Source organism: Nomascus leucogenys, chromosome 6 (genome assembly GCF_006542625.1).
Source record: "Nomascus leucogenys isolate Asia chromosome 6, Asia_NLE_v1, whole genome shotgun sequence".
In the NCBI taxonomy this organism is placed as follows: domain Eukaryota; kingdom Metazoa; phylum Chordata; class Mammalia; order Primates; family Hylobatidae; genus Nomascus; species Nomascus leucogenys.
Window position 1 is genome coordinate 72,727,719 of NC_044386.1, and position 72,089 is coordinate 72,799,807.

Genomic DNA, 72,089 nt, shown 5'->3' on the forward strand with positions numbered 1-72,089 from the left:
GTTAGTCAACTTTAATTCCCCAAGCCTGTCTGTTTGTATCTGAAAATAGGCCATTCCACTGGTAAAATAACCATATCTTTGGTACAATAATCAGTGTCTCCAATTGTGTTCTGTTACAAAAGAAATCAGATTCTTATTTTACTTATGTAAATAAACTATATCTCCATAGTATAGAATACTCATAAATAGTTTTCAAATTCTGGAGAAATTGAGTAGAGAAAATGAAATATCCTTCAACTTCTCACAGGAATATACTGTACTTAATAATTAAAAGCTGTAAATAGCTGAAAAGAAAAATGTTGTCTTGACTCTGAAAAACAACAGAAAAGATGAGCAACATTGCAAGCAACAAGTCATAAAATGATTATTGTGGTGTTCTGTTAGTTCAGTCCATGCAGTCAGTTTTGTCTGACATTGGGCCTGCAGTCCTCATAAACATACCAGCTATCTCTGAGAGTCCTGGAAGTTTGTTTGTTTGGTTTTGTTTTTTTCCTATTTCAATGCCACAATCTTTAGTTATCAGAAACCTGTATTCAAGAGAACATTTCAAAGAGCAAACACCTTTTGAATAGTTTTTAAAAAAAGAGCACAATAATCTGTGGATGAGAATAATCTCAGGACAGCCATTGTTTTATTAATTTTACTTTGCTTTTTTTGAGACAGAGTCTCAAGTCACCCAGGCTGGAGTGCAGTGGCACAATTATGGCTCACCGTAGCCTCCTCTTCCTGGGATCAAGCAATCCTCTTTCTTCAGCCTCCAGAGGAGCTGGGACCACAGGCAAGTGCTACCACATCCAACTAATTTTTTGATTTTTTGTAGAGATAAGGTCTCACTGTCTTGCTCAGGCTGATCTCAAACACCTGAGCTCAAACAATCCTCCCAACTTATCCTCCTAAAGTTCTAGGATTACAGGCATGAGCCACCGTGCCCAGTGAGGACATTATAGGCATGAGTCACTGTGTCCAGCGAGGCCATTGTTAAAGACACAATCAACAAAGAAATCTGGTCATTTCTGTGGCACATAACAATTCAGTGTAATAATCATAATTATTACTGATAACATATACTAAGACATATTAGAATTATAGGAACCATATAATTTTGGAATATATACTAATAACATATTTATATAAATATAGTTCAAAGAAAGTTAAACATGATTTTGTATTTGACAGTGTTTTCTGTAGGTTAATAAACCAAATAAGTGAAATATGTCTCTTTTGGACTTCAGGGGACCTAATACTTAAAAGGCTAATTAGTTAAAATAAAAATTCTTAGTTTATAATTTTATTTTTCAAAGTGTGTAAATATTAAAGGCTTAAAACACTTCATATCACAAAATAGAATCCCAGGTAACCACAAATCATTTGTTTAGCCAAAATGATAGCTCAAAAATTTAAAAAGGCAAAAGCCTTTATTCATTGGTAGAGAGGAGACTCCGCTCCCAAACAACAGGACTAAATAACGACCGCATGAGGCCATCTGAATCTCTATCTTCTCTCTCCCTTACTTTTTTCAGTTTATTTAAAAGACAAATAAAAAATATTTTATTATCTCTCAGTATTATACAAAAATCTTGTTTAAGGAGAAAACCGGCCAGGCGCGGTGGCTCACGCTTGTAATCCCAGCACTTTGGGAGGCCAAGGCGGGTGGATCACGAGGTCAGGAGATCGAGACCACGGTGAAACCCCGTCTGTACTAAAAATAGAAAAAAAATTAGCTGGGCGTGGTGGCGGGCGCCTGTAGTCCCAGCTGCTCGGAGAGGCTGAGGCAGGAGAATAGCGTGAACCCGGAAGGCGGAGCTTGCAGTGAGCCGAGATTGCGCCACTGCACTCCAGCCTGGGCGACAGAGCGCGACTCCGTCTCAAGAAAAAAAAAGAGCAAACCAAATTTTACCTTTCCATTAATGTTTTATTAATGTCAAACCCAATTTTTCATAAAACTTTATAAACAAATCTATCCAATCTAAATCAGTTTGACCATAACTGTTTACAATTTTCTACTAAACAACTGATTAATGCTCCATGAAAACTGTGCTGATCACACATAAGGGGGCAGATTTTGGGCCTGTATTAGTGTCATTTTTACATTAATGATCATTCCGTAGAAAAACTAAGTAACCTGCTTCAAGTTTTGGCAAGTTGCTCACACTCACACACTGAACTTTCTTTACAAGACCAATCTTTTACAAACCTTTTATAACTTGCTTAAACCTTCTGTTTGCTCCTATTATTTTTTAACTTAAGACAATTTTTAAAACCTCTAATTTAGACAAGATTACTTTTTTAAACAAAAACAATATCTTTAGGTCTTTTTATAACTTTTTACAAAAACACATTTTATAATTTTTATACACCTCGAATGTAAATCTTTTCTCAGTAGTATCAATTACATGTGTTACAATGTTAAATCTTCACAACTTTTATTTTTAGTGAAAGCAGTTTTAATTTCATACCAAGTGCAGAGCCTGCGACACAGGACAGAAATGAAGATAACAGAAATGAAGGCAAGAAGGCAAGATGGATTCAGTCAGGTCATCTCTCTTTTACAGTCATAATTTTATCACTGTTAGAATTTTTTCAAAGGTGATTTCAGGATAAACATAATATAACATTCCCATTCTATAAGAGAGAAATAGACACAAAGAAAACAGTAACAGCCCGTAAGTAAATTTGAAGTCCAGGTGGGCAAACATTACGTCTTAAAGCTGGAGAGCCTTTTTTTTTTTTTTTTTTTTCTCCTTACCACACTGGGGTGAGGGTTGGAGTGGCAAGCCCTAGGCAGTGTCACCCCTATGGTTTTCCTTGGTGAATCACCCATGGGTGTTTGTACTGCTTGAAATTTTTCCAGGCAGTCTTTGAATGCCACAGGGGACTTCACAATCCTGGGATCTTGGTATTGGTACCACTAGGCATTACCCATGTGGAACTCTCTGCAGTGACTTCAGTGCTGTGGCTTCACTTGGCATTGCCCTGTTGGGGACTCTTTGCAGCAGCTCCAACCCCACATTTGTGTTTGGCATCCTTCTACTAGGGGCTCTCTGCAGTGGATCTGGCCCTGTGACAACTCTCTCTCTCTGGACTCCCAGGCTGTCAAAAAAAAAATACTTTGAAATTTGTGGAGGCTGCCAAACCATCATTTATGCCTTAAGTATAAGAAATACATTCATTTTCTTTATAAATTACCCAATATTTTGTATTCCATTTTAAGCAACAAAGAAGGGACTAACACAGAAAACTGGTAATGACAAGTAGGTTGTTGCTGGAAATGAATACCTAACAATATGAAAGTGTCTTTCAAACTGGGTGATGGGCAGAGGCTAAAAGAATCTTGGAGAGGCAGATTAGTATAAGCCTGTATTCTTCTGAGGGTATAGAAGATAGGAAATATCTGGGAGTCCTTAGAGATTGATGAAGTGTTTGTGACCACACTGCTTTGGGAGAAATGGCATCATATAATGCATGCTGGTTCAGAGCATATACAGCCTTCTAGAGAACCTTGCCCCACAGTTACACAGTATTGTCATCTAGCAGGTGCTGGAACTGTAACTCCCAAAGGTCATTCCACCATTGTTTCAAGTGAGTTGCTTCAGGATGATAGGGAACATGGTGAATTCACTGAAGTTTCTGAGCATGAGCTCAATTCTGCCCTTCTTTGTCTGTGAAGTGAGTTCCTTGTTCAGAAACAATGCTGTGTGGAATATCATGATGGTAGATAGGCATTCTTTAAGTCTATGGATGGTAGTTTCCACAGAATACTTGCATGCAAGGAAGTAAAATTTATAGACAGATTAACTGTCTTACTATTCCAGGAAGAACAAAATGCTGCCCCTTCCCTGATGAAAGCTGCCCAGTGTAATCACCCTACCACAAGAAAATTGGCAGATCTTCCTGGGGAATGGTGCCTTATAGGGCACTGTTTTTTTTCTTCTGCTTTCCATGTTGTATGTTTCAAAAAGAAGTCACTACACACAATACACAAATAAGAAGTGAAGAATTGTGTTCCACTTCCTACAGGCAGAGTGTCTGCAAAAATTATTTGGAATTAATCAGAAAGAAAAAATGCCTATTTTTCTTCAATTATTCCATATCATTCCATCATTGTTCTATCCATAGGCAAATATGGGTACTTATTTTACACTTCACTTGAAATAATTTATTTGGTTTATTGTTCAAATTGCTTCAGTATTGTCCAAGGGATTGGACCTGCCTGTTCAGTTGCAAGGTAAGTAAGACCAGCTATGACTGCCTTAGACCCATAGCTAACTCCAAGAGAAAGGATAGGCCCCACCATGTAGCTTGATACTATTTTGCCATCCTAGCCACATATTATTAGTTAGTTGATGCGTTTGGCCACATTGCTAAGAGGTAACCATCCCTTAGCCTGGCTGCTACTGTGGGGTGTGTTGCTCTTGTGTTTTTGGATGCATACAGGTTCATGACTCATTGCCTGAATTTGCACCATCATCAGCCATCCTATGTTGTCATGTACAGCATAGTCTATAGAGGGGGTGATATTAACCTGCTTATGAGCCAGATAGAAGATAGGTTTCCAGGTTTCCCCAAAAGTGGAGCACTCATGGTGAGTGGTACTGTAATCATAGATGGGAAATGGGTGAGTATTTTTACTCTTGTCCTATGTATAAACATAACTCCAAGTGCTCAAGGTAGTAGCTTGGATGTGCAACAGCAAGTCAGCAGTGGAGAAAGGGGTACCTCCCCCACAGACCCAGCAGTTTGTTTTGTTTTGGAGGAATGCCACTGTCTACACCCATTCATGTAGTTTCAGCAAAGATCAAGTGTGTACTTATTACTCTAGAATTAACTGAGAACTTCATGTTAAGAAAAGTATGTTGCTTATCTCTCCTCCTTTTTCTCTTATTAATAACTTCAGATCTTTCTTTAGCTCACATAACCAGGTAGGCATCTGAGTGAAGCCCACCTTTCAGTCTTTGAAGGGACTCAGCCCTTTGTACTACATCTCCTTTTTAGGAGGACTACATTCCATCTTGGGATTGTTTGCAGTGCACAAGATGCAGCCTTGTGTAATTTTCCAAATGCTCTTTTGGAAGTGTGGGCTACTGAGATGTGGTTGCATTAGGTTGGCGAGGCCATCACTCCCATAGTGCGTTCCTTTATGTAGATGTTTTGAGATTGGATAAACCAAGGCCTTGGGGTTTCATCATCCTGTAGGCATCATCCTGTAGGTGTCAGTTTTCCAGGGGAATTGGAAGCTCTTTTCTCAAACCCCCGGCTTGGGCACGTTTGGGATCTTGTTCAGTGTAATGAGGTTCAAAATCTAGTAATTCCAAATGGAGTATTCATGTCCCAGAACCTGTGCCTCCCAAGCAGCTCATTTTGCAGCTTTGCCAGCTGCCTGGTTACCTTTGGTTGTGAATTATCTCTCTGGTGTTGGGGAGGTGCATGATGGAAGCCTGGGCAGGCAAGGCAATTGCCTTTACTAGGTCCAGGATTTCTCTTGGGTGTTTAATGTCTGTATTTTCTGATTTCAAGCAGCCTCCACTATGTTTCCACATCACCCAGTGGGCATGCATTTCCAGGAATGCATATATGGAATCAGAATAAATGTGTACTCTCTTTTCCTGGGACAGTTCTAAAGACTCAGGTAAGAGCAATTAACTCAGCTCTTTGTGCAGAGGTAGCTGCAGGAAGGGTATGGACTTCTATTACCCTTTTGGTAGTCATGGTGGCACATCCGGTTCTGTACACATCTTTCATTAAGCTGCTCCTATCAGTGTAGTTCAAGTCCAGAGCACTCATTGTCTAGTTTGACAGTTTCAGCATGCTCAAATACGCTGCATCAAGGATTTACAGTCATGCTTTAACCCAGGATTGTGTTCAGTGGCTAAGAGCAGTGTGGCAGCGTTTAGAGCCACAGTGGTTTGTAGGGTGATATTTGGATCATGTAAGATGATGGCCTGGTATCTGCCCACTCACCCCACAGTGAGCCAGTAGCCTCCCTTTTGTTCTAGCAGAGTCACCACCTAATGGTGCACAAACACGGTAACTGGCTGTCCCAGAGTAAATTTTTCTACTTCCTGTAGGATTTCACAGTGGGTGATTTTGCCCAGAGGAAAGGGGGCCATCCCTTAATCTTTGGCATAATTGTGTAGAGAAATAGGCCATGGATTGTGGGGCACCTCCCAGCATTTGGATTAGCACACCCAGACCTATGGTTTTTTTCTCTTGGATATAGAATTTGAACAACTTTGGGGAATTTGGTATCCCAGTACAGGGGCTGATATCAGCTTTTCTTTGATGGTATAAAATGTTTGTTGGCCTTTAGATGTCCAGAGAAGGGCCTCTGAGTCTAGTCCCTTTAGGGATTCATAAAGGGTTTTAGTCATTAGTCCAAATTTAGGAATCCAAATCTGGCAGAAGCTAACCCTTTCTAAGAATCCCTGTGGTTGACACCATTCTCTGGGGCTTTATGGCTGCTATTGCCTGTTTTTTGTTTTGTTTTGTTTTGTTTTGTTTTGTTTTGTTTTGTTTTTTACCGGACCAGGCTCCTTTGGCCTGCTTTAACCTAAAGGCAAGGCAGGTTACTTTCTACTTACATATTTGGGGCTTCTTGGGAATACTTTGTATCCATATTGTACCAGGTGATTTAGAACTAAGATGAGGTCAGCTAAGCATTTCCTATAGTTGTGGCTGGTTATTAATTATCTATGTGTTGTAGCCAGGCTTCTTAATCTTGTTGCAGATCTCCTAAGTCTTTTGCCACTATTTCCCCAAAAATTGTTGGTGCATTTTTTAACACATTGAGGCCCCACTGTCCAACAGTATTGAAAGGTTGTTTTAGTCTCTGGGTCCTGTCATTTGAAAAGTAATTGCTGGGTCTTTTCTTCAATTGGAATGCAGAAAAAAACATCTTTTAGATCTAGCACTGAAAAGCATTCATAATATCTATATATAGCAGTCATTAGGGTATATGGGTTAGGCACCATTGGGTGAATATCCAAGACTATTTTATTAACGGCTCTCAGGTCTTGGGCAAATTGATATTTGTTGAAGTGTAGCTTCCTTACAGGCATGATAGGGCTATTATATGGGGATCTGCAAGGATGAATCAGTCTACTTCTCAAATTTTTGAAAGACAGGGTGTATTCCTTCCAAGGCTTCCTTTATTAATGTATATTGATTTTTTTATTCACCTCCCCGCCGCCTCCCAGGGCACAGTAGCCCCTTCTGTTTTTTCTGTTTGCACTCACCGTGTATTTCTTGTTTTTCCTGGGATTCCGTCTGCCTATACACAATTACACACTCTCTCATAGACTTCTGAGGGAGAATTCTTGTTTCTTCTTAAGGCAAGTGAATAACATCTTAGCTGCAGTGCTTGCTCTAGCAGGACCTGCAGCTGTAGTTGTTTCTCTGGGGAGAAATTTCTTGAGTATTTAATTTGCATAATAGGTCTTTCCCCAGCAAGGGAATTGGGCATTCCGGCATATAGAAATAGCAATGCTTTAGGTCTAAACTTTCTAGTTTGCATTCTAAAGGTTGTAGGAAAGCCTTTTGTTGCATTATTCTTGCAACTCCTTTCACAGGTACAATCATCTTGGTGCTTTTTGCTCGTGAAGTGTTAAGAACTGAATAGTTTGCCCAGTATCAACCAGGAAATCACTTAATTTTTTCCTCACTGTCAGTTGTACCCAGGGTTCCTGTGGGGAAAATTTAATTGTCTCTGAGAGATGAAGGAGAGCCTCCAGGCATCCCTGTCTGTGGTCAGAGCAGTGACCCTGCTCCATTATTTGACTGTGGGCTTTTTCCTCATCATATTCCTCCTTTTTCTGGCCCCTTGGTCCTTTCTTTTGGGACAGTTATCCTTTCAGTGGCCTTTCTTCTTACACTAGGCACACTGTCTGTGTTCCAGAGGCTTGCCTGGATTTTTCTGATGCAGAGGCTTCCTTGTTCATTCCACATTTATGATTGAAACTTCTGTTTCTTTGTCTCTCGATTGGGGAAGGGTCATTCCTAGTGAGGCTTTCTGTTTTGGTACCCCTTTCCTGAGTCCAAACAGGAAGACTGTTTGTGAATATTCCAGATGGGCCATGTCACCTTATTAATTGGAGCCCCAATTAGTGTTTGCATCCAGAATGGTCCCTTCAGGTTTGGGGTATTTGGATTTGTTTCATGGAGGCACCAAGACTTTGGATCTTCTTTGGTCTGCAGTCAGAAGCATATTTAGGAGAGACTACACATCTGCTCAGGTACACTGGTGGATAGCAGAGATAGACACATAGAGATCAGTCATTTTCTGGGGATCAATTCTATAAAGTGGGGTGGAGTTTTTCCGTTTCACAAGTTAGATGTTGAAAATGGGCTGGATGTCCAGTAATGTCTGACAGGTTGCCTACTCACATCTAAGCCACCCATGGCCATCCTTGTAAATGGGAATTCCCTTGCTCCTGCCATGGCACTTCCTGGCTAAATCGTCTACCCTGTCAAGCACTGGAGGGAGAGGCCATCTCTATTCTCTCATTATACTGAGGTGGCAGAGTAGCTCCCTGTTATTGGTCTGATGCCTCACTTGGTAGCATCAAGGCAATCTGGGCCAACGCAGAGGCCAGTGCTAAGGGCCCCGTATGGCGGTACCACAGTGGGAGCTGTTGGGGTGGAGCAGAGGCCAGGTGCTTTCTGGCTGTGGTGGTTGGAGCTGCTAAAACAGCTTGGGTGCAGGACATTTAAAAGTCCAAATTCTTCTTCATTGCTTTCTGCCTGAGTTTGGCTTTCCGGCTTATGAAGAGCCTTTTTTCTGTTCTGTCCTTTGGTACAGCTAGCAGCTGGCATCTTCCCTCATGATATGAATCCTGATTTTTGAAAAGCATGAAAGCTTGGACATATGGTATTTTTTCTAATTTTCCAGACCTCTGACAAAATGAGTTTAACTGCATTAAAGACTAGTATTGCTTATGTCCATTCAGAGGTCAAAATTTACATCCTAACTTGTCCGCAGTCCAAACAGCACTGCAATAATAGACCGTTTTTCTCTTACTCATGGGTTCATAGCTATAGGATCTACAGGTAGCTGGGGTATGCCCCAGGGGCCTCCCGGAGTGGGTAGAAACTTTGTTTCCCCTCCTGACTTCGTTTCTATATCCATACTGCTCATTCATGTTGAAACAGTGATGACAAGTTTTATTTGTTGTCTCTCTTCTGTTCTGCAATGCTCATATCCTTCAACCAGACCCCTATGGGTTGGAAAGACTTTTCCAGCTTCATATAAGCAGTGCAATTAATATCACTCATGGTCCTAAAAGGAACACTTGTGCAAATCTCACAGCACAGCTGGGACAGCCAAAGAGATCAGAGAATAAACTCCTTGGGCAGGCTAGTGATTAGCACCAACTAGCACAGCACTTCCCCACCACCACCCCGCCCCACCCCACCAGCACATCAACTTCATCCGAAGTCCACGTTCTGCTGTACTTAGTACCCTAGTAGAGGGTAACCAAATGGCAACAAATTAAATGGTAAATTAGGCAGACACAAAGGGCAGAGGGGTTGGAGTCAAGACAGCCTAAATATTTATCCCATATGCTGTTAAGCTTTTTTTCACATAAACAACATTAAGCACCATAAGCATGGTGGCAAGCCCTTTAGATAACCTATGGAATAGCTCACATCCTTCCTCTCCCCATAAAAACTGGCACAGTTGTGAGAAGTACTCCAGGCCCTAAAAAGAATGACCCTGCTAGGGCAGTGGAGGCTATTTCCCTCCAGGGCTGGATCCTGGATGAAGTGGGGCTGATGCAGATCACCTTGCAGGGGAAAGAAGGAGGAGGAGAGAGAGATAGAGATGAGGGCCTAAATGTAGATACTGTACACTTTTACAGTTGCAGATTCAGACTGCACAGTCCCGGACAGATCCCCACTAAAGGGCCAGGTAAAAGTCCTGAAACCGCATCTCAATTTCAGATGCCCTCCCACCAATCAGCTGACTCCAGGTGGAGCAAAGCCCAGGTCTTGACATAGTTACAGATACCATACACGCCCAGATGATGTCACAAGCAGCTATATCTAAACAGAGCAGAACTCAGGTGACATCACAGAACAGGCAGAGGCAGTTCAGGGGGTATTCTGGTTGCCTTACCCAGCTCTGAAGTCGGTCAGCCTCTTCAGATGTCACTTGCCCTGTGGTAAGGAAGTGTAGTCGGCAGCTGGTGCAGTGGCAAGAAGAGAAAGGAAGTTCCCCAAGACAGAAACATCTCGGCAGGTAAAGAGAAATTCCCTAGAGCCCCAGTCATGGGATCAGCTAGTTGGAAGCAGGTAGCGTTCCTGGGTAGTTTCTTTCCCTTCCAGTGGCCAGAACGCTTAAGCCTTGTTGTGCTTGTGTGTCTGATTGCTCCATTCATCGGAAACCAGACCGATGGTTTCAGGAACTCTGAGTGTGTTGTTCCCCTCTAGGTGTCCATGTGTTCTCATCATTTAGCTCCCACTTATAAGTGAGCACATGGAGGTATTTAGTTTTCTGTTCCTGTGTTAGCTTGCTAAGAATAATGGACTGCAGCTCCATTCATGTCCCTGCAAAGGACATCATCTGGTTCTTCTTAATAGCTGCATTGTATTCCATGGTGTGTATGTGCCATATTTTCTTTATTTTTCTGTATTTTCTTTATACAGTCTATTGTTGATGGGCAATTTAGATTGATTCCATGTTTTTGCTATTGTGAATAGTGCTGCAGTGAACGTATGTGTTCATGTGTCTTTATAACAGAATGATTTATACTCCTTTGGATATATAGTTAGAAATGGGATTGTTGGGTCAAATGGAAGTTCTGTCTCTAGGTCTTCTAGGAATCACCGCACTGTCTTCCACAATGGTTTAACTAATTTACACTCCCACCAACAGTATATAAGTGTTCCTTTTTCTACACAATCTTGCCAGCGTCTGTTATTTGTTTGACTATTTGTTATTTGTTATTTTTTGACTTTTTAATATAGCCATTCTGACTGGTGTTAGATGGTATTTCATATTGGTTTTGATTTGCATTGCTTGAATAATGAGTGATATTGAGAAGATTCAAATAAATGCAATCAGAAACAACAAGGGTGATACTACCACCGACCCCACAGAAGTATAAACAACCATCAGAGAATATAATGAACACCTCCATGGACATAAACTAGAAAATCTAGAAAGAATGAAAAATTCCTGCACAAATACACCCTCCCAAGACTGAACCAGGGAGGAACTGAATCCCTGAACAGACCGAGAATGGCTCTGACATTGAGGCAGTAATAGTCTCAGTGACAAATTTTTAAAATGCCACTTAGAAAATGTACACATAATTTTGCTCTATTCAGCAAATAGATTTGTAACAATCACTTTTAGGAAGGGTGTTAAAATATTTTATTATTTTTTCTCATTTAGCTTAATATTTTAAAAATATTTTTCTGCTGGCAACTGTTTATATCTCCATTTTCATTGACATAGTCAATAATTTACCCACCTTTCTATTAAATAATAGTGGATCAACTGATGTGTATTATTTTGTACTGAACTTTGGCACTCTTGACATAATTCATACATGAATAGTCATCCAAATGTCTTGGCCAGTGAAAATGAGATTCATCCACCAAGGTTGAACAGGAATTTTCTCACCTGAAAGCAGCAAGCAATACAAAAGCAAGAACATGGTAGAAGAAATTCAGGAGTCCCACAAGCAGATGAGGATTTATTTAGGGCCTGAGAAGGTGCAGGGACCCCTCATAGGGGCCTGTGTACCACCCCAAGCATGGAAATAAAGGAAAATCTTGAGTCCCTTCAGAGAAATTCCAGGCACCTCTCTACCTCTGAGAAGTACATGCGCCACTTGACAAGCAAGAAAGTAATAGTAAGTTAAAACAGTAGCAAGGAATTGAGAGTCATGAGAATATGGGGTTCCCTATAGAAACTAAAAATCAAAGCTTAACATATGTCCCTTGAGTTGTTTTTCAGAAAGAGTGCCAAAGTGTCTTTAAAATCCCCTACCTGTAAGCTGTCTGGTAGTTTTGGTCTTTATTTTATTTTATCATTTTATTTTATTTTTGGGATGGAGTTTTGCTCTTGTAGCCCAGGCTGGAGTGCAGTGATTCCATCTCAGCTCACTGCAACCTCTGCCTCCCGAGTTCAAGCGATTCTCCTGCCTCAGCCTCCTGAGTAGCCAGGATTACAGGCAGGTGCCACCATGCCCAGCTAATTTTTGTATTTTTAGTAGAGATGGGGTTTCCCCTTGTTGGCCAGGTTGGTCTCGAACTCCTAACCTCAAGTGATCCTCCTTGACCTCCCATACTGCCGGGATTAGAGGTGTTTATGTACAGATACTTTGACATTTAAGCCAAGAATCTCTCCTTATTTTTATATTTCTTAGGTTGGTCCCCTTTGCCCCCAAATGTCTATTTCTTTTTGACAATATTTTCAATGGAATTGTTTTCTATGTTCTATTTTAGATTAATTGACAATATTTAGAAATACAATTGATTTTTATTGCCCTAGTATACTAAAGTGTTACTGAACTCACTTTTTGTTCTAATCTTATTTTAGTGATTTCCTTAGGATTTTCTATACACAGGATTATGTCATTTATGAATAGAGATAGCTTAACTTCATCCTTTTCATTTTAGAAGTCTTATATTTGTGTTTCTTGCCTAATTACCCTGGCTACATGTTCCAATACAATACTGAATAAAAGTAGCAAGAGCATACATCCTTGTCCTGTGGCTAATTTTTTGAAGAAATTGCTGAAACATTCATAATATGGTGTTTTGTTGTGTGAGTTTTTCATAGATGCCTTTTATCAGTTAAGAAAATTTCCTTCTATGCCTAATTTGCTCGGCCTTGTTATCATGAATGGGTTTTGGATTTTTCAACTGCTTATTCTGTATCTTTTTGTTTTTTTTTTTTTTTTTTTTTTGAGACGGAGTCTCGCTCTGTCGCCCAGGCTAGAGTGCAGTGGCGCAATCTCGGCTCACTGCAAGCTCCGCCTCCCGGGTTCATGCGATTCTCCTGCCTCAGCCTCTCCGAGTAGCTGGGACTACAGGCGCCCGCCACCACATCTGGCTAATTTTTTGTATTTTTTAGTAGAGACGGGGTTTCACCATGGTCTCGATCTCCTGACCTCGTGATCCGCCCGCCTCGGCCTCCCAAAGTGCTGGGATTACAAGCGTGAGCCACCACACCTGGCCTATTCTGTATCTTTAGAGATAATTATGAAGCTTTTGTCCTTCATTCTATTAATACAGTGTATTACAGTAATAGTTTTTGTATGTTTAACAAAACATATTTCAGGGACAAATGACTTTGCTCATAATGTATATTTTTATTAGATTACTGGTTTATTTTGATAGTATTTCCTTCAGAATTTTTGCCTCTGTTTCATGGGGCATATTTGTCTGTGATTTTCCTTTCTTGAAATCTCTTTGTCCAGTTGTGCCATCAGGGAAAACGGGCTTCATGCGGCGTATTGGGAAGTGTGTTCTCTACTCCTCTGTTTTTATTTTTTCTTGAAAGACTAGTTAATAAAGCATTGTTATTAATTCTCAAAGGGGTTAGAATAATTCACCAGTGAAGTCATCTCAACCTAGAAAAAAATTGAATCCTACCAACACTAACATGAGCTGAGAAAGGGATCCTTCCCCAGGGGAGGCTTTGCTTGAAACCTCAGCCTGGGTCATCTGACCCAGAAAAAATGTTAAGTAATATTCATGTGTAGGTTTGAACATCTGAGCTGTTCGGTCATATGTTATACAGCAACCTATAGGTAATATACCTGACAGTAAATGTAATTGGATTCTAGAACAGAAAATGACATCAGTGGAAAACCTGGCAAAATACTAAGGAAGTCTGTATTTCAGTTAATGCTTCAAAACTATTAACTGTATTTCAGCTAATAGTTTTGTACCACTGTCAATTTCTGAGTTTTCATAAATACATTCTGGTTACATAACTTGGTAACATTTCAGGAAGCTGTAGATTATGTAAAACTGCATTATCTTTGCAACTTTCTGTAAAACTAAAATTATTTTCAAATAAAAATATTCTTAAAATATATTATTTAGGAACAAAAAAAATACCAACACAGTTGGACACAAACAACAAGAAACCTTGGACGAGAGGATGAGTGGAGATGCAGGGAGTGAAAGGCAAAGTACTTGCCTTATTATCCCCATTCCTACACAGGGCACCAGCTTCAGGCTTCAGGCACTTCATCAAGCTCCAGGGACTCTCATCCATTTTCTTCTTTCCCATCATATGCCCCATTACCCAGTCACCAGTTCATACGTCGGTAACCACTTTTTCAAAGAAAGGTGCCTGCCCCACATATGTTAGAAGGCCCTATTTTCAGGCACTTTGTGGTAGTGTCTTTGTAGGATCTCACTAAAGACATTTTGGAAGACACACCAGTGTTGGGGAACATAAATAATATTTCTACATTAGGAGTGTTTTATTTTATTTTATTTTATTTTATTTATTTATTATTATTTTTTTAATTATACTTTAGGTTTTAGGGTACATGTGCACAATGTGCAGGTTTGTTACATATGTATCCATGTGCCATGTTGATTTCCTGCACCCATTAACTCGTCATTTAGCATTAGATATATCTCCTAATGTTTTCTTAGTTCAGAAATTCTTTTCTTCAAGTTTTAAAGTTTTTAAAGCCTTTGAGAATACCCTATGATAATTAAGTTCTCTTTATTATGCACACTCCATCATGAATTCATGGCACCACACAGTCCCCTGATGCTATAACATCATGGATTTCTTTTGTCCAGTGAGTGGCCCAAAAGCTGCAGCATAGACAATATCATAGTGTAGAAGGTTAACTAGGTATGAAAATAAAAGCTTCTAATCATGGGGTTGTAGGCTAATTCCTGCTTACAGAGACCTGAAATGAACCTTTAGTCACCAGGCATATGAAAGTGAGGCATGTTGGTGATACAGAGTGTGTTGTGTGGAGGTGTAAATAGCCTAATAGAAAAAACGAAAGAACAGCACAGTACAGCATCCCCCAGCCCACCATGCAGTGATCTAAGGGATGGACATGGGCTGAGTGCTGACTCTGCATATGTGCTAGTTAAACAAAGATCCCCACAGAAGGGAGGACTGTCCCCTCATCCCCCACACAGCTCCCCATTCACAGGCCACACCACTGTACGGGAGAGCACCAGGGTTGTTCCAGGAACGATGCCCACAAAGCTTACTAAGCCATAGGACTGTATGCTACACTCCCAAGGACATCCACAAAATTAGGACTCTTTTTGCTTTTTCAGACTGTGATCATGGGCTACATTCTCCATACCAACTTCATAGATCCAGTGAGAAAATAAATTCCTGCGTCCAGGAGACATGGAGTAAGAGATACAGCTGACCATGACCATATTTCTTACTTTGGAGAAAATTGTAGCAGTAATTCAGGTGCTATTATTTGGGACGTTTATAATTCAATAAACCTTCTTACCCCTCTGAGCTTACAATTCACCCCATTGGAAGGAGAGCCTCATTTAAATTGATAATCTTAGGCTGGGCGCAGTGGCTCATGCCTGTAATCCCAGCACTTTGGGAGGCCGAGGCGGGCAGATCACAAGGTCAGGAGATTGAGACCATCCTGGCTAACACTGTGAAACACTGTCTCTAATAAAATACAAAAAATTAGCCAGGTGTGGTGGTAGGCGCCTGTAGTCCCATCTACTCAGGTGGCTGAGAAAGGAGAATGGCAGGAACCCGGGAGGCAGAGTTTGCAGTGAGCCGAGATCCTGCCACTGCACTGCAGCCTGGGCAACAGAGCTAGACTCCGTCTCAAAAAAAAAAAAAATTGACAACTTAGTACATGGAAGTTTGATCTTTTCATTTCATTATAAGAGGAGTTTCTATAAGGTAAGTGATTTGCAATATCCCATTTTTTCTATTAATTTCTATGCATACATATGGTTTCTTATGAGGTGTACTTTGAAGATCATTCATGATGAAACTATTCAGGAAAAAAAATCACCAAGTGGCAGGCCATGAAGGAGATGGAAGTAGATGTGTATAAGGAGAGACTCCTCTCCAGGTAGCAAGAGGGTCAATGAGTTCTGCGTGCCCAGGGTTAAGACAGGAAAGGTGATAGACACAGAACTGTGCTACCATGATATCCCCGGCACAGAGAACAAACACAGTGCTGAGCACCGAGCTCCCAAACACTACCACCATAGCATGGAAGTTATGATTTCTCACAATACAGTAAAACACCTGTGACCACATTGTACTAAGGCTGGATTGGCCACAAGAATTCTCAGAAAGATGCTATTGAAAACATCTCATTGTCTGACCACATCATGAGGCCTGAACCCAACCCTGTCTCCACCCTCTACCCGGAATAGAGAATAAAGCTTAAAAGGTGCATGACTCCTATATTTTAAATTAGGGCTTTCTGTTCACTGGACTGAACCCTTGTAGAAGCTGAAACTCTCAGTGCAAATATGCTCAACATTCTAAAGTATAAATTATATGAGTTTCTTCTTCATGCAGTACAGTCTTCAGGGAACACCAAGGCCTGTTTCATTTTCCAGGTATCAACAAGTAGAGTTGACAAGAGTAACAAGTGGTCAGAGCAAAGCATTTCATGGTAACTGTAATGTGCCTGCGTCAGCAGCGACTGCTTACAGTGAGATTCACATGACCATCGTTTATGAGATAGGAAGAATAAAAGGAGAGGGAGAAGAAGATGGGTAGTTGATCTAAATGAAGAACTGGATTTGGAAAGCAACTTAGAACAGTCTCTGCTTATATTTCTGAGATTAAGTCAAACAGTCTCAAGATAAGTATTTCTGTCTTCAGAGAGCTGCACACTGCAACTCCATAAACTTTCAGGTAACACTTTACCATTTCTATCTTCCTTCTCTATGGGATCTTTGAGCCATGATTTATAAAATTACCTCTACCTCTATGTTCTATTTTTCTAGTATCTAATATTCTCTTGAGGTCTCTCTTGGGACAATGGCTTCAAATTATAATGCTGCCCAACCTGACTCCAGGAAATTAGTCCTGGATGTTTACATGCACCTTTCATGGGATACTTATTTATCCTGGCAGATGACTCAATGCCTAATTGTCCAATCCTTGACCAGGCATCCTTCTTACTGTATTATTTTTTTATTTCCATTGGTTATCGGAGAACAGGTGGTTTGGGTTACATGAGTAAGTTCTTTAGTGGTGATTTGTGAGATTTTGGTGCACCCAACACTCGAGCAGTATACACTGCACCCTATTTGTAGTTTTTGATCCCTCACCCCCTTCCCACCCTTTTCTCCTGAGTCCCCAGAGTCCATTGTGTCATTCTTATGCCTTTGCATCCTCATAACTTAGCTCCCACTTATGAGTGAGATCCTACGATGTTTGGTGTTCTATTCCTTAGTTACTTCACTTAGAATAATAATCTCTAATCTCATCCAGGTTGATGCAAAAACCATTAACTCATTCCTTTTTATGGTTGAGTAGTAGTCCATTATATATATATATATACACACACACCGCAGTTTCCTTATCCATTCATTGATTGATGGGCATTGGGATTGGATTACTGTAAACTTTTAAATACTGTCAGATGCCCTTATGGCACTTTTCAGACCTCTAACCACTACATTCATATCAAGACAACCACTTTCTAGGAAAACTCTGAATTGGAAAAATGTTAACTTCAGGTGTGTTGGTCATGTGAGACACAGAGGAGGCCACTCAATAGAGCACATGAAATAATGTAAGCAGTGTATTTCTTACAGGTGAGGTTCACTGGGCACCATCGTAGGGTCTACCTGACACATCGAGTATTCTCCAATCTGTAAATTTCTCAGTCTTCACTTGTTTTTTGTGAACTTGACTGTTTCGAAATGTGCAGGTCAGATATTTTGTAGGTTTCTGCACAATATGAATTTGTCTCATGATTTCTCATGATTAAACTAGGGACATAAATACATTAAAACCATGCATGTCTGTTTGAAGACAAGAAAAATAAACATTACAGATATTAGAAATATAAACATAGAGGTAAATATAATAAACACAAATTAGAGGATAACAAATAATTCACAGTAATAGCTACTTTCAGTGCTTAAGGAAGATGGTGAAGCTAAGGAGATGCACTAAGGGCCATCAGACATATAGTTCATGTTGTTTTATAAGGTCAGCAGTGACTTTAAAGATAAAGAAACCTTATAAATTTAAGAATGGTTTTAGGTTTACAGAACAGTTGTAATTGTAGTACATAGAATTTCCATATATCTCACGAAGTTTCCATTTTTATTAAATTCTTACATTAATGTAGGACATTTGTCACAACCAATCAGTATTATAACACTATAACTACTCTTCATACTTTATTCTTTTTTTTTTTTTTTTTTAGTTTTTACTTAATGTCCTTTTTCTATTCCAGGATCTCATCCAGGATACCTTGTCACAGGTACATGTCATGTCTCCTTAGAATTCTCTGACTGTCACAGTTTCTCGGAGTTTCCTTATTTTTGATGACATTAATGTTACTAATGTGGGATTCGTCTGATGTTTCTCTAATGATAAGACTGCATTTTTGGGCTTAGGGGAGGAAAATCATGAGGAAAAGTGTCATTTTTATTTATTTATTTAATTTTGAAACAGTGTCTCACTCTCTCGCCCACGCTGGAGTGCAGTGTCATGAACTTGGCTCACTACGGCCTCCATCTTCTAGGCTTAAGGATCCTCCCCTCTCAACCTCCAGGGTAGCTGAGACTACAGGTATGTGCCGCCATGCTGGACTAATTTATTGTTGTTGTTGTTTGTTAGTTTTTTTGGTAGAGGCAAGGTTTCACCATGTTGCCCAGGCTGGGGTCAAACTCCTGGGCTCAAGTGATATTTATTTTGTTATACAGATGGGTCTTAATGTGGTGGCTAGGCTAGTTTGGGATTACAGGCGTGAGCCACTGTGCCTGGCCAAAAAGTGCCATTCTCATCATATCATACCAAGACTACAAACTGTCAACAAGAGTACAAACTGTCAACGAGAGTAGACATTCATTATTGGCAGAATGTCTACAAATTTCTTTAAACCTTCACCATAAACATGTGCCTATTCTCTTCCAATTATTTCATATGTATTAATTTATTCATTTATACATGCATCTTTTATTTATGTCATTATCTAAATATGGATATTTATTTTACAATGCATATATGCGTTTTTTTTTTTTTTTGAGACAGAGCCTTTCTCTGTTGCCCAGGCTGGAGTGCAATGGTGTGATCTCAGCTCATTGCAACCTCTGCCCCCTGGGTTCAAGCAATTCTCCTGCCTCAGCCTCCCAAGTGGCTGGGATTACAGGCAGGAGACACTACATCTGGCTAAGTTTTGTATTTTTAGTAGAGACGGGGTTTCACCATGTTGGCCAGGTTGGTCTCAAACTCTATACCTCAGATGATCCACCTGCCTCGGCCTCCCAAAGTGCTGGGATTACAGGCATGAGCCACCGTGCTCGGCCACTATTTTTTTTTTTAATTGCACAGATTGTTCCAGTGTTGGCTATTGGAAGGTTTTTAAGTTGTCTCTTGTATCATTTTGAAATAATTCCATAATTAAACTTTTATGTTGTGTGGTTGGTTGGTTTTGTTATTGTTTGGCATTTTCTTTTGTTCAGTCACTACTATATGCTCCAGTCTGTGTATTTAATTGTGCTCCAGGCTAATTTGGTAATTTTATAATTTCTACTAATGTTTCCAACACCATATGACCTAATCCAGCACCATATAAATGGATCCACTCATTCTCATTTGTATGTAATCTAGCACTCCCTGTGAGCAAGTTGATGTTGTTAATCATACCACCTGAACAAGGTATATTGCTATGTAAAAAAATAGAAGTTGAAAAAGTCAAAATACTGTGTAATTCCATTTATATGACTCTCTAGAAAAGGAAAAAGTGTAGTGATAGTAAAGAGTTCGGTGGTAACAAGGGGCTTGGGAGAGAGGAAGGTGAAATCAGTGAACTACTGAAGATTTCTTTTGGGCAGTGAAATTACTCTCTTCGATACTGTAATGGTGGATACATAATAATGTTTTCCAAATCCTGAAGAACTTTGTAACAAAAAGATGTAGCTAAATTATGCAAATTAAAAACCTTATTTAGTAGGTAAGAAGTTTGCCTTTTCACAGTATTTTACCTTTTCCAACTTACTTTTTTAGCAATATGCTTTTTAGATTTTTGAAGTATACTTCATGGTTTTTAGATTTGCCTTCACCTAATTTTTGTAGGACAGGTGAGTCACACAATTGGGGCTTATCCTGAGAGGGTTATTATCTTTGTCCAGGAAAGAATTTAAGGGCAAGTAGGTGAGGTTAGACTGCAATATTTTATTGAATGGTACTGCTCCTAGCAGAGCAGGGCTAACTCTTAAGCAGTGTGTTCAGAGTTGGCAACATATAGGCCTCTTGGCAACTGTATTTATATACAATCAAACCCACTTTTAATTATACGCAAATTGAGGGGAAGGTCAAGGCAAATTGAGGCAGGAAACGGGCAGTGACTTCTAGGTTGTCTCCATGGAAAGGGGCAATAACTTCTGAGTTGTGGCCATGGAATTTGTAAACAGTTATGTAGTTGGTAGGAGTGTCTTATGTGAGTGACAAATGAAGACTGCCAGGGATCACGTTTGCCACAATGTACAGGCTTCTGCCAGTTTTTTCACTTTATCCTGTCTGGAGCAGATCTTATTTTGGTCATCAAGGTTGTGAAACCAGAAAAGAAGTCCTTCCAGTCTCCTACCTCATAATGACAAAATACATTGAGCATATTTTCATGTGATTTTGGATATGACTATGGCTTTCTTTTGAGAATTGGATATTTAGGATTTTGCCATTTTTGATTGGGATATTAGCCTTTTTAATTTTGAGTTGTAAGACATTGCATATTCTGGATAATAGACCATTATCACCTATAAAATTTGCAATTTTCAAATATTTTCTGCTATTCTTGGGGTGCCTCTTTGTATTTGCTGGTGGACTTTAAATTGCAAAAGGTTTTAATTCTAATGAAGTTTAATATTTCTACATTTTCTTCTTTCCTTTTTGCTTTTCAGTGTCATATCTTAAAACATTTTTTAACCAAAGACCACAAAGATGTATTCCTGTGTTCCTTTTTATGGGTTGGCCCTGTTTAGCTGTTATATGTAGATGGATTATCATTTTGAGTCAATTATGTTTCTGGTATGAGGCAAGAGTCTAACTTGCATGTGGATATCCACTTGACCCAGAAACATTTGACAAGAAAATATTGCTTCATACCTAATTCATTTGGCCACATTAAAAAGCATTTCACCATAAATGTAAGGATTCACTTTTGAGTATTATATTCTACTCCATTGATCAATATATATATATCCCTATACTAGTACCACAAATCTTGATTACTATTACTTTGTAGTAAGTTTTGAAATCAGGAAGCATATGTCTACTATGCAAACCCTTTTTGTCCTTCTCAAGAGTGTTTTGGCTGCTCAGGATCTATATTATGTATAATTTTAGGATAACCTTCTGAATTTAGGGGAAAGTAATGCCACCTGGGGTTTTGACAGAAGTTGCATTAATTCTATAGATCCATTTGGAAAATATTGCCAACCTAACAATATTAACCCTTCTAAACAATGAGCATTCAAAGATTTTCTATTAATTTTGTTCAATATGTGTTCTATAGTTTCCAGTGTCCATATCTTATACTTAATTTGATAAGTTTATTCCTAAGTATTTTTGATGCGATCTCAATTGGAACGGTTTTCTGAGTTTTGTTTTTAGATTGTTAATTGCTAGTATAGAGAAATTTAAAATATTTTATATATTTTATATACTTCAAACTTCTTTGAACTCATCTTTAAATTCTAAACATATTTGATTAGAGTCCTTTGGACTTTTTATACATAAGATCATGTCATTTGCAAACAGAGTTTGACTTCCTTTCCATACTAGAAACATTATATTTATTTTTCTAAACGAATTGCCCTGTCTACATTCTCCAGTACAATGTTGCAAACAAGTGTCAACAGTGGAAATATTTGACTTGTTTCTAATATCAGAGAAATTAGTGAACCTTTCAGATTACTTAGGATGATATGTGAGCTTTTCATAGATGCCCTTGGAAATGAAGAAAGTTCTCTTATCTGCCTAATTTGCTGCATGTTTTTATAATACTGAATCTGGGAATTTTCAAGTGCTTGTTGCACACCTTCTGAGATTATTGTGTAGTTTTTATTCTTTATTAATATAGTGTATGACATTAATTGTATCATATGTGGAACCAAATTTGCATTCCTGAGGTAAATACCCTTTGCCATAGTGTATAATACTTTCTACATGATGCTGATTTCATTTGATAATATTTCCCTGGTGATTTTTGTCTCTGTATTTATAAGGCATATTGATCTTCATTTTCCTTATTTGAAATGTCTTTGTCTAGTTGTTCAATCAGGGTAAACTAATTCATAGTATACAATGGGAAGTGATTTATTTTCTACTTCTTTATTATTATTCTATTTTTTGAAATATTTTTGATAAATTGGTATTAATTTTATGTGATTTTAATAACACATCAGTGAGTTCCTGATGAGGACAAGGAAGTGAATCCTAAGAACAATCATGTGAGTTTGGAAGGAGACCCTTCCCCAGCTGAGCCTCAGCCTGAGCCATCACCTACATGTAGACCAAAGACCCAGGGAAACTGTGAGTAATATGTGTGTGGTTCTGAGCCACTAAGATATGTAGGAATTTGTTATGCACCAAGTAGTAAGTAATAAACCTGACAGTAATTGTAAGTTGGTATTCTGGATTAGGTCCTGGAATAGATAAGTATATCATTATTAGAAAACCTGGTAAAATATGAAGGAAGTTTGTAGATCAATTAATAGTCTTGAAAAACAGTTAAATTCTTAGTTTTCATGAATATGCTATGGTTATAATAGATATAACATTCTAGTTAGCTGAATGGTACATGAAACTGTCTGTACTTACCTATGTGCATTTATGTAAATCTGCAGTTATTTCAAAATAAATGTTTTTTAATATTATTATTTTTTTTTAAAAAAAGTAAGCAAGTAAAGACATCAGCAAAAAACTTTTGCCTCCAGTTTACAAGTGGGCATGTAGGGAGAGAATAGTAAACTAGCTTTCCTTTTCTAGGCAACATTAAAAACCCAGGCACCACTGCTTCAGGAAGGTACCATCAAGCTCCAAGGACTCTTATCCTCTTTCTCCTTCGCCACTACCTAGTCATTACAGCGTCAGCATCCACTTTTTGAAAGGAAGATGCCTGTTTTTCACATGCGCCAGAAAGCCCCATTTTAGGACACCATTTAGCAGAGTATATTCAGGACCCCACTAACCTTTTCGGAAGACATGACTTCTAGACGATATAACACAAGAATAAGAAATTTCAGTGACAGGGAACATAAATCATATTTCTGCATTCAGGATCATGTTTTCTTGATACAGGGATTTCTTCTTCAAGTAATCCAAAGACAACTTTACCTTCAAACCTTTTAGAAAACCTGTTCTAATTTAGTTCTCTTCATTCTACAGGCTCCATCAGGAATTGTTCAGGGCCATGCACTCTGCTGATACTCACATGGTGGAATTATATTGCCCTTGACCAACCCTAAAGCCATGAAGATAGCAGGTAAGCAGAGGACAAAAGTATTTCTAATAAGTTGGTTTAGGACAGTCCCTGCTTCCAGAGGCCTGGGAATAAATCTTTCCAACAGGGTTTTTGCAGGTGAAGGCTACTGAGTGATATATACATGTTGTGCACAAGAAGAGAAATCTCAGTAGGCAAAAAACAAAACAAAACAAAACAAAAACAAAAAAAACAGTATACAGCATATCTCCAACCCTCCATGCAGTGATCTGAGAGACAGAAACAGGCTGCCTGATGACTCTGCCTGTGTACTGGCTGCCCACTAATTCTCCACACAGATTCCTATTAAGAGGCCATTGCACTCTTCTTAGTAGCAGCAGAGTTGTTTTCAGGAACCATGCCTAAAAGGCCTACAAAGCCATGGAACTACATATTGAACTCCCATTGACATCCATAAATCTTGAATAGCATGATGTCACAGGCACAGATGCCAAAGTGCTGAGCACTGAGTCCCCAGACAAACTTTAACTGCATAGAAGATATGATTTTGCATAGTGTCCTAAATCAACAGTTTTATAGAGGCTGGTCTAGAAACCACGAGTCTACAAAAGATGCTATTGCAAACAAACCAAATTTTTAGACCACATCATGAGGCAAACCCAATGGTCTGTTTCCACACTCTAACCTGATAAGAAGATTGAGTTCAAGGAAGGAATGTCTCATATATGTAATGGCATGACTTTGTGTTTACTTAATTCAACCTTCCTGGAGTCTAAAACTCTAGGTGAAATGTCAGTCAACCCCCTTAACTATGACTGTATGAGTTTTTTCTTCACTCAGTGTACTCATGAGGGGACACTGAAACCGATTCCAATATCCAAGTACCCAAAGTAGAGTTGACCAGAGTAGCAAGGGGACAGATCAAAATATCTTATAAAGACCATTATGCATTCACTTCTGCAGTGACTAAACATAAAGTGATTTCTACGATCACCAGCCATGTGAATGAAAGGACAAATGTGAATGAAGAAAAAGATACACAAATGTTACAGCTGAAAGAATGGAATCTGTAATGAAGTTTATAGGAAGCGTTGCTCATATTTCTAAGATTACAGTTTAAAGTTTCAAAATACAGCTTTTTCCAGGTCTTTAGAGAGCTACCAAGCCAGTAAATTTTCCAAGTAACTCTTTACAATTTTCATCTTTGTCTTCAATGGATTTCTTAAACCATGGTTCACAGAACTATATTTCCATACGTGACATAAGAATTCTAGTACTCCACTAATAAATCTAATGTGTCTAAAATTATAAATGCAATTTATAACACCTCTCTGGACACTCACTTCAATGAGAAGTGGACAAACTGGACATCCCTAATGGAGAACAGTGGCGAAGCTTCCAGGTAGAATATAAATGTAGTTTATAAATTTATGTGATAAGATTTATGCATATTTCCTCAATAACAAACAAGAATATAGCCAATGAGCCACCATAATTTAACACTGAGAAACGAGCAGTCACAGAGAAAACAGTGTATTCCATTCATTGTAGAGTGCACATTTTCACATCTATCAAATACAGATGCATCTTAAATTTGAAAGCGTTAAAACACTATTGACGAGAAGGCAGTCATAATGTGATTGTCCTCATTTACCTGTATATGAGCTTGGTCTGCAAACCTCCTGTCGACGTTTTTGGGTGATATCATTGACATCAACATCAAATTTGCATAGCAGGTTTCAGAAGGTTGAAAATATAAACTCTCAGGAACAACATAGGAATCTCACAGGAAATGCAGCATCACCAAAGCTTCAGATTAGCACAAATGATGATAACATGGGGAACATCATGAGCAAGATGAATTGAAGAGTGATTAAGGAGAGTTGGATCTGAATGGGAGAAAATTTAGGAAGACCTTTGTTGGTGTATTTTCCTTATATGTTCCATCCCATGTAATCATAGGAGTGACAAAAGACAAGACAAATATCCACATATACATGTCTTGAAAACAGCTTTTTTTTCCAATAATTATAATATAATGATGTTATTAGAGGAGGTCTCTCTTTGTTGCCCAGGTTGATCTAGAATTCCTGGCCTCAAGCAATCCACCCTCCTTAGTCTCCCAAAGCATAGGGATTGCAAGCGTGATCCATTCTCCCTGGCCCAGGGCCTGTTCTTTTAACCACTGAGCTGCTCTATAATGAGGTGAAAAAAGTTCAGACCTGCATGCCTTGCACCTACACCAATCCTTTGAGCTATACCTTGAATAAGGCTATGGATATGTAACTTTAGAACATCGCTATTGACTCTTAAATCTCTGTCCTTGTGAATCTTAGGCAGTCGCCCAACACCACTACCCACTTTATGTATTTAGTATCTTTGACAACAGCCAATGTTGTTGAAAACCTGGAGAGGCAGCCCTGGCTGCCTCCTGCCCTGCTGTAGATGATCCTGTGAACAGGGTCCCCCTCCAGACCACGCCCAACAAAGGTAGGTTCACAGGGGAGCCTCTGAGCTGAGAGCCTCTCTGGGGGCTCTGCATGCTCAAGAACAGCAGCTCCCTGCCTTGGTTGTGGGTTGAGGTAGGGAATTCAAGTCTTTTAAAAAAGGCTGAGTTTGTTCAAAAATGATTCTGTTTGCTGACCAATGACACCTTAAGACTTTAGATTTTACATTGTGATATTTCTCCTTGATTTTGATTTAATTTGTTGTGCAAGTGTCTTACGCTTGTGTATAAAAAATCTCTTTTTTTTTGGTCATGTAAACATCATCTAAAACCAAGTATCTATTTTTGTATCACAGATTTAAGGCCTTCATTTCTCTATTTTAAAAATGCATTCATAATTATTTTTCAATGAACCATATCAATTATTTTCATCTTTACTCCTATTTCTCTTTCATAAATTGAATGTTAATATCACTTTTATTAGAAACGACAGATATTACACATTCTGTTTTATGATTTTCCAGAAATTTCCTCTTAAATAGCTCTGGTTAAAAAGAAGGACAGAAACTATTCTGTAAGCCACAAGGCACAATTGTCCCACATTAAAAAGATCTTCTTATGCTTAAAAAGCTGTGTCAAACTTTCTATTCTATGGCTTAGTTTGCTGTACATATGAAAGGTTAACAAGGTATTGATTTGTGTGGCAGTAAAGTCAGACTTCACATCTGAATGCAAGGAGCAACCTCTTCTTAACCGTGCAGGTGTGAACTTCATGATGTTGTTTCATTTTCTCCTTGCACAAAATATTTAGACATTGACTGGACTACATAATTCCTTCCATCTCACCTCCATGTATGTGTACCTGACAGTTCTTTGTACGGATCACCCATTCTATTAGATATGAATTATTTTATTTTTGATGAGTGATTATTAAACTTGTTTTTAGTTCTCAGTGGTGTAAAAAATACCAGCTAGAAAACATGTACATCATATGCTGTAATCAGAAAATATTTTTGTGCCATTAGCTTATAAAAAAGGAATTTCAATCTTTTATTTATTATCATTTTTATCCAGCTTAATAGTCTCAAAAAGTTTTCATGCTTGTGCGTTTTTTAGATTTTACTTTTGTTGTCTTAGTCAAAACTTAGGCAAAGATTGGAGACCTTTGTTCAAGATGTGTGAGACTTGAGCAATCAACAGAGCAAAAACACTGATATTCTCTCGGGACTTTTGTTCTATATTAACGATGGACACTTGTTCTGCTAGGTATGGCTGCAGTCAGGGTCTGTGGGCTTTAATAGCGTAAACAGAAAATTTCAGTTACAGATCCTCTTTAAAAAAAAATAAAAAGAAGTACCCCTCATCTGTTATATTATAGTCTGGTACCATTTTGCTACAGAATATAGATTTGGCAGTGGCCACTTTTAAAATCAAATAATAAGCAGAAGGGTGGGAAAAAGAAAGTGACTTTATTCCAGATTTTAGCAATGGGGAAGCGCCAGATTCATATCTCAAGGAGCCACTTCAGTATTCTGGGCAGAAAGCAGGATTGTAAGGAGAAATTTTGGTATACAGGGCATGCAGAAGAGGCGTGGAGGTGCAGGGTCTACATGACTTGCTAGAGGACTTACCTGTAATCATGGGTCATCTGTTAGCCTGGCCAGCATCATTACAGACAGAGTTGGATTGTGGATTAACTGATGTCTTGAGACAATCTCCCTGTGGGGGAGAATTCTGAAGCATGCCTGTTTTGCTTCAACATTTGGTAATTTCTAAGCAAACATATGCTTAGATAAGCTGGCAATGCTTGCTGGTGATCTCCCTGGTGGAAAAGACGGAGGGAAAAAGGTTGCATTTGCATTTCTAAGGAGCTAAGAGGTGAACATAGAGGGGAAAAAAAACACAAAGATAATTTTTAGAAAAATGGGGTACTCAGTTACAATTTAACTTAATTTCGCTGCATATGGAGAGTAACCCTATATTACATAGCCTGTGGTATGTACATAGTGAAAAGCAGAGAAAAATATTTTTCAAATGTTAAAGAAACTGGAGATTTTTAAGGAAAACCAATAGAGGTGGAAAGCTTTATTGGTTTCTCCTCCTTTAGGTGATGAACATGCTCTACTCTTGTAAGTAGAAAGCTATATTTTAATTATTTCATAATACAGTGATTTTACGAGCAACAACTAACAGGATAACATAGGAAAGGCAGATTGGTGTCCACAAAGGGTGATTGAATCTACTTAATATGTCATTTGCTTCATTTCTAAGCAATAGCCATCCCTTCATCTTTGGACTTGTTGCAAGATCACTGAATCATTAAAAGCATTGTCTTTTTGCAGTAGGAAATTAGATGAAAGGGTGAAGGTGAAGTTCATTCAAATTACTTCTCTTTGTATCTTTGCTTTGTGTTTCTATACCACTCCTGTACTCCTGTGAACTATGTCTCAGTGGAGTAATGATGGTACCATAGTCCAGCCTGCATGGGTGTTGGCATGAGTGCTTTCTCCTGTTCTTACCACTGCACGTGGAGAATGGCTTCATGAAATTCAGCCCCTTTGTTCCTCAGACTCTCAGTTCCATCTTCTTAACTCAAGGTGTTTTCCAGAGTCCGTGCCACACCGTAGCCTGGAAATTCTCCCCAAGCAGTAACCTGAGGCAATAGTAACCCTCATATCATTGTTTCACGTCTCTCAGATGTCATTGTTTGATGTGCACTGTCTTGCAGTCTATCATTCCAGAAAAATTGTCCATTTTTACATGTGATAAGCCATATCTAATCCCAATAAATTTTTCCACAATGTTTTGTTTCATTCTTCCAGCAATTACTCTATCATTACTGTACCACCACCTGTATTTATCTCATTGCCCATATGAAGCTGAGTAAGGAACAATGTGCGTCACACTCACAGAGAAAGATGGACAAGTGAGCTGGCCTGTGTATCACTAAAGGGAAAGTCAGATTGGTGAATGTGTAATGTCTGTAGTGTCTCGTTGGGAACATTCACTGTATGTCAATGAATCAAAGATGTAAAAGGATCTAAAAGAATAATATCTCCGTCAAACTACTATACACATAATAGACATACTTACTGAAAAAGTCCTTTTAGAATTTTGAATTTACAGGGTTTATTCATATAAAAATGAAAGTAATATTGAAATTAATTTATAAATTCAGTCACACATATTTTGGTATTCTGATTATGATTATTCTGAATTAGCTTTTTACCCAGAGCTATAGAAACCTTAACAACACCCTGTGTACATGAAGAGATATGGGAAAGCTACACCTTTTCATAAAAAAGAGGCTGTACCATTGTGGGATTTGCACCTTTCTTATTGATACCCATTCTGGTAGTTTTGATGATGGTGAACTTATGAGAAGGTGACAACATAAAATTTCAGGATGTATTCATCCATGTGCTAAGAAGTTGAATCATGTCATGGCTCACACAAGCCTAGCAGTGACAGTGATGAAAAGCAAAAAACAAAACAAAACAAAAAAACTCACAGACATAGTAACACATAGTAAAACTGATGAAATATGGTAACTAATAAAGATTTTGAAATATTCACCAAAGGAGCCATATAAATAGAGATAAATCTTGGTGAACAAGAATATTTAAACTAAGAGGGCAACACTGTCCAAAAGGACCAAAGAAATATGGATAAGCCAGGAGGAGCAGGGCCCATGAGAGGGTCTCTAAAGTGGATTGAGGATGGGGAGGCTGGAGAAGAAGCTTGGTAGTGGGGGAGGAGTCAGGGCTCACACTCTGTCATGAGAACAGAAGAAAGCAAAAGAAACGTGGTCATCTTCACGTTCAAACCTACTTCAAATTTAGAGATAGAGTTTCTTGGGAAGTAGACAAGATTATAGGTGAGAGGTGTTTGAGAGGCATTAATCCATTGGTGAAATTCAATATGAAGGAGAATCTTCTGTGTTACTCGTTGTCCACTACATGTGTGGGGCTCATAGGGGAATGACATAGACAACATTTCCAAAATCTCCAATATTTAAACCTAGTAGGGATTCAGAAAACTTAACAGAAACTAAACTGCAAGTGGAATAGTTGCCTTTGGGACCTCAGAGGACAGGCATCAGGCCTGGGATGGGATGGACAAGGGGGGCCTCCAGGAGAAGGATCATTGGAGGAGATGCTTGAGAGTGAGGTGCAGTGAATCCAGCAGACAGGGGAGGGAAAGGGAAGAGGAAAACGTGTGTTTGTGGCATAAGCCAGGCCATGAGAAAAGGGTGGTGGATTGGAAGGACCACTGGGATCAGTAATACCTGAGGAGGCAGGAGCAGGAAGGGCAGACCACGGAGGGACTGGTAATGATCCAGGGGCAACTTTTCCCCCTGGACATACACATGTTCACATGCCTGTCTCTGCATGTTCTCTTATGTGTTCTTTGATATTCTCATACAAACTTCATGATGTCCTCATGTCTCTGAGATTCTAACATGTGATATATATGAATTTATTCATATATATATATGGGAATATATGCGTGTATGTGTGTGTGTATGTGTAGATTTTTTTTTTTTTTTTTTTTTTGAGACGGAGTTTCTCTCTTGTTGCCCAGGCTGGAGTGCAATGGTGCAATCTCGGCTCACTGCAACCTCCACCTTCCGGGTTCAAAGGATTCTCCCACTTCAGCCTCCTGAGTAGCTGGGATAACAGGTGCCCGCCACCATGCCCAGCTAATTTTTGTAATTTTAGTAGAGATGAGGTTTCACCATGTTGGCCAGGTTGGTCTCAAACTCTTGACCTCAGGTGATCTGCCCACCTTGGCCTCCCAAACTGTTGGGATTACAGGCGTGAGTCACTGTGCCCGGCCCCCTTTCATATTTATAGTAATTGTTATCAACCTGAATATTTAGTGGTGGATTGTTTACATTTATATTTTTAAAACTTAGTAAATAAAATTACTTCACGTAGTATGCCTTTATTTGATCATGTTTCAAAGTATCTGCTTGTTTTAAGGGAGAGTCACATCTGCAAGCAAGCATTGTGTGAGGGCTATTGTGTTTTCTTTATTAATTTTGGATACTTCCATGTTCTGGAAACTATTAAGCTATCAATATTCTTTTAAACAATCTTGTTGCTCTATCTTTTACTTTGTTTTTACTTATCTTGCAATAGTATGTCTTTTTGCTGCTTATTTTACATTTGATTTTCTCTTGTTCTACTTTACTATGGTGGAAACATAGATGATGAAATTTAGTCTTTCTTTCAAACATACGTATTTAATAGAATCTCCTTTAAACTCTACTTGTTACATCCATTAATTTTGTTAAGTTTTTTTTTTCATTGCTATTTGGGTCAAAATATTTTTAATAAATCTTGAGATATCTTCTTTGGGCCATGTTGTGTATCGAAATGTGTTGTTTAATCTCCATGTATTTGGGGATATTTCAGTTACCTTTCTGTTACTTACTTCTAGATTAATTTTCTCTTGGTCTGAGAACAATCATTGTGTGATTCCTATTCTTTTAAATTTAATAAGTGGTGTTCTAAGTCCTATAATGTGGTCAGTCTTGCCAGTCTTGCAGAGGGATCCTTATGGGCTAGGGAAGTATGTATATTATTCACATTGTTGGAGTTAGTAGTTTAAAGACATAAGTTATGTTGAGTTTACTAATTGTATAGTTGAATGATAATATGCCCTTGCTTATATTTTATCTGCTGTATGTGTTGATTCTTGATAGAGAGTGTTGATGTCTCTGACGATAATAGTGGACTCATCTCTTTCTTCTTCAGATTCTGCCATCACCTAATTTAACACACCATTTTTAGGCTTATACCTATTGAGGACAGTTATATTTTCTTAGAGAAGCACCCCTTTTATCCTTAACTTATACCTGCTTTTTTCTTCATTATTTCATTTGCTTTAAAGTCTGCTCTGTTGGAAATTAATATATGTACACTTGTTTTCTTTGATTAATGGAGCATGTTATGTTTATTCTATCTCTTCATTGTTAATCTGTGTGTGTCTTTATTCTTAAATTGGGTTTCTTATGTACTCTATCTGTGTTTTTTAACTGGTACCTTAAGAACCCTGACATTCAAAGTGATTATTGATACAGTTGGAATCATATCCACTGTATTTGTTACTCTCATCTAGTTCTTGCACTGCCTTTGTTTCTATTTTTGTCATCCAGTCATTTTCTTCCTTTTGTGGTTTTCATTCAGCATTTCATGTGATTTCATCTTCTTTTCTTTCTTAGCATGTAGGACATATTTCTTTTATACTATTTTATTGGTTACCCAAGGTAATAAAAACTTTTATTTTGTATATTCTTAATTGATCTTACGTATAACACGGTTTTTTTTGTTTTTGTTTTTGTTTTTTTGAGACATAGTCTCACTCTGTCACCCAGGCTGGAGTGCAGCGGTGCGATCTCGGCTCACTGCAACCTCCGCCTCCCGGTTTCACACCATTCTCCTGCCTCATCCTCCAGAGTAGCTGGGACTACAGGCGCCCACCATGACGTCCAGCTAATTTTTTGTATTTTTAGTAGAGACAGGGTTTCACCGTGTTAGCCAGGATGGTCTGGATCTCTTGACCTCATGATCTGCCCGCCTCAGCCTCCCAAAGTGCTAGGATCTGATTACAGGCGTGAGCCACCGCGCCTGGCCATAATAGCTTATTTAAAATAAAAATACCAAATATGTATATGATTATATATGCATAAGTGTAAGGTATATATACACATATGTATATACATATACATGCATATATGCACAAGTCTTTTTACATGTAAGTGAAATGAAAGACAGGAAAGATAACAGGGACAAAAGAAAAAAATACAAGAAAAAGGAGGAAATAATTAGGACTATTCTGTTAATACAAGGTTGTCACTCTAATTCTGAAGTGATATACTCCTAAATGACAGGGGCTTAGGTTAGTGCTAACTGTAAATTGCAACCACCAGGGAAAGCTACTGAAGCAAGGGCATCAGTTCCTTGCTGCCTGTTGGCCTGAGGCTGCATTCAGTTCCTTCCCATGCTGGCTTCTCCCTCATGGCAGAATGTGCCATCAGAGCCACCAAGGGAGAGGTTTTGCAGCAAGACAGAAATCACAGTCTTATGTAACATGATCATCCAAGTGACATCCATCACATTGTAGTATTCGTTTGACTCAAAGCAAGTCTCAGGTTCTCCCTAAATTCACAAAGAAACGATTAGAATACTGGGTTGTGTACACCAAGTCGTGAGGATCATTGTGCACCATCTTAGAGCCTGCCTCCAACATTAGGTGCTGCCCAATCTGTAACAGGCGATCAATCTTCACTTATTTTGCTGACCTTGGCCTTTGTGAGAACAGGTCACATATTGTGTACAATGTATCACAGTCTGGATTTCTCTGAAGTTTTCTCGTAATTTTGATGAGCAGTATAGACAGAAACACATTATTATCTACTTGTGAAACAAGAAACACTGAACAAGATATTATTTTCAAATGCAAAATTAGAGAAAAAAGCTTAAAAAGAACAATTTGTGATGGCAAAATGAAAAATTAAAATAATAGTAACCTTCACCAGGATAAAAAAAAGAAGAGGATGGAAATGGGAGATGCATACATGGGACACAACAATATTGATAATCTTCTACTTATTAAACTCAATGGTGTACTTTTAAAAAAATCTATTTTAGAATAGTTTTGGATTTTCAGAATGGTTAGAAATACAGTGAGTTTATTTATACCCAACACACAGTTTCTCTTTTATTTAATTCTTACATTAGTATGGAACATTTGTCACAATTAATGAATCAATATTGTACATTGTAATTCATTAACATCCACAATTAATCAGATGTCCTTTTTTCACTTAATGTATATATTCTGTTCCAGGATTGTGTTCAGGACACCACACATTTAGGTATTGTGTGCTCCTTTTGGGTGTGCCAGTTTCTCAGATTTTTTCTTGTTTCTAATGTCATTGAAATCCCTCCTTTGAGATTGATCTGATGTTTCACTCATGATTAGATGGCTGTTCTGGGGTTTGTGGAGGAAGACCACTAAGGGAAAGTTTTATTCTCAGGAAATTATAACAAGGTTATATATTACGGGCATGCAGTATCACTTCTTTCTCTCTCTTTCTTTCTTTCTTCTTTCTTTCTTTCTTTCTTTCTTTCTTTCTTTCCTTCTTTCTTTCTTTCCTTCTTTCTCTCTCTCTTTCTCTCTCTCTCTCTTTCTCTCTCTCTCTTTCTCTCTCTTTCTTTCCCTCCCTCCCTCCCTCCCTCCCTCCCCCTCCCTCCCTCCCTCCCTCCTCCCTCCCTTCCTTCCTTCCTTCCTTCCTTCCTTCCTTCCTTCCTTCCTTCCTTCTTTCCTTCCTTCCTTTTGACACAGTCTCCCTCTGTTGCCCAGGCTGGAGTGCAGTGGCGCAATCTCGGCTCACTGCAACCTCCGCCTGCCGGGTTCAAGCGATTCTCCTGCCTCAGCCTTCCAAGTAGCTGGGACTACAGGCACGTGCCACCACACATGGCTAATAAATTTTTATTTTTTTGTAGAGGTATAATGTCCCTATTTCCCAGCCTGGTTTCCAAGTCCTGGCTTCAAATATTTCTTTCACCTTGGCCTCCCAAGTTGCTGGGATTACAGTGACCCGGCCACTTTATCACTGCTAATGTTAGTTTTATTATCTGAATGAAGTAATTCAGTTCGGTTTTCTGTACTACAAAAGTAATGATTCTTCTCCCTCTTCATGATGTACTTGTTTGAATAAAGTCACTATGAAAAGCACATACTTAAGAAGTAGAGAATTACCCTCCATCTTTGTAAGGGCGGAACTCTTGCAAATACCATTTGTATTTCTTAAACAATTTTTAATGCTCTTTTGGCTGTCCTGGATCAATTGCATTTTCCTATACATTTTTAAATCAGTGATCCAATTATTTCAAAAAATAAAGAAAAAGTGCAAGCTAGAATTTCTGCAGGGACTATATGGAATCTGCAGATACATTTGGAAAGTATTAGCATCTTGGTTAATACTTAATAGCATTCTGATCAATGAAAATCTAATGTTTTTTCGTTTATTTAGGATTTCTTTCTTTAATACTTCAATATCTTTTTAAATTTTCAGTGTATATATCTTGCAGTTGTTATGTTAAATTTATCTTTTTATTTAGGATTTCTTTAATACTTCAATATCTCTTTAAATTTTCAGTGTATATATCTTGCAATTGTAATGTTAAATTTATTTTTTTAGGATTTCTTTAATACTTCAATATCTTTTTAAATTTTCACTGTATATATCTTGCAGTTGTTATGTTAAATTTATTTTCAAATGTATTTCCTTTCTGGTGCTATATTAAATGAAATCATTTTCTGAGTTTTATATTTTGATTTCTTTGTATTGTGTAAGACCACAATTTTTTACATTGATCTTGCATGCTAATGCATTACTGAACTTTTTGTTTTTGTTGTTTTTTCAACCTTATTTTAGTGGATTCCTTAAGATTTTCCATACATTAGATTATGTCACTGGCCAATAGAGATAGTTTGACTTCTTCCTTTTCAATCTGGAAGACTTATATTATTTTCCTAGCCTAATTTTCTCAATTACATCCTCAAGCATAATGTTTAATAGAATTCACAGGAGTCAATAACCGTTTTGTGTTTCTAATCTTGGGGAAATTACTGAAACTTACTTTATACCTTGTGCTGTTATGTGAGAGTTTCATAGATGCCCTTTTTAGATAAAGAACATTCCCTTCTATGCAAAACTTAATGAGTATTTTTACTGTGAGTGGGTGTTGGATTTGGATTTGTCAAGTGCTTATTCTGCATCTTTAGACGTGATGAGGCTTTTGTCATATAGTGTTTTTTTTTAATATAGTGTATTACACTAATTCTTTTTATATGCTTTACCAAACTTGTGATCCTCAGTAAATAAATACCCTTGGTATTAGTATACAATCCTGTTTCATGATCCTGACTTATGTTGAAAGTATTTCGTTTAGGATTATTGCCTGAGTATTCATAAAGCATATTATAGTTTTCCTTTTTTGAACTGTCTTTTTCTGGTTGTGGCGTCAGAGGAAACGGCTTCATAGAATGCACTGCACACTGATCTCTTCTCTATGGTTTATATTTTCGTGGAGAACAGTTAGTGAAGAATTGCTATTGATATTTTAAAGTTTTGGAATAATCCACTGTTCAAGTCTTCTTGAGCTGAGCAGTCGTGTGAGCTTGGAAGATGATCCCTCTCCAGCTGATCCTTCAGGTCAGACGTCAGCCTTGGCCATCATCTACATCTGGATTCCTGACCCAGAGAAACTGTGAGTAATGTGTGCTGCTTTTGAGCCACTAAGCTACATGGTAATAGGCTATGCTGCAATAAGCAATAATACACTTGATGATAAATGTAATATGTTATCCTGAATTAGATCCAAAAACAGAAAAATGGAATTAGTGGAAAACCTGGTAAAATATGAAGACAGACAATACTTTAGTTAATAGTTTTGTACCTTTATCAATTTCTGAGTTTTCATAGATATTCTGTGGTTATGAGTGATATTAATATTACAGGAAATTGAAGGATATATAAAACTTTATGTAAGAGCTTAGCACTGCTCTATAAATCTGAAATTATTTTAGAATAAATAGGAAGTGTAGACATGCTCATATAGTTGAGATCAGGACTTGCTGTTAACTTAAATGAGCTTTTGTGGAACCTGAAACTCATGATGCAAATGCAGTATTATTATAAAATATAAGTAATATTAGTTTCTATTTTATTCACTCTATTCTTCCGGGAACACCAAAGCCCATCTATTCTCTCAAGTAGTATCCAAAAGTAGAATTGGGTCTAGTAACAAGTAAACAGCACAGAAGATTGTATGGAAACTATAATGTATTTACATTTGCAGTAACTAATCATAAAATGACTTGCAGGATAATTATCCACATAATTAGAATACCCATGTGAAAGACAAAAAAATAGAAATGCAACTTTCTGAATTTAGAAACTGTATCTGAGCAAGAGTGGTGGCACACACCTATAGTTCCAGCTACTAGGGAGAGCGGGTAGAATGATCACTTGACCCGAGGAGTTTGAGGCTGTAGTACGCAAAAATTGTGCCTGTGAATAGCCACTGCACTCCAGCCTGGACAATACAGTAAGGCCCCATCTCTAAAATAAATAAATAAATAATTTGATTTATACTACAAGTTTCAGAGATTGGTGTTTATATTTCTATGATTAGGGCTGAAGTTATCTAGATTTTTCTATTTTCAGAGAGCTGCCATGATATGGTTTCGCTCTGTGTCCTCACCCAAATCTCATCTCAAAGTGTAATCCTCATGTGTGGAGGAGGAACCTGGTGGGAGGTTAATGGATCACGGGGGCAGAATTCCCCCTTGCTGTTCTTTTGATAGTGAATGAGTTCTCATGAGATTGGATGGTTTTGAAGTGTGGCACTTCCCCCCCAACTCCACCCCTCTCTCTCCTGCTGCCATGTAAGATGTGCCTTACTTCCCCTTTGCCTTCAATCATGACTGTAAGTTTCCTGAGGCCTCCCCAGCCATGCAGAAATGTAAGTCAATTACACCTTTTCTCTTCATAAATTACCCAGTCTCAGGTAGTTCTTTACAGCAGTGTGAAAACGGGCTGATACAGAAAATTGTTACTGAGAGAGTAGGGTACTGCTTTGAAGATAACTGAAAATATAGAAGCAACTTTTGAACTGGATAACAGGCAGAGGTTGGAAGTTTGGAGGGCTCAGAAGAAGACAGGAAGATGTGGGAAAGTTTGGAACAACAATGAGACTTATGGAATGGTTTTGACCATGTGAACCCCAAATATCTGAGACAGGTCTCAGTCAATTTAGAAAGTTTATTTCACCAAGGTTAAGGACCCACCCATGACACGTCCTTAGGAAGGCCTGAGACATGTGCCCAAGGTGGTCAGGAGTACAGCTTGCTTTTACATTTTATACATTTTAGGGAGAAATGAGACATCAATCAATATGTGTAAGGTACATTGGTTTGGTCCTGTAAGGTGGGACAACTCGAAGTGTGGACTTCCAGGTTAAAAGTAGATAAGAGACAAAAAGGTTGCATTATTAGTCCTTGATCAGCCTTCTGCTGAATACACAATTTAGTCTGGCTCCATGAAGCTGTATTTTTACATAAACAGAAGCAATCAGATATGCATTTGTCTCAGGTGAGCCTCAAAGGGATGACTTTGAATAGAATGGGAGGCAGGTTTGCCCTAAGCAGTTCCCAGCATGACTTTTCCCTTTACCTTAGTCATTTTGGGGTGCCAAGATTTATTTTCCTGCCACAACCAAAATGTTGATAGTAATATGGACAGTGAAGTACAGGCTGAATGGACTCAGATGGAGATGAGGAACTTATTGGGAACCAGAGAAAACGTCACTCTTGCTATACGACTGGTGGCATTTTGCCCCACCCTAAAGATCTGTGGAACTTTGAATTTGAGAAAGATGATCTAGGGTATCTGGCAGAAGACATTTCTAAGCAGCGTTCAACATGTGACCTGGCTGTTGCTAATATTCTATGTTCCTGTGCGTGAACAAAAAGATTACTTGAAACTGAAACATACTTAAAAGGGAAGCAGAGCATAAAGCTGGAAAATTTGCAGCCCAACCAGTCCCCATTTTTATTAAAGACAAATTATAGGACACAATTATCATCAGAATAAGTTTTAGTCTTACTATACTTAGCCTGATTATTTGCATAAAATACAACCAGAATAATTATTTGCCACATAGGCTTTTTCTAATTTGGCATTGCTAGAACCTTGTTCTAGAAGGAATCTCTGATTGGACCTTTTTTTTTTTTTTTTTTTTTTTTTTTTGAGACAGAGTCTCACTTTGTCACCCAGGCTGGAGTGCAGTGGCATGATCTTGGCTCACTCAACCTCCACCTCCCAGGTTCAAGCAATTCTCCTGCCTCAGCCTCCTGAGTAGCTGGGATTACAAGCACCCACAACCATGCCTGGCTAATTTTTGTATTTTTAGTAGAGATGGGGTTTGGTCATGTTGGTCAGGCTGGTCTTGAATTCCTGACCTCAGGTGATCCACCCGCCTTGGCCTCCCAAAGTGCTGGGATTGCAGGCGTGAGCCACCACGCCCAGCTGATTAAAAGCCTTGAGTCCACCTATGGATTTATATTGTGCCTGCAAATAGCTATATAGATTGAGTGACTTCCTTTTTTCTTAAGGCCCCAAGATAAATTGAGGATTTTAAAAAAGTGATTTTTTACTTACCGCCAGTCAGGAACCCCATACAAGGACTGTGTAGACAAGTTATGAGGGCAGTTTCCACAAGGAGCTTTTGTCATCTCTATACGTCAACTTTAATTCCTTAAGGCATTCTGTTTATATCTGAAAGTATGCCATTCTGTTGATAACATATAACCATATCTTTGGTAAAATAACTGATGTCTCCACTTGTGTTCTGTTACTAAAGAAAACAGATGAACAGATTCTTATTGCACTTATGTAAACAACTAAATAACTGTATCTGCATATGTTAAGAATATACACAAATAGTTTTCAAATTTTGGTGAAATCTGATTGAGAAAAAGAAAGATGCTCCACATTTTGCTCACAAGAGTTTACCTCACTCAATTGTTAAAAGCTGTAAATAGCTCAAGAGAAAAATGTTTTCTTTACTGTGAAAGCCAAAGCAAAAATAATCAGCATTTCAAGCAAAAAGTCATAAATCTTATATTAATAGATTCTACCTGAAACAAACAGGCAGTATTTCTGGCTGTGAACTTTACCAAAGGTAACTTCCCATGTGAAAGCCATAAGTCACTTCAGATTGTGACTTAACCATGGATGAGTGAGGTGTCTCAAAGAGATGGCAAGCAGTTTTTAAAAGATTTAGGATATCCCCCAAAGATAGCTCAGAGAGAGGAAAATTCAAGACAGAAAGTCAGAAGATGTCCATGCAGAGAAAGATAATCAATCAGTGGTGAAATCTCCAAATATCACACCAGAAATGACTTACTATTTAACCTGAGAATCAGACCCATGCTGCTGCAATAAAAGGGCAAAACCGTAGTTACTGGCTGCAGTGTGGGGCAATACTGTTCATTTTCCCAGAAACGATCTAGAAGAGGCAGCTCTGAGCTTGCAAATGATTTTAACTGTTCAAGAAATTTTTTTTTTTTTTTTTTTTTTGAGACGGAGTCTTGCTCTGTCACCCAGGCTGGAGTGCAGTGGCCCGATCTCGGCTCACTGCAAGCTCCGCCTCCCGGGTTCACGCCATTCTCCTGCCTCAGCCTCTCCGAGTAGCTGGGACTACAGGCGCCCGCCACCACGCCCGGCTAATTTTTTTGTATTTTTAGTAGAGACGGGGTTTCACTATGGTCTCGATCTCCTGACCTCGTGATCCGCCCGCCTCGGCCTCCCAAAGTGCTGGGATTACAAGCGTGAGCCACCGCGCCCGGCCCAAGAAAATTTTTAAGTCTAGCCATGACATTACAACTGTGTGTCCTTTCAGATGGACTACCTGACATTAACCCCAAAATTCCCACCCTCCATATGTGAAAGAACAAAGGAAGAGTACCCTTAAAGGGTTACAAAGTCAAGTTCTCAAAGACAAGGGGAAATCTCATCTTTTTATCAGGGACCCACAGCAAAGTTTGTAACTGACCTGTCTGCAGGGCCAGCTTGAACACCAAGCATATGGGAGTCCTAGGTCCACTTTCTATCCTGTGGTACTTCTCTCCATGACAGATTGACATAGAAAGACCAAAAGACTAAAAAAATATATATATTTTTCCCTATTAAGCAAACCTTGCAGAGGAGATAAACAGTGATATTTACCATTAATTTGACTGGTTTGCACAGAGTGGCCAGATGCCTGGCTAATTAGTAATTCTTACCTTTTTGCCTCCTTGCCAGGTTTCCAGGTTCCCTTTCTCTGCAGCTTCCAGGAGAGTGGAGAGGCTCTTGATGAGCCTGTTTGCTGCACCATAGCTGTGGGGGCTAAGCTATGTTACAAAAGAAAATCCATTTTCATTTCATGAAACCATAGGCAAAAGCCTCTCAATTTTGCAATATGCCACCCAATGGGCTGCAAGGAGAACCAAATTAACATCTTCCATTTTGGCCGGAGCAAAATGCATATGACAAAATACAAACACTTGTTATCCCACTTAGCACCCAAGTATTAACCTGGTGAAGCTCAAACTTGTACCCATTGTCCCCTGTCGTCAGTGGTCCACTCAAAGTGGGGAGGGATGATTTCTGACCAGGAGTTTCAATGGGTGGTCTCCAGGCAAGATGAAAGTATGGATGGTCACCCTGAGTTAGCTCTGTTCAGCTCCTGCTAACAATTCCTTAAGGGCTCACTGAATGTGAGTGATCAAACTAGGCAAGCCTGCTATCAGCAGTTCCTTCAGAGATCTCCCCATATACAAACACACACGATGAAATAAAGAAAAACAGATGGCCTTCCAAACCAATATTTCTGACTAGATGCCAAATCAGAAGAGTATTCCTCCAACAAGTCTCCCGTTTCCATCCAATGGGGGATAAGTCGTCCAAAACCGAGACTCTTCCTACAATTTAGCAAGAGATAAACAGTCCCCTTGACGTGGCTACTTTGCCTTGAAGGTCAATAGAGACTCTTTCTACAAACTTAGAAAGAGTTGGACAGTTTCCACGATGGAGCTGCAATGCCTCTAAAGGGACCAACAAATCAGGAGAAGGGGAACACTCACCAAACCAGGTTAAAAGGTGTCTTTCAGGAACTATCCATTGCAATTTGATCCATGCACTATGGTCAACAGTAGCTCACTGGTAGAGAGTGTGCCAGAGGCAGTCTTTAGTTCAAGAGACCTAGGCAGACACTTGCTGGCCTCCAGTCTGCCACTGGTGAGGGGCTGCAGAACCATGAGCAGGTACCCACAAGGGCTATCCCAGATGAGCTCCTGAATTAATAATGGCCTGATGGGTTCATTTTGGCTGCTGCCCAGATAGAGCCAATTTATCAAGACAGGGAAATTGCTATAGAGAAAGAGTTTAATACACATAGAGATGGCTAATGGAAGACCACAGTTTTTATTACTCAAAACAGCCTCCCCAAAAATTCAGAAGCCAGTGTTTATGTAGATAGTTTGGTGGGCGGAGGGCTAGAGAATGGAGAATTTTTACTGGTTGGGTCAGGGTTGAAATCACAGGGAGCAACAGCTGTCCTTTTGCATTGAGTCAGTTCCTGGGTCGGGGGCCACAAGTCCAGATGAGCCAGGTTACTGATTTGGGTGGCACCAGCTGATTCATCAGAATGCTGGGTCTGAAAAATACTGCAAACACCAATCTTAGGTTTTACAGTATTATTGTTATCTCCAGGAACAATCTGGGAGGTTAGTAATCTTGTGGCCTCTGGCTGTATGACTCCTGGGCCATACTTTCTATTCTTGTGGTTAATTTGTTGGTTTTACAAAGGCCATCTGGTCCCCAAGCAATGAGCAGGTTTATTTCATTGATGGGCTTTTATTATCTTTGTTTCAAAGTTAAGCTATAAACTAAATTCCTCTCAAAGTTAGTTTGGCCTTTGCCTAGGAATGAACAAGGGCAGTTTGCAAGTTAAAAACAAGATGGAGTCAGTTAGGTCATATCTCTTTGAGTGTAATAATTTTCTCACTCATGATTTTGTTAAAGGTGATTTCAGGATAAGCATAATGTACATGTTTCAAAAGAGAGAAATAGGCAAAATTTAAAATGCAACAGGTCCCAAGCAAGTTCAAAATCCAGCAGGGTCAACATTATGTGTTAAAGCTGGAATATATTTTATTCTCTGTATCTGACTCCTGAACACACTGGGGTGAGGGCTGGACTCACAAAACATCAGGCAGTGTCAATTCTATGACTTTGCTTGGTAGAGTCCCCATGGGTGCTGTACTGGCTGCAGTCAGCTACCTCAGGTTTTTCCCAGGCAGGCATTGCATGCAGACTCCACACTTCTGGGGTCCTGGCAGTGGTACCACTTCCTCTGCTTCACTAGGCATTACTCATATGAGGACTCTCTGCAGGGACCTCACTTCCATGGCTTCACTTGACATTGCCCTGGTGAACTCTTTGCAGCAGTTCCAATTCCACATTTGTGTTTGGTATCCCTCTGCTGGGGGCTCTCTCCAGTAGAGCTCCCTTACGACCAGTCTCTAGACTACCAGGCTTTTGAAGAAATCCTTTGAAATTTGTGGAGGCTGCCAAGACTCCACAGTTCTTCATTTCTGTAAGCTTATGTAATTATCACCACATGGTCATCTCTAAGGTCTGGGCCTTATACCTTTCAGAGCCAGACCACCTTGGGCATTTGAGCCAGTGCATCTGGAATTAGCACCCTGAGGTGGTACAGGACAGTGGCCCAGCCTGTCTGTCCCCAGAAGTCCTTCTGTCTTCCTAGGCCACTGGGCCTGTAATGGGAAGGGCCATCTGGAAGAAAACTGAACTGCTGTGTGGCCTCTCTCTCATTGTCTTGTCTATTAACAACTGGCTCCATTTTGGCCATGCTAATATCTGGCAAGTTATGGTTCTGTAACACCCTTAAATTTTTCTCCTGCAAATGCTCTTTCATTCTCTCTACCACATAACCAAGCTACAATTTTTTTTGTACTTACGTTTTCTCTACCAGTTCACCTTAAGTAGTTAGAAGTAACCACACTACAGCCTGAACCCTTTGCAGCTTAAGAATTTCTTCTGCCAGATTCCCCAGTTCATCACTCTGAAGTTAGTCCTTTCACAAAGCCCTTGGGCATGAACACAGTTCAGCCAAGTTATTTGCCAATTTTTAACAGAGATGTTCTTGACTCCAGTTTCTAATACTTTTTTCTTAGTTACATCAGAAACCTTGTCAGAATAGCCTTTACTCTCCATATTTTTATCAGCAGTCTGGTCACAACCACTTTGTCAATCTCTAAGGTCTCCTAAATTTTTCCTAGTCTTCTTGTCTTCTAAATCCTCACAAGAACACAGGCTTTTTATATTCTGCCTCTCCAGATTCTTTTAGTCTCTGCCCATCACTGAGTTTCAAAGCCACTTTCACATTTTCAAGTATTCATGTTCAGCAATGCCCCACTAATTGTTACCAGTTTTCCATATTAGTCCCTTTTCTGTTGCTTGTAACCGAATACAAAAAAACTGGGTAACTTGTAAAGAAATATATATATATATATTTCTTACAATTGTAGAGGCTGGTAAGTCTAAGGTTTAGGGGCCACCTCTGGTGAGGGCCTCTTGCTGGTAGGGACTCTCAGAAGAGTCCTTAGGCCATAGAGGGTATCAGCTGATTGAGGGGCTGAGCATGCTAGTGAAGGTCTCTTTTTCTCTTATAAAGCCAACAGTTGCTCTCACATGATAACCCATTAATATGTAAATCCATGAAGGAATGGATTCATCCAGGAGGATAAAACTCCTGCATCTTTCAAGTCCTTGATGGTGATGGTAATCTCTGCAGTCCTTCCAGGTATATGGTTATGAATGTGATTTTCCATTTTCCTAGGAGGTAGAGGCAGCTCTAGTGCCTTCCATTTAGGCTTTCTCACCATACTAGCCCTCACTCCACAGGTCAGGGAACCAGTGTGGGAAATGTGCCAGGAGCTAAGTTTGTCTATTACAGCTGTGCATCTGGAACTGGGGAAATCACCAGAGTAAGTGTTTGGGGACCCACTGGCCCTACTGTGATTTGATTTAAAACTTGATTAATCACTTAACCTTCATAATCACTTACTCTGACTGGGTGGTCCACAGTGATGTTTTGGGTCTTCTGGAATCAATATAAGTTCAGAGCCAGTGTCTAGTAGTCCCCAAAAGTTCTTACTATATTCATTTCCATAAAACACATTTACCCTCGTTAAAGGTTATAGGTTCCTTCGGGGAAGGATAGGAGAAAGACTAACAGTATAAAGTTTTCATGGTATACTTTGGTCCTTCATCAAGGGGACCTAGTTTCCAATTCATTCAAGGCATTCTCGACTGTAAACTGGCTCAAGTCTGAGATTTGAGTATGGACTGTGTTTCTCTACTTTTATGATTTGAATTAGACTTTTGTTCACTTAACCTAAATGTTTTCAGTCTCTTCAGTTCAATTAAGAACGTCTTAGGCTTCTTACCCTTTTCACTTCTAAGAACACTATGTGGCCAACACCATAGATCTACTTGAGTCAGACTAACCTGAATATTCCCTTACCTTTAATGACTATGATGGTAACTATGCCAATCTTGACTTTGAAGGTTGACAGCTACCAAGTAGACCCAGGATCCCTGGGATCCAATTATTCCCAGTGCATTTGAATTTTCCTGTTGAGTGACTGTGGTTCTCATTATAAGATTCAGCCTACAGAGAAGAGCAATCAAGAGGTTCTTCAGGGCTGCTGGGGCTCCACTCACAAATATATTTCTCACAGTATTGGTGAAAGGTGTGTCTTCTGGCCCCTCCAGGTGTGGCTGAGTAGAATTTCAAATGTCAAATGCACTCTAGAGTCCCATTCATTCTAAGCCTTTGAATCTCTTCCTCTACATTAAGTCAAGGGAAATCAGGCATATCCAGCTGGACGAAGGAGGGCCACCTTTTGATTCATGATTCAACCAACCAATCAAACAAACTGTTAGAGCCCTTTCTAACTACTCATGCAGCAACATTAAAACCAGAATCTTTGTATAATGGGCCAATATAAATAAATTTGGCTTGATCCAACTTTATGTTTCCTCCACCACTATCCCAACACTTAATATCCTTTTCCACACATGTCCCCCAGATTTGGTTATACAAATTAGAAAACTGAAATTATTTTCTTGGACTATAATGAACCTCCCATTGGTCACACACATAAGGTGTTTCACCTTTAAAGGCCTACTGGAACTCAGGACTAATGATAGGTCTAGAAGGAAAAAGAGGTGGGTCCTGAGGAGAATTATCATTGTATTACTTGGCAACTGCCTCCGGGAAGTCCATTACCTTTTCTCAGTTAAGGCTGGGTTAATCCCTTCAGACAGAACTGCTTATACCAATGAAGATGGGGAGACCACTGCCAAGGGGGTGGGTTTAAGGGGCCACTTCTGCTGGCAAAGAAGACATCAGAATTTCAGAGCCCAATGTCTCCAGCCTCAACATGGTCTCCCCAAATGTTCCCAACCCAATTTACAGGGTCCCATTCTTTCCTAAACAGTGCTCTAAATTTACAGTAGACACTGTGCTAGGCTGAAAGTGCAACTTTCATTGTAATTCAGCCAATTGCATGGTGTGGGATTGTATTTAATTTTCAGCATTTTCATCTCTGTGACTACAGGAGATACAATTCTCACCTCAGAGCATACATAGAAGCTCTGTTTTTTATGTGGAGCTGGATTCTGAGTTTGAATCTTTTAGCTTATCTTTTTTATTTTTCCCTTTGCTCAGCAACACTAATAACAGAGTACTTAGTTTTCCATAGATGTTTGAAAATGTGCTATCAAGAGTCACTAAATGCGTTGCCTCTTATCAGTGGTTGATTAGGAGTGCCAAAGGCAGATGTTTGCATGTCACTTAAGCAGTTCATGATGTGGCCTATCAGTGGTCTCCGTACTATTAGAAGTAGAGTCTTCAGCATTTTTACTTATCATCAGGTTAGAGATCCAATTTTAGAAACCCCCAAAACAAACAAATAAAACATGCTTACAATTCTGGTTCTCTACAGCCATTCATGGTTTTAAAAAAAAATCTATGTTAGTATCCTCCAGAGAGACAGACCAATAGGATAGATATATAGATTGACAGATGTGGAGTAGTAGCGTGGCTCATTCTAAGGCTGAAAGTCTCAGAATGAGGAAAGTTAACAGTGTAATTCTCAGTCTGAGGTCAAAGGCCTGAGAACTTGAAGGGATGCAGAAGTAAGTCCTGGAATCCCAAGGACAGAGAGCCTGTAGTTAAGATGTCCAAGGGCAGGAGGTAGAGAATGTACCGGCTCCAGGGGAGAGGGAATGCAAAATTATTCTCATTTCTTTTTTTTTTTTGTTCCATCTGAGCCCCATCCCACTGGATGGTGCTTACCCACATAGAGGGTGGATTGTTACAGAACCCAACTCAGGGCTGCTCGCACAGATATCTACACTGACACTTGCGGTGGGAGAAAAAGAGGTGTTCAATTGAAGAGTGTCAAACAAGGAGGAGCAGGCAGCTAATGCTTAGCTTTCTACCTCCCCAATGTCTTGTACATAAGGATTTTTAATAGCAGGGTAAATTTCAGTAAAGCAGAAGTTACTGGTAAAATTATAAATCAGTACATGGAAGTTACACATTGGTTTTGGCCTTAAAGGGTGGAATATCTTGAAGCAGAGGTAAAACGGGTTTATAGGTCATAGGCAGATTCAAGGATTTTCTAGCTTGCAATTGATTAAAGAAGAGAAGCTTTGTTTTAAAATTTGGGGTCAGCAGAAAAAAATTTAGCTGTGACTCATGGATGTGTCACCCTCTAGGCCGCTCAGGAAGAAATTGAGGACAAAGAATGGCAGTCAGAGTTCAGTCTTCAGGTCCCCCTTATTTGAGGTCTACATATCAGCAGATCCATTTGATGGGGGCCTAGGTTTATGAAGAATGACTCAGGAATATATGTTAAGATGTTATCTTTGGGTTCTACAGGGAACCAAACAAACATCTCCTGACTCTAAAGTCCTTGGGCTACCATTACCTTCTTGCTTATCACTTTCCTCATTTACTTCTTAGTCCTAGCTAGGTACCTGGGATTTTCCTTGAAGGAACTCGAGATTTTCCTTTATTTCCCTGCTTGGGGAACCCAAGCCTCCTCACAGGGGGTCCCTGATCCATCACAGTATCTTCCCCACTCTGTCCACTGACTCACATATCAGACTTTTATGATAAAACCCTCGCAGGCCCAGAAGTAATTCTTTGCCAGTATTCTAGGTATTCCTTAATACAGTTAGTTGACTCCTAAAACTAAATATCACAATTGGATTTTGGAGTGTTACCTAAGCAGGTTTCTCATGAGGGGTTCAAATTGGTGAGTTAAGGTCAAGCAAGCATGATTTCCAAAGACTCATGCTGTGCCTGAGAGGTGGTTACTGCAGAATATCTGTGCAGTTCCCACAGGGGTCAGTGTGGGTGAGATAAGGGTTGTGTTCAGCCATTCTCCATGCAGTAGTCACCTGGAGGAGGTTTTATAAGGCGATATCTGGAATGACTACATTGAAGACTTAGAGGAGGGTGCAAAATGGAAACTGCCATGGATTTCTAAACCTTGTTTCTGGTATTAGCAAGTCACACCTATATCCAAAATGAAGGACTAGGCATTATACAATTAAAATAATTCACAGCAATATTTAAAATAGAAATTCTAGTAGTTCAGTAATAACACTGGTATCTCTAATCCTGGGGTAGAAGTTAAATCAAGTTATTCAACTTTTCCTCAATAATAGACCAGAATACATAAGATGAGACACCATGATTTTATACTGAGAAAGAGGCAGTCACAAAGAAAAATAGTGTGTTCCATTTGTTTTAAAGGGCATATTTGTACATCTTTCAAATAGAGATGTATCATAAAATTAATGTTGTAAAAATATGATTGGTCAGAAGACAGGCATAATTTGATTGCTTTTCTGTGCACACACATACACTTGTTGTAAAACACTTCCATTTTCACATTCTGGTGATATCGTTAAACATTAAAACTTGCAGAGGGATGTTGGTAGATCAGAAAAATAATCTAACAAAGTTTTATGGTACTCTCACAATAAGTGTGGCATCAACAAAGTTTCTAGTCAGCAGAGATGATGCTAACAGGAGCAATCATGAACAAGGTGAATTGAAAAGTGATTCAGAAGAGTTTGATCTAAATATGTGACATTTTAGAAAACATTGGTTACCTATTTTGCTTTCATTTTTTATCTTATGTGATCGTAGGAGTGATATAAGACCATTACCCACATTTATGTAAGTTCAAAATAATTATTTTCAATTATATATGTATTTTCTAAGTGATAAAAAGTGTTTGTGTTACAGTTTTTCAATGGTTTTATGTTTTTATTGTGTCATAAAATAATGTTGTATTTTTATAATTGATGCAAATGATACTTACAGGTACTTGTGATAGCAACAAGAGGCAAAGAAATTCTAGGGAGACAGAGGTCCCTAGTAAAGCCCCACCCTAAAGCCAAAAAGCCTGAGACTGTGGTCCAAAGTGCAAACTTATATCCCTGTTTTCCTGCTTGATGTTACCTTTTCCTAAATCACCCATGGCCCACCCCACCCCATCCTGTGCCTAGACTCAGCCAACAGAGAGGAGAAGCAGCGGGACATCAGGGAATATGGCTGGATGTAGGAGAAAAGTAACTTTGACTTCAGAGGGACAGCTTGATAGCATAACTTCAGATAAGAATTCAGGTGGAGATGGCCAGCCTTCAGGGGAAGATTACCTACCTCCCCATTCCCTCTTCAGCTCCCCTTCTCAATGAGAGCCATTTCATCAGCAATAAAATCCCCCATATTTAGCATCCTTCAATTTGTTTGTGCAACCTCATTTTTCCTGGATGCCACACAAGAGCTAGGGAGCCTCAAGTGTGTATACAGAAGGCTGTCACACTGGCCCTTTGCTCTCGCTGGTGGAGGGCAGCCACCTCACGTGAAAAGGCAGAGGGCCCACTGAGCTATTAACACTTAGGCCACCCGTGGACAGCAGAACTTAAAGACAACTGTAACACACCCTCTGTGGAGAAAAAACAAAAAACAGACACATTTTCACATGCTGTCCTGTAATTGTTTTTTCTGAAAATACGTCTTACTTTCCCTAAAACTTTACATGTATCTAGTAGATTTAACTACATATATTAATTGTAATTTTAACTGTCAGCAACTCTGATTTTTAGTGAAAAACCTAAGAAGTAAGCATTTTTTTATTATCAGATGCAAAGCCCAGGACTAAAGGCAGAGATGCAGATAATGTCTCACCCTTCCCAGCACAGTCAGAGGGCATGGTTGGGCTAAGAACTCCACATATCCCCTGGACTTACTATGGCTACAAGCAAGACAAATCAAATAATTATTACCAATATCACAGGAGCAGTTTACAGCCTTAAAGCATCTAGTTAAAACAGTATCTGACCCGCTTGACTATTCAGACAAAATATTTAAATAATTCTAAAGACATTTAAATTTTATTTTTACCAATAATTTTATTTTTTTTTTGCCTTTTATTTTAGGTTCAGGGTACATGTGTAGGTTTGTTATATAGGTAAAGTGTGTGTCATTGGGGTGTGATGCACAGATTATTTCATTATCCTGGCAATAAGTGTGGTACCCAAAAGGTAGTTTTTCAGTCTTCTGTCTCTTCTTTCTACCCTCAGGTAAGCTGTAGTGTCTTTTGGTCCCTTCTTTGTGTCCATGTGATCTCAATGTTTAGCTCTCATTTATAATATGTGAGAACATGCAGTATTTGGTTTTATGCTCCTGTATTAGTTTGATCAGGATAATGACCTCCAGCTCCATCCATGTTGCTGCAAAGGACATGATATATTCTTTTTATTGCTGCATTGTATTCCATGGTGTACGCGTACCACATTTTCTTTATCCAGTCTTCCATCAATGGATATTTAGGTTGATTCCATGTCTTTGCTGTTGTGAATAGTGCTGCAATGGACATACCCTGCATGTGTTTTCATGGTAGAATGATTTATATTCCTTAGGCATATACCCAATAATGGGATTGCTGGGTCGAATGCCAATTCTGTTTTAAGTTCTTTGATAAATCACCACACTGCTTTCCATAGTGGCGGTACTAGTTAACATTCCAACCAACGATGTATAAGCATCCCCTTTTCTCTACAACCTCACCAGCACCTGTTATTTTTTAACTCCTTAATAATAGTCATTTTGACTGGTGTGAGATAGTATCTTATTGTGGTTTTTGATTTGCATTTCCCTAATGATTAGTGATGTTGAACATTTTTTCCTATGCTTGTTGGCTATGGGTATGTCTTCTTTTGAAAAGTGTCTGTTTATGTCATCTGCCCTTTAAAAATTTTTGTGTGTGCGTGAGATAGAGTCTTATTCTGTCACCTAGGCTGGAATACAATGGTGCAATCATGACTCACTGCAGCTTCAACCACCCATGCGCCCAAGTGATCCTCCTACCTCAGCCTCCCGAATAGCTATGCACCACCACACCTGGCTAATTTTATCTTTCTGTAGAGACAGAGTCTCACTATGTTGCTCAGGCTGCTCTCAAACTTCTGGACTCAAGCAATCCTCTTCCCTTGGCCTCTCAAAGTGTTGACATTATAGGTGAGAGCCACCACACTCAACCCTTTGCCCACTTTTTATGGATGCATACTTTGCAAATATTTTCTCTCATTCTACTCTGTTGATAGTTTGTTTTGCTGTGCAGAGCTTTTTTAGTTTAGTTACATTCCATTCATCAATTTTTGTGTTGTTTTTTTTTTGTAATTGTAATTACAATTGTAATTGTAATTTTTTTGGTGTCATCATCATGAAATCTTTCCCAAGATCTGTGTTCAGAATAGTTTCTCTTCCTAGGTTATCTTCCTGGGTTTTTATGGTTTTGGGTTTTATATTTAAGTCATTTTTCCATCTTGAATTGATTTTAATATTAAACGTATGGTATAAAGAAGGGTCTAGTGTCCATCTTCTACATATGGCTAGCCAGTTACTTTAGTACTATTTATTGAATGGGGAGTCCTTTGTTGTTTTTGTCAACTTTGTTGAAGATCATCTGGTTGTAGGTGTGCAGAATTTTTTCTGTGCCAATAATTTTTAAATCAGCTTTATTTACTAAAGATTATTAAAGTCATTTGAACTAAAAGACATTTAAGTTATTTTTTATTTTTCTGATAAAATATAGGAGCTAAACACTTTTTATGCCAATTAATTCAAACTCTTTTATATATTTTGCTAGTGAATCATCACATTTATATGACACAAATTCATAGACATACACATAGGCAGAAGCAGATCATAGAGATTTATGAAGAGTTTGTATTTGAAGTTTCTTTCACCTCCTTTAGATGAGCAATCTTTTTCAACTACCTATTTCATTGCCCTATGCAGTTGTTGGCTAGGTGACCTTAAATTTGCATTTCTTTTTTTTTTCATAGTTTTTTTTTTATTATACTTTAGGTTTTAGGGTACATGTGCACAATGTGCAGGTTTGTTACATATGTATCCATGTGCCATGTTGATTTCCTGCACCCATTAACTCGTCATTTAGCATTAGGAATATCTCCTAATGCTGTCCCTCCCCCCTCCCCCAACCCCACAACAGTCCCCGGAGTGTGATGTTCCCCTTCCTGTTTCCATGAGTTCTCATTGTTCAGTTCTCACCTATGAGTGAGAACATGAGGTGTTTGGTTTTTTGTCCTTGCGATAGTTTACTGAGAATGATGTTTTCCAGTTGCATCCATGTCCCTACAAAAGACATGAACTCATCATTTGTTATGGCTGCATAGTATTCCATGGTGTATATGTGCCACATTTTCTTAATCCAGTCTATTGTTGTTGGACATTTGGGTTGGTTCCAAGTCTTTGCTATTGTGAATAGTGCCGCAGTAAACATACGTGTGCATGTGTCTTTATAGCAGCATGATTTATAGTCCTTTGGGTATATACCCAGTAATGGGATGGCTGGGTCAAATGGTATTTCTACTTCTAGATCCCTGAGGAATCGCCACACTGACTTCCACAATGGTTGAATTAGTTTACAGTCCCACCAACAGTGAAGGAACAACTCTTAGGTGAAGTAAGAGAGAATTTATATCTTGATGACTTCATGACTTTTGCAGGTACATGGATGGAGCTAGAAATAGTGACTGAGACAGGTCTAAATCAATTTAGAGTTTGATTTCGCCAAGGTTGAGGATGCATCCACGAAAAAGAAACACAAGTTACAGCAGGGTCTGTGGCCTGTGCTTTTTCCAAGTGGGTTCTGATGACTTCAGTATTTAAAGGGGAAAAAGTAGACGTAGGGGAAGGAGGGAAAAAAGGAAAAAGTTGAGTAGGCAGTGAGGCAAGTGGTTACATTTTTGTGAGGCATTAATTAGCACCCATTGAATCCACTTTTTACATTTCAAAATAGAGAAGTGGGGGGGAACGTCAATTATGAATTCATCTCATGTTCCGTATATCTACATTTTGCAAAAGATTAACTAAACATATATAATTACAGCTATCTGTTTGGGGACAAAAGGAAGTCTGTTTGCATGACTCAGTTCCCAAGCCTAACTTTCTCTTGAGCATAGTGAGTTTGATGTCCTTATATTTTATTTTCCTTTCACACATGCTATTAGTTTACACAATACCAAAAATGTGTAGACTAATAGCATACAACATCTCAAGAGGTTGACACTACTACCTTCTGAAAGTTCTAGCTCTGAATCTGAGCTAAATCCCTACAGGAAAGGAAAAGAACAACCTTGAGCTTGACATGGTATCCTTGCTCACATTAACTATGTTAGAATAACATTTCCCTCATAGACTAAATACTTTCCAGGTACTTTTTAAGATTACCTACTCTATTGTAATGAATTTATTTTCCTAAATTAAATTCTGAATACTCTACTGAATTCTTCTTTTTCATATATAGGCTATGATCCACCTGAAATTGATTTTGTGCATAGAATGAGTTTAAAAGTAAATTTTATTTATCCAGATGAATATTCAATATCCTGAAATGCATATTTAAAATTCATCTTTTTACATTGCTTTTTCTTTTGATTTTGTTTATATATGCATGTGTCAGTTTTTCAGTTCTGTTGTTGTGTTTTCTTTAGTTGATTTCTACATCTGTCTTCAAATATTATACTCTTTTATTTTTTGAAGAGTTCCTTTCACACTCTCCAGAGCCCAGAATTTTCCCTCCAGAGGCTGTTCTCTTCATGACTGTGATATTGAAGACAGAAGAGTAAAAACTTGCACGTCTTACACCTACACCAGTATTCCCAGTTGTATTTTGAAAAAAGAGGAGGTTATAGAACTTATGGAGACAAAAGTGACCCGTCTTGGATACTAATCCACCATGTTGACTTCTGATTAATACCAGTCCCATGAATACATTCTGATTACTCATTTATTTGTTCAGTGTAAGATCTTGTCAACCTGGATGTTATTGTATGAATTTTAGGCTATGGCACATGTAGCATCCTTGTCTGTTCTGGAAGGTTGCTTTTAATTGTCCTGCTAGAGCATGTATACCTTTTCTCTGTGGAGTATTAGCCCTGGGTCTGCAGAGTAACAGTGTGAACATCTGCCTGTAATGTGGCCACCCAAGGCTGTGCTTCTGTCTGTAAGTTTCCCCAGTAAATTAACCAGTACCGACAAACTGGATTTTCTGCCTCCTTGTTTGGTTTCTTGGCCCCTTTGACATTTAACACTCACTTTGTACATATAGCCCTTTCACAGAACAAATGGTCAGCAAGGAGGAGTCAAGAAACCAAAGTACACACAAAGGAAAAGAAGCAGCCACAGAGGAAACTTCAGGGGTGGCCTTGCTCATTCATGTTGGGTGGTGTTGCCCATTTGCTATACGCTTGTGGACTACTGTGAAAACAGGAGTACCCCTAACATGCCAGAGGGTCTAGAAAGCTTGTTAGTAAAATGTTAGTTAAAAAGTGTGTCTCACTGTGGTAACAAAGGTTGCTGCACAGTGACAGCAGTGAGTTTGCTACTGTTATTTTCTATGCGAGTGGTCACGAAAGCACAGGTGCAGCTGAGGCGAGTGTAGGGAAGCTGGGAAGAGAATTGCAGTGAGAAAGGGATGTGAGAAGTTCCACGTCTTCATTAATGTCTGGTTTTCTGGATAAGCTTGAAACTGAAGAGGCACAGTTGGAAAGCGTACCTTGCCATTTTGTATGTCTGGGAGAGAGAAAGCTGTGCCAGCTGAATGTGTGGGCTGTCCTTGTCAAACCAGGCTGGGATGCAAATACCTGGAATTCTTGGGAACCAACTAGATGATGACATAGAGGTTAACTCAAAAATAGGAAGATCATTATTCTTCCCATTTAAGAGTGAAACTGTTCATGCAGTGGAAAGCAAAATTCCAACACACACAGACCTGGGCAGGATTATTGGACACAGCAAAAACTTTTAAGCAGCTGCCAAGACAAAGCTTTATGTACATGAATGGTGCAACTATGGGACACTGGTGTGAATGGTATCTCCCTAAATGAGAGTAAAGCTGAAAAAATGAGACAAAGTGCCCCCCTGGGAATAGCATGTCCCCTTTTGTGGGGGACGAGATATGGGGAAAGCCATTTCTGATTTTGGAGAAACTAGTAAGGAAAGAGATGAGCTCTGACTGGTTACTGAAGAAAAGAGAAAAGGGGAGAAACAGTCTGCTGGACTGAAAAAGGGAGGTCAAAAAGGCTGTTAGGATTAGTAGGAAACAAATGTGGTATGATCTGAGTTCAGCTGGGGTAGACAAAGATAATATGCATGGGCAACCCAATGCCATATTGGTGGCCTTTGGAAAGTCCTGACTCCCAAACAACAGTTTAGACCCCTTCCTATTACCTACCAAAAGAGGGAGAATGAAAAGAAGAAACTCTGGGTAAAAGAACACCAATTTCTGCATTCAGGGGTGGACTCCTCTGCAGCCTGGAGATCATGGGTGGGGTCAAGGCTGCCTCTGTGTAAGAGCAATAGGGGGCAACCAGAGGCCCCATTTGGAGCTGACTATCGGAGTCCAAAAAAGCACAAAAAGAACCTTAGCTTTAGTGGGCACAGGTGCAGATTGTATCTTAATTCATGGAAATCCAGAGAGACACCCTGGCAAGTGGGGAGCTGTACATGGTTGTGGGGTAAAAAATCTGAGTGAAACAAACTCCTCTCCTCCTTAGTTTTGTCTGGAGTCCCTCCTTGCTTACTCTCTTGTCTTTATCTCACTTACTTCAGAAGACATCTTGGGTATGGATGTCTTTTTAGGATGAACTTTACAAACATCTGTGGGGGGATTCTACCTATGGGTTTGGACTGCTGTGCCAAATATACCTCAAGTTATTGAGCAAATAATACAAAACACAGGCACTTATCATGCTGTGTTAGATTTAGCTATTGCCTTCTTTAGCACCCCTTCATCCTGACTCACAGGCATTATATCGATAATATTCTAACTTCTGAAGACTTGTCATTGCTACAGCAACACCGAGATGTTTTGTGCACCCTTCTTCAATCCAGAGGATGTGCCATCAACCCACAAAAGATACAAGGCCCAGAACTGGCTGCAAAGTTCCTCAGGGTCACTTGGTCAAGTAAGACACACCTATTCCAGGCTTAGTCATTGAGAAAATTCAACAATTTTCCATGCCAAAAACAGTTAAACAGATACAAAGTTTCCTGGATCTTTTGGGATACTCGTGGGCTTTCATCTCATATTTAGCTCAATGTTTGCATCCCCTGTACTCACTAGTTAAGAGGGGAACTAGTTGGTTCTGGGATAAAGAACTAGAAGAAGCATTTAAGAAGGCTAAAATATTAGAGGCTTGGGCACAAGCCTTAGGTTTCCTTCTTACTGGGATACAAATATCTTTAGTTGTGACCATAAATCCTGAGGGGACAAGAGAGATCCTCTGGCATGTTCAGCGTAGCAGAGCAGTTCTTCTAGGATTCTGGTCACAGCCTATGGGAGTGTGCTGAAACCCACCATTCTCCAATTGAACGACAGGCCCTGGGAGTATGTAAAGCCTTCTAGCACATTGAACCTGTAACTGATCATTTGCCAGTAACAATGAGAACAGATCTCTCTATTAAGGGCTGGATAGAAGGGTTGTTTTTCAAGCCTGTATTAGTTATCTCTCAAGGCACCACTTCACAAAAGTGGCATGCATACCTGCAGTGTCCTCTCCATGCTCTCTTAGGGCTCTCTAATGCATACTATGAGACCAGTGCTGCCCCTGTTGTGGAGCTCCCACTGGAGATGCCTCTAATGGTACACAAAGGCACAGCCCCTATTCCTGAAAATACTTGGCACTTAGATGGATGGAGCCGGGGTAACCATTGTGTATGTATGGTGGTAACTGTGCAATTACAGACAAATACTGTTGGGTTTGAGATGGGAATGCAGCAAAGCAGTCAGTGGGCAAAACTCTGAGCTGCACAGTTGGCTTGTACTCATGAGCCGTGGCTGACTGTTCTCTGTACAGATGGTTGGGCAGTATTAAAGGGTCTTATGACTTCGCTTGCTGAATAGGCCCTGGGCGAATAGCATGGACTTTAAAAAAAACCCATGTGGGGAGCTGCTATGTGGAAAGACATTTGGGAAAGGTTACAAGAACCCACTGCAAGCCTAATTGTGTATCATATTTTAGTAAACTAGTCAGATTCATTCCCAGGTAATGTGAAAGCTGATATCCTAACAAAAATCAGAACACTATATCTCAATCTTCTGAGCTAGCTGGTTGGGTACATAAACATGATGGACAGACATCACAGTGCATGAGTGGGCTGGCAAATAGCCAAGGGAAGGGACTTGCCCCTATGCTATACAGATTTAGTGGCAATGGTAACAAATGGCTTAGTTTGCTCCTGCCTGCACCCCCACCACCTCCCACATACACCTGGACATCTACATTAGACAGTCACTCCTGTGAGGGACTGGGAGATAGACTACGTTGGACCGCTCCCAGTACGCTTGGGACAGAAATATGTGTAGATACTTCCATATGATTGTTGCAGGCCTTTCCTTGCAAAAGTACAAAATTGACAAACTGGATTGTTTGCATCAACCTTTGGTTTCTCGGCTCCTTCAGCATTTGGGGGCTGCTTTGCATATATGTCCCTTTCATGGAACAGAACTCTAAAATAATGCCGTTCATGCTTATGTCTCTAAGGTCCTGTGCATCTTAGAAAACCCCTCACACCATTCCCTGTGTTATTAGTATATTCTAAATGAATTTCATTCAACTTCATGCCTCCTGATTTTATTTCTCTGCTTTCTGGAGTCTAGGAAAATTTCTTTGTAAGCAGCAATAGTGAACAGGGCAGGAGTCTACAGATATCCCTGTGTGCCTCCTGCGCAAGTGCAGAGGACCTATTAGGTGAGATCCTCCTCCTTCAGACTATGCCCACCAAGGGTCGTGGAGGAGAAGGCAGAGCTGAATCCATAGCCTTGCTGTGGGTCTGCAGGCCCAACTGCTTTCTTCCTTCCTTCTAAGGTTATTTAAGGATTTCCATTCTTTTGTGTAAAAATTGAGGCCATTTAACAATCATTCTGCTTTCTGATCAATGACACGCTTCTACTTCAGACAATTCCTTGAAATATTTGTTCTTAGTTTAGGTTTTGCATGCAAATACCTTTAATATTTCTGTAAAAAAATTTTTTTTTGGTCAGAAACATTATCCACAGCCACATTTCTACTTTTGTATTGTGTATTAATGCCTTTAATCTTGTGTCTAATGATTCATTCATAATTATATTATGAAATATATTTTCAACTATTTTCATCTTTTCATGCAGCACGCTTTTCTAAATTGAATGAGAATACTACTCTTTTAGTAAAGAAAGATTTTACACATTCTCTGTTTTAGTCTTTTCAGAAATTTTCTCTGAACTGCCTCTAGTTGTAAAGGAGAGGAATGGAGTTTTCTGGGAACGATGAGACAAAAGTTGCTCAGAATCTCATGCTTGCAGAGCTCTGTATGTCTCTGTTATGGGTGTAGTTTGTTCTAACTGTGAAAGACACAGAGAGCATTGATTCCTGTAGACAGTACACTGAGATTCCTTTCTGGAACACAAAGCCCAGCCATTTTGTTAACATGAAAGTATGAATAAGTGTGTCCATGGCACAGGCCAGGGCATGAGAAGAGGGCAGTGGGTTTGAAAGACTACTGGGATGAGTTGTGTGAGAAGGCAGGAGCAGGAAGGGCAGACCATGGAAGGACTGGGCCGGGAGGGAGGGAAGGTCAATAAATGAGGCAGGAGCAGCTCCTCCAAGAATGCATTCTGTGTGGACTAATTTTAAATGTCTGGATCTATTTTCTTAAAATGTTACTCCAGCCCACTTGGTCTTTCTGTTAGGATGAAAGTCCATGTCACTATTCTTGAATGGATTTGTTAACCTCTTTTTCTATCTTCTTTTCTTTTGATGTTAAGTGTTATTTTATGTGGGATTTTTGATCTGTTACACCTATTTATTGATTTAGTATACTACTATGTACGGGTTGCAATATTGACTGACTTGTGGATTGGCTTGAGACTCCATGGCTCTGGCTATGGAATTAATAGATAATAGTAAGGAGATTTGCCTCCTTAGGAACTCCATGTAGCTTGTGGCTTTTACAATTGGAACAGCATCAATGAATATCTGACCTTGTGGAAAGACACAAATGTTCATGGACCAGCTTATGCCTGACCTTGTGCCACTCACAACAATTGACATAGTCAGCAACTGTTTTCCATGGTTAGACAAATTCCCGAAACTAAAAAAAACTGGCATTTATAATCAGATATCTATGATTGGCCACATTAAGGAGATTTCTAAAGCCAGGACACTCATAAAACCTTAATTAGAAATCAAGTCAGTTGGCCAAAGAAACTACCACACTGTATAAAAAGAGATATAATCTCACTTAGTCTTGAAAGCCTGGCTCCCCAAGGAAAGCCATAGATAATAGGATGGAACCTACCCATGTCATGCAAATACAAAACCTGACAAGGTCTTGGCTGATGCAAAGCTAGGAAGCTGGTGGAGCCCAAGGGCTCATACTGAGCAGGAACTTAACTTATCAATAGAAGGTTGGCAAAACAAATTTTTTACTTGGTTGAAAGAAAGGAAAGTTAATTATTGCATAACCTCCATGTGTGAGGTTGGTTAAGGTGATAAAGTAAAATATTTATTATTAAGAAACTATATAAATTTGCAAATAATATTGCATAATATGGGCTCTAGGACCGAAATCGAGCAGGCATGCCAGAGGACTCATAGGCCAAACACAGTTCTCAGCATTGAAGACCCTAAGCGCCCAATAGTTTTGGAAGCCAGGAAAACTCTTACTGTACAAACCCCTGAGGATCTATGGTCTGTCATGAGAAAGCCTAAAAATGTAAAACTTTTGATTAGCAATACCCCAAGGGAAGAAATTCCTGAACTGTTCATGTAAACATCTCATGTATTGACAGGAATCACCAGAAGGGCAAAGAGATAGCTCATATAATTTTAAGGAAAGTAAATTCTTCTCATATATCACATTTAATAATGAATCCCTGGGATCAAAGCACCCACATCCAGAGGACTCAGTAGATTATGATGGTTCCTGGTGAGATTATGTGGCAAGGCCCATAACAACTAGAAAAAGAATCACAGATTGTAACCATGGAAATCACAGACCACAGTATATCAGTGAGAACAAAGAATACACCAGAGAAGAATTCCAAAAATAAGAACCGATTCTTGCCAAAGACAAACCACAGATGCAGACTGGCCAGTCCATCTATGGGATAATGGACCAAACACCATAGTACTGTCAGGCACAGAAATGCATCAGATCACTACACTAGCAGAAAACCCATCTCTAAAGATGAAAAATCACCCAAGGCATGCCCTGTCTCTCTGGTAGTGAATCACATTAGCCTGGAGATCCATCCAACCATACTTAGACCCAACAATATTTGGAGATGGGCTCAAATGCAATGATTTGATATGAGGCACACAGAAATACAAGAAAATTAGCCATTTTTGGCTACCAATACACATCAATTGGTATGTGATAGATACAATGAATATGCCACCCATTTGAAATTGTAGCTTCAAGTGAAGAGATCACTTCTGAGTACCACCTAACCTGAAAGTCTCCTAAATTAACAGTCTCAGCACTGAGAACCATAAAACATAGACTAGAAATGTTCAAATTTTGGCAGATTCTTCAGGAACTCCTAAGGTAATATTTATAGCAAACTTAATAAAAGCACCAAGAAATAAACCCAGGAAGGGACTGAAATTCTTTATATTCAATACAAAAGTCTCAAAATTCATTAAAAATTGGCCTACCTTACCCTTGCAAAATAAACCAAGGCAGACAAATTTGCAAGCCAGACAAAATAATTCACAGCATAAACAAAATAATTGGCAACCAAGCACACAAGGAAACAGGGCCATTTAAGGCCCAGCCCAGATGCCAAAATAATGAGTAAAGATTTTCCAAACATCTAGCCGGGTGCGGTGGCTCATGCCTGGAATCACAACACTTTGGGAGGCTAAGGCAGGCAGATCACCTGAGGTCAGGAGTTCAAAACCAGCCTGGCCAACATGGCAAAGCCCCGTCTCTACTAAAAATACAAAAATTAGTTAGGCGTGTTGGCACGTGCCTGTAATCCCAGCTACTCAGGAGGCTGAGGTGGGAGAATCACTTGAACCTGGTAGGCGGAGGTTGCAGTGAACTGAAATGGCACCATTGCAATTCAGCCTGGGGGACAAGAGTGAAACGCCATCAAAAAAAAAAAAACAAAAAAAACCTTCCAATCGTCCAAGTCTGAATCAACAAATTTAAAAAACAGAAACAACAAAAGACAAACAACTAGAAACCCCTCCAAGTACGGGCTAAAACGCTCAAACCTAAGGATAACAGAACAGATATACAATAGCTATACAAATAAATATGCACATATATACACATTTCTTTTAGACACCAAATTACAAATAAGCCTTATTAGATACAATGCAGCACACTCTGACACAAACGTCCATATAAAGTAGTTTGAGGAAACAACCGGAGGCTCCCAAATTTCTGCTTCTATACAATCTATTACCTAAACTTACTGCTTGCACTTTATACCGTTCACCAAAATTAGAAAACATAATGGGAATGCATCTGATTCCAAAACTTTTTAACCTATGGCGGCCTATTAAGAAACTAAAGGAGGCTGGACGCAGTGGCTCATGCCTGTAATCCCAACACTTTGGAAGGCTGAGGCCGGCTGATCACGAGGTCAGGAGATCGAGACCATCCTGGCTAGCACAGTGAAACCCTGTCTCTACTGAAAATATGAAAAATTAGCCAGGCATGGTGGTGAGCACCTGTAGTCCCAGCTACTCGGGAGGCTGAGGCAGGAGAATGGCATGAACCTGGGAGGCAGAGCTGGCGGTGAGCCGAGATCGTGCCACTGCACTCCAGCCTGGGCAACAGAGTGAGACTACATCTCAAAAAAAAAAAAAAAAAAAACTAAAGGAGTGAAAATTCTCTAATCTATCACAGATTAAAATGAAACCTGTAACACTGTCTACAACCCACCAGGCTACATACACTAAACAATACCCATTAAAGGGAGGATATAAAAAAGTAACAGCAAAATTCTGGAAATCCTCAAAGAACATATTATTACAATGGGTATTTCAAATTACTTTTCCATTATGGCCCGTACTGAAATCACGGTAGCTGTTGACTAGAAAAATTTAAATAAAGTCTCAACTAAAATGACAGGAACATTATCAGATGTTGAAGAAGTCATTAATAAGATCACTGAGTACAATAGAAACTACTGTGTAACCATAGATATTTCAGACATTCTCTTTGCCATGCCAATAGTTAAGGAAAGCCAGGAATATACCACTTTCACCTACGAAGGCAAATAATACCGATTTAAAAGCTCACTGCAAGGATATTTAAATAGCTCACTCCATTTTATCATTACATATAAACCAATTAAAATACAGATCACTAATAATATAATACATAGATTACATTACAATGCTAAAACAATGACCAGCAGAATCTTAAACAGGAAACATGACAATTAGTAACACACTTAAGATCACTGAGATGGACTATTAATATAGAGAAAACCATAGGCCCGGACACTAATTGTAAATTTTTAAGAGTACAATGGTTGTCAGAAGGGAGAAAAATAATGACCACAATGATAAAAGCCCTTAGGCACCAATAAGCAGGAAGCACAAAGAATAATAGGTTTATATTTGGCAACTGGAGACAACATATATCTTCTTGAAACATCATCCTAAAACCAATATATAAGATAACTAGAAAATCCCAAAATTTCCCCTAGAGACAAGAACAAGGGTAAGCACTTGAATCACTCAAAGACTACATTACCACATCCCAAGCTTTGCATTATGCATCTTCTGATTCACAACTTGGTTGGAAATTCTAATGAGTGATGAATGTAGAACACGGTCCATGGTCACCGTGTAAAAAGAAATCAAGTTCTAAAACTTTTCTACCAGTGGGATTTTGGACAATAAAATTCCCATACTCTAAGAACAAATTCAGCCTATTTGGAAAATACGTATGGCTTAGGCATGAAGCCTTAAGAAATGGAGCCTCTGACTGGCAACAACATTACAATTAGATGTCACATGCCTCTCCTTCACTGGATAAAATTGATCAACATTGCTTACATAGAAATGGTAAATCCAAGGTGGAGACACTGTCTGTAAGGGTCAACCAGGTCTCCTCACGGAGGAGACTGTCAAGACTGAAATAGGCTTGCCAGAATGTATTCGAAGCACAGGGACAATCCACGCCAATCTAGGAAAATGGGGCCTCGTCTTGTCTAAATGTCTTGCCCAACACCTGGTTTACAGACAAATCAGCCTCTGTGACCCAAGGCCAGACCCAATGGACAAAGCAGCGCTCAGACCCCAGGACCACACAATCCTGAAGGAGGCAGGTCAGTTACTCTCTGCACAGCATGCAGAACTGATTGCAGGTATTCTAGCAGTCAGACACTCAGTATCAGAAAATCAAAATAAAATTTACATTTTCGCAGACTCATGACAGTTCCAAATGGCATAACCCGGTGGTTACAAACATGGAAACAAAATAATTTAAAAAATAATTCTAAAAGTATATGGTCCAAATTTTATTGGGAGAAACTATGTGAATTGTGAAACAGAATTGTGATATTCTTATATTGGTGCAGCAATAAGATAATTCAGAAACCACAAAATCATATAACCATGTAGATGCATTATCAGAAATCATAACCATTAACACACAAAACATACCCCAATTAAAGCTACACAAAAAATCAGAAAACTCATGATATTCAGTACTACATCTTCAACTCAAAAGAAAATGAGACAAGGAATGGGAAATACCACAAGTACCAAACAATTACAATTAAATAGGGAGATGACTTTAAAGTTAAACAGACACCAAAAGCAGCTGACACCCCATAAACACAACTGTGACTACATAAGGAAAAAGGAGATTAGGCGCATGCTCAGTGTACAGGTGGCCATGAGAAACTGAAAGCAAGATGGCACCAAAATTCAAAAGGCCAAAAGTAATTGTGAGCAATGTAAAGCTGATCTAAAGTAGAGCTATTCTACATCCATAGATAGGTACAAACCTGGCACCTTCAACTTGTGCTTCCAGATAGATTTTATAGAATCATTAAATTATCCCAGCCATAAAAATATGCAGTAACAATGGTTGATACATATGCAGAGATTAACCTAATAATAGTGGTTAGCCATCCATCTGCCAAATATACCATCTCAGCCTTAGAATATATGATAGCTCACTATGGAATCCTAAAATAATTGAAAGTGATAAGGGAACTCATTTTGCATGAAGAATTACACAGGCATTGGCAGATAAATGGGATATAGAATGGACTTTTCACCTGCTCTATAATCCCATAGCAGCAGGATATATAGAGAGATTTAATTGACTACTATAAAAATAATTTAAAACTTTGGATGAAATGATTACATTTCAACAACCTGTTAGCCTGACATGTTTTAATTTAAATCAACAAGAAAGTCAATAAGAGCAACTTCCCCTCTTAATTTAATCAGATAACTTTAAGCCTCTTAAAGGATAAGGAAGAAAATGACACAAACATTATACCTTACAAAGTGAGCACTAGACTTAATGACACCACTGTCTCCCATGAGGACATGGTGGCCAATGGACATGCAAAATACTTATTGGACTGCAGGAAAAGAGGAGAGTTACAATTATACACAATCGCCAAACTTATTCCAAATTGTCGCTAGACCTAGATTTGTTGCCACACTTTCTGCAAAATGGGTACTACAATGCTTTTTTCTAGTCATTGGTATTAATATAACTGAAGCTGTATTCAATTTAATCTGATTTTACTTGCCACTAAGCTAATACATTCACATCACAATTACAAGAACAGCACCAAAAGGATGGTGATAAAGCATTCATGAGAAGTTGCCCCCATGATCCAATCACCTCCTAGCAGGCCCCACCTCCAACATTGGGGATTATAATTTGACATGAGATTTGTTGTTGACACAGATCAAAACCATATCATTCCACTCCTGGACCCCCAGTCTCATGTTCTCACTTTGCAAAATACAATTTTGCCTTCCTAACATTCCTTCAAAGTCTTAACTCATTCCAGCATTAACTCAAAAGTCCAAAGTTCAAAGTCTCCTCTGGGACAAGGCTAGTCCCTTTCACTTATGGTCCTGTAAAATCAAAAACGATTTAGGCTGGACATAGTGGCTCATGCCTCTAATCCCAGCACTTTGGGAGGCCAAGGTGGGCAGATCACTTGAGGTCGGGTTTTATGAGACTAGCCTGGTCAACATAGTGAAACCCTGTCTCTACCAAAAAAAAAAATTAGCCAGGCATGGTGGCACACACCTGTAATCCCAGCTACTCAGGAGGCTGAGACACGAGAGTTGCTTGAACCCAGGAGGCAGAGGTTGCAGTGAGCCAAGATCGTGCCACTGCACTCCAGCCTGGGCAGACAGAGTGAGATTGTGTCAAAAAACAAACAAAAAAACCTAGCTAGTTACTTCCAAGATACAGTGGAACTATAGGCATTTGGTAAACATTCCTGTTCCAAAAGGGAGAAACCAGCCAAAAGAAAGAGGGTATAGGCCCCATGAAAGTCTGAAACCCAGCAGGGTAGTCATTAAATCTTAAAGCTCCAAAATAATATCCTTTGACTCCAGGTCCCATATCCAAGGCACACTGATACAAGGGATGGGCTCCCAAGGCCTTTCACAGCCATGCCCCTGTGTAAGGTTCAGCCTTTGCAAGGTTTAGCCCCTGTGGCTGCTCTTGTGGACTGGTGTTGAGTGCCTGTGGCTTTTCCAGGCACAACGTGCAAGCTTCAGTGGGCCTACCATTTCAGAGTCCGGAGGACTGAAGGGAGGACTGGAGAAGGGCCCCCTTCTCACGATTCCACTAGGCAGGGACTCTGCATGTGAACTCCAACCCAACATATCCTGTCTGCACTACCCTAGTGGTGGTTCTCCATGAGGGTTCTGCCCCTGCAGTAATCTTCTGCCTGGACACACACACTTTTCCATACATTCCATACATCCTCTGAAAGCTAGGTGGAGGCTGCCAAGCCTCAGCTCTTGCACTCTGTGTACCTGCAAGCTTAGCACCATGTGGAAGCCACCAAAACTTATAGCTCACACCCTCTGAAGCAGTGGCCTGAACTGGACCTAGACCCATTTAAACCATGGCTAGAGCTGAAACAGCTGGGATGCAGGGAGCAGTAACAAGAGGTTGCAAAGGGCAGCAGGACCTTGGACCTTACCCATGAAACCATTCTATACTCCTAGGCATCCAAGCCTGTGATGAGAGGGGCTGCTACAAAGGTCTCTAAAATGTGTTCAAGGCCTTCTTGCAATTGTCTTGGCTATTAGCATATAGCTCCTTTTTACTTATGTAAATTTCTGCAGCCTTCTTGAATTCCTCCCCTGAAAATGGGCTTTACTTTTCTACCATATGAGTAGGCTGCAAATTTTCCAAACTTTTACACTCTGCTTCCCCTTTAAATATAAGTTCCAACATTAGGTCATTTTTTGCTCACACACATAGGCACAGGCTGTTAGAAGCAGGCAGGCCTCATGGTGAATGCTTTGCTACTTAGAAATGCATTCTGCCAGATACACTAAATCATCATTCTTAAGTTCAAAGTTTCACAGATCCCTAGGGCCAGGACACAGTGTGGCCAAGTTCTTTGCTAAGGCATGACAAAAGCGATTTTTGCTTCAGTTCCCAGTAAGTTATTCATTTCCACCTGAGACCTCATTAGCCTGGCCATCTCTGTTCATATGACTATCAGCATTTGGGTCACAATCATTCAAGTCTCTAAGAAGTTTCCAATTTTCCCTTATTTTTCTGTATTCTTCTGAGTCCTCTAAAGTCTTCCAACCTTTGCCCATTACCCAGTTCCAAAGCTGTTTCCATATTTTCAGGTATTTTTATGGCAATGTCCCACTCCCCAGTAACAATTTTTATATTAGTTCATTCTCACATTGATATAAAGAGGCTGGGTAATTTATAAAGAAGAGAGGTTTAATTGGCTTATGGTTCAAGTTGTGGCTTCTGCTTTTGGGGAGGCTTCGGGATGCTTCCAATCATGGCAGAAGGCAAAGGAGGAACAGGCATCATACATGGTCAGAGAAGGAGCAAGGGATAGAGAAGGGGAGATGCTCCATATCTCATGATAACTCAGTATCACAAGAACAGCACCAAGGGGATGATGCTAAACCATTCATGAGAAACCATCTCTGTGATCTAATCACCTCCAACCATTCCCCATCTCCAGCATTGGGGATTACAATTCAACATGACATTTTGTGAGGTTACAGATCCAAACTATATCACAATCTTGTTTATTCTTTCCATGAAACAACTTCTAAATTTGTGTGGTTTTTCATACAGTTTTCCACATCCCAACTTCCTTCAGTTCAGCTCTGATTTTGGTTATTTTTTGTCTTGTCCTAGCTGTGGGGTTGGTTGTCCTTGTTTCTCTAGTCCCTCTAAGAGTGATATTAGATTGTTAATTTGAGATATTTCTAACGTTTTGATGTGGGTGTTTAATGTTATAAACTTATCCCTTAATGTTGCTTTATCTGTGTCCCAGAGATTCTGGTATGTTGCATATTTGCTGTCATTAGTTTCAAAGAATTTCTTGATTTCTGCCTTAATTTCTTTATTTACCCAAAAATCATTCAGAAGAAGGTTGCTTAATTTCCTTGTAACTGTATGGTTTTGAGTGATTTTCTTGGTACTGGTTTCTATTCTGAGAATGTGGTTTGTATAATTTCAGGTTTTTTAATTTGCTGAGGATTGTTTTATCGCTGAGTGTATGTTCAATTTTAGGGTATGTGCCATGTGTTCAGAAGAATGTATATTCTGTTGTTTTGGGGTGAAGTATTCCTTAGATGTCCATTAGGTCTATTTGGTTAAGTGTCAACTTCAGGTCATAAATATCTTCATCAGTTTTCCAAGTTGATGGTCTGTCTAATACTGTCAGTGGGGTTTGGAAGTCTGCAGCTATTATTTTGTGATTATCAAAGTGTCTTCTAGGTCTCTAAGAACTCGTTTTATGAATCTGCTTGCTTCAGTGTTAGGTGCATATATATTTGTCATAGTTAGATCTTCTTGTTAAATGGAACCCTTTACCCTTTCTTTGTCTTTTTATCTTTTTTTTTTAGTCTTTTTTTTGTTTTTGCCTGAAATTAGAATAGTAACCTCTGCTTTTTTCTATTTTCCATTTGCTTGGTAGATTTTTCTTCATCCCTTTACTTTGAGCCTGAGTGTCAGTACATATGAAGTGGGTCTCTTGAAGCCAGCATACAGTTGAGTCTTGCTTCTGTACTGAACCTGCCACTCTGTACTTTTTAATTAGGGAATTTAGCCTGTTCACATTCAAGATTAATATTGATATGTATAGATTTAATCCTGTGATTGTGTTACCTGGCTATTATGAAGACTTTTTTGTATGGTTACTTTATAGTGTTAATGCTTTATGTACTTAAGTGTGTTTCTGTAGTGACTGGTAATGGCCTTGCCATGTTTAGCACTCCCATTGGGTCTCATGTAAGGCAGGTCTGGTGGTAATGAATTACCTTAGCATTTGCTTGTCTGAAAATAATCTCATTTCTCCTTCACTTATGAAGCTTAGTTTGATTGGATGTGAAATTCCTGGTTGAAATTCTTTTCTTTAAGAGTGCGAAATATACATCCTGCCCCACCCCGTCACCCCCACTTCCTGCAGTCTCTTCAGGCTTGTAAGGTTTCTGCTGAAAGGTCCACTGTTAGTGTGATAATGTTCCCTTTTGTGGGTAACCTGCACCTTCTCTCTAGTTCCCTTTAACATTGTTTCTTTCATTTCAACCTTGGAGAATCTGTTGACTAAGTGTCTTAGGGATGGTTGTCTTGTGTAGTATCTGACAAAATTTCTCTGAATTTCCTGAATTTAAATGTTGGTCTCTCTAACGAGTTTGGGAAAAGTTTCTTGGATAATATCCTGGAATGTTTTCCAAGTGGCTTTCTTTCACTCCTCTTTCAGGGACACCAATATGCCATAATTTGGTCTCTATACATAATCTTATATTTCTTGGAGGTTTTGTCTATTATTCTTTCACCTTTTTAAAAATTTTCATCTGAGGTATTTCAGAGACCAGTCTTTGAGCTCTGAGATTCTTTATTTATTTTTATTTTTTGAGGCGGAGTTTCGCCGTGTCACCCAGGCTGGCGGGCAGTGATGCAATCTCAGCTCACTGCAAGCTCTGCCTCCCAGGTTCACACCATCCTCCTGCCTCAACCTCCCAAGTAGCTGGGACTACAGGCACCCGCCACTATGCCCGGCTAATTTTTTGTATTTTTAGCAGGGACAGGGTTTCACTGTGTTAGTCAGGATGGTCTCAATCTCCTGGCCTCGTGATCCACCCACTTTGGCCTCCCAAAGTGCTGGGATTACAGGCGTGAGCCACCGCGCCCGGCCTCTGAGGTTCTTTTCTATGCTTGGTTGATTCTCCTGTTAATAGTGGCCATTATATTCTGAAATTCTTGAAGTGATTTTTTTCAGCTCTATCAGATGAGTTTTGTTATGTCTTAAAATGCCAATTTTGTCTTTTATCTTTTGTATCATTTTATTTTATACCTTAGAAACCTTGGATTGGGTTTTGACTTTCTTCTGAATATTGATTATCTTTGTTCCTATCCATGTTCTGAATTCTATTTCTGTCATTTCAGCCATTTCAACCTGGTTAAGAACCATTATTTGGGAAGTTGGCTGATGTTCCTTCAGTCTTTGTAATTATTGTCCTTTGGATGAGTTATTTTGCTTTTATCTTCTTTGATGTCCCTGGGGATTTGATTGTGGTATATGGTGGGTTAAGTCAATTGGCTTTATTTCTGGAAGATTTTAGGCTGAGTTCAGTACTCCTGGGATGTGTGCTCTAACTCTGTGAGGCTGATATCCAGCCTCCAGCTTTGTTCTCTGTCCTGTCAAAGTTAGGAACCTGCTGCACTGGAAGGGCAAGATATTTATGAACGACTGGCCAGAACACTCCAATGGGTGGTGCTGGCTAAAGCACTCTATCAGGGTGGCGATGGCAGAATCCATGCTCATTTGCACGTGTCAGCAGCAGTGACAGCACACTGAAGAGCACATGCCTCAGCTGGGATAGGGCACTGGTGGTTGCTGGACTGCTGGCCCCCATGGGTACATTCACACCAGCAATGGCGACACAGTCAGGGGGAGGCAGGGGGTACACTCATGCCAGCAGCAGTGGCCCAGAGAAGTGCATGTGCACACACGCGCAGGTGGAGGAGAGAAGGTGAGGTCTGCCCACATGCACACGTGTGCTGGCAAAGTGGTAGCAAGGTGACTGTGGGCAAGTGCATGCCAGCAAAGTGGCATGGGGGAGGCTGTAGTCAGGTTTGAGTGTGGGTGGACTGGGCGTATGCCAACAGGGACCACTTTGCTGGAGCTCCCTGACAGTCTAGCACAGGCTGCAGTGAAGCAGGTATGATGTGGGCCCCTGGGAGGCAGCTTAGTTAGGCATGTGAGGCTGCACTACAAATGAGTGCAGCCAAGCTGGGGCTCTAGGAGAAGCCAGCAGATAGGGGTCACTGAAATTGAAATAGCCCCATCTCACAGGCAAGATCACCCTGCTGTGTTCAAGTCCAACAGTTGACCTAAGACTGAAGTCTCCTAGGGGAGCACAGTGAGCCTTGGGTAATGGGCATCCCTGCTTGTGCTCCACTACAGGCATTCCAGCAACAAACCCTCTGGGCTCTACACAGGCTGGAGTCCTACCCTTATTACCTCTCTAAACAGCTCTCCCTGCAAGCTCAAGTGTCCTTGGTGGTCATGGGGTGCTGCAAGGATTCCAGGTGGCCATGAAGAGTAGATCACTCCTTGCCTGTTCAATTCACCCCTTCCTCAGAAATCACTGGGGGCCAGAAATGAGGCCCAGTGTACAGTTGCCTTGTACAGGGTTCCCAGCTATATTAAGTGGAATTGTTTTTTGAGTTTCATTTTTCAGCTGATTTGCAGTATAATAGAATGCAATTGTTTTTTATTGACCTTGTGTACTACAACATTACTGAATTTTATGTTCTAATCTTATATTAGTGGATTCCTTAGGATTTTGTATATACTAGATCATTTTACTGGTACATAGAGACAGTTTGATTTCTTTTATTTAGTTTTTGATATGGAGTTTTGCTCTGTTGCCCAGGCTGGAGTGCAGTGGCACGATCTTGGCTCACTGCAACCTCCACCTCCTAGGTTCAAGTGATTTTCCTGCCTCAGCCTCCTGAGTAGCTGGGGCTATAGGCGCCCGCTACCATGCCTGGCTAACTTTTGTATTTTTTTAGTAGAGATGGGATTTCACCATGCCAGTCTGGTCTGGCACTTCCGACCTCAGGTGATCCACCTGCCTCGGCTTCCCAAAGTGCTGGGATTACAGGCGTGAGCAACCCTACCCAGCCTGATTCATTTATTTTAATTCTGATAGTGTTATATTTATATTTCTAATGTAACTTATTGACTATATCCTCAATTACAATTTATAATAGAATGGTGGTAGTGGATAACCTTTTTAAGTTTTTAATCTTGGAAAAATTACTGAGACTTTCTTGATACCATGTGTTGTTATGTGAGCTTCTCATGGATGTCTGTTTTCAAGTAAAGAACATTCCCTTTCATGCATAATTTTTTCGTGTTTTTACCATGAGTAGGTTTGGGATTTTTCAAATGCTTATTACATATCCTTGGAGGTCATCATGAGGCTTTTGTTTTTCCATCTATTAATAAAATGTATTACACTAATTGTTTTTATA